Source organism: Sorghum bicolor, chromosome 10, assembly GCF_000003195.3.
Source record: "Sorghum bicolor cultivar BTx623 chromosome 10, Sorghum_bicolor_NCBIv3, whole genome shotgun sequence".
Taxonomy (NCBI): domain Eukaryota; kingdom Viridiplantae; phylum Streptophyta; class Magnoliopsida; order Poales; family Poaceae; genus Sorghum; species Sorghum bicolor.
The window spans coordinates 11,238,436-11,310,524 of record NC_012879.2 but is presented as its reverse complement, the minus strand read 5'-3'; the positions used below and the strand labels follow the sequence as shown (position 1 = coordinate 11,310,524).

Below are 72,089 nucleotides of genomic sequence, written 5' to 3'. Positions count from 1 at the left end.
TTTATCATAAATACTGCAGATGTTGTTGTGCTCTTAAGGTTGGAGTTGGAGGGGAAACCACTTCACTAAAAACATTTTGAAGGTTTCCCAAGGACAAGCTTAGTGTCCTGAAATAAGCGCTCTTTAGATCCTAACACAAGTGTTCACCTTTATGATATGCTGCCCTTATGAAACAATCATAAAGATATAATTATGAAAATATTCCTTTGGGTATTCTTGTTACTAACCTTTTAGGTCTGGAGCAAAGAGAACGAAGGAATAACAAAGCATAAGGTATGTTTGACCAAACATCATGCAACATTGAGTCTATCCAAAATCCAAGCTTGGGGGAAACTTTCTAAGAACATCCCCTGCCAGGTTGCTATCCTGGTTGTCCCTACTTTTAAGGCATGCTCAATTTGCTAAAACATCAATCATGTTCTTTCTTCACTCTCTGAGCAAATCTCTATGATGCTTTCATGCTACCATTGTTTGCTATAGTATGTGTAGGTTTTGAAGTCTTTTCATACACCTTTTAAATTAGGCGAGGTGCTTAGTTTAAACTATTTTTTGACTTAAGTTAGACAAGGTGTCTAGTTTAATTCTTGAACCAAAAGATGTGCTGATCTTACTTCTAAAGGCTTTTAAATTAAGTGTGGTGCTTAGGTTGAAATGCCTTCCTGAATCAAATTAGATGTGGTGTCTAGGTTGATTTTTGAGTCGATAGTATGCTATAGTGGATATTGGATACTTTGTTAGACTAATCCCTGTAGAAAAACTTTCAAAAGTCAAATTGGGAAGTCCTGAGATGAACTCACATGGAGAAAGAAGAGATACATGAACTTCAATAACCTTGCACAAGGAAAACACAACCCACGGAGAGATCCGTGGAACAAGAAGATAAGTGCCATAAAACAAGATCTACACTCACTCCATGGAAAAGGGTGAACAAATCTCCATGAGGCCCCTTCAAGACAAAGACCATCATGGAGAAACTTTCAAGACAATGAAGGGAGTACAAGGACCAATAAGAATGTCAAGATCAGGAGAGCAAAAAGATAGTGAAGACAAGCCATTCATGGAGACAACCAACTAGGCAAGAGAAGCTTCCATAAGGTGGTTCAGTACCATAACCCTCCAATTGATAAGGTAAACACCTTGAGGTACATAATTACTGTTGGCACCGTTTTTTGGACGCGTACCCAGGATCGGTAGAATGTGGATCGGCAAGAAAAGGCAATAGTGATTGATCTGCAGGAAAGTTGCCGATAAGGGTGGTTGCCGATGAGGAGGCAGCTGGATGTGGCTGAGTCCATAGGTGGTGATGTGTTTATGCCGATGGCCAGTATTGATCGTTGCCAATGGGGAGTCTGCCGATGACGAGGAAGGAAGGCTTGGAGGTTGCCAATTGGTCCATGGTGATGTTCTAGCTTATTGCGGCAGGATAGTTTTATGTTTTTCTTAGTTATTTAAAACGTTTTGTACTCGGATTCTGTTTAAATTTGGAATTCGAATTCTAGTCGTGTCTGGTTGTAGCTCTTTGAGCAGGGTATAAATGTAGACCCTAGGGCCTTGTAATTGAGACATCTATCAATCAATCAAACACAAGTTTCTACTCATATTCTAGCATCTACTTTTTCGACGACTTTGTCATATTTTCCTTTTTATTACGAGTTCTTAGGAGTTCGTCGACTTAAGCTCGGCGTATTCTCAAGTTCCGCGTGAATGCCTCTTGGCCGTGGCATCCGGGCGCATCGCTGTTGTCGGGACCAAAGTATTCGAGTTATCACCTTTGCCGATAGTAAGGTCAAATCGGCTGGCACGCCTTAACGTTTAAATCAGGTATTAGCCCTTTGTGTTTGCAGATCAGCTTTTGCATCAACACATCTTTTGGCACGCCCAGTGGGACCAGATTCAGATCAACATGTCGACTACTGAGTTTGATCAGGAGAACGTCATCCCCGTGACGGAAGCCAATCTCAAGGATGAGCAGAAGCAAGCTATTGCTAAAGCCATGGAGGATTACAAGCAGCAATGCCTAAGATCCTTCAACATGAACAGGAGCGGTGAAGTAATCCAGAAGGATGCGCTGTCGATGCCTCGGCAGGTTACTTTCGAAGCCAATCCTGGTAAACTTCAAGAGATGGTCGATAGTGCTATCAACCGTGCCCTGATCAACCAAGCTGGTGTGCTGTCCAATACGGTTTTCAATGCCGTGGCTAGAACTTTCAAGGAAGGACAATTGCCACCAGATTATATGGGCCCCTCTCATCATCAGCCAGGGTCACCAGTGGTCACAGCTCCATCGGCTGCTACAGCCGCTGTGGCTACACAAACTACCGTCCCTCCAAGCACGTTGGGAGTCACTAATGCACAATCTACGCCGATGACTACTAATCCACCAACTTCAGATGAGTAGATTAAGCTCGCTACAGATCTATTGGCATCGGCAATGTCAAGACCAGTCCCTCCCCCTAACTGGTGGGGTTTTGGTATGCCCTCGAAATACTTGAAGACACCTGGCACATCTCAGGCAACCGATATGAGAGGCAAGGCTCCTATGGCATCGGCACCTCTAAATATGCCGATGAATCAGAGTCCCTAGTATACTACAACCACCACTGCGAGACCTTACACTGGGAACTCTCAGGCTCCAACTTTCCAGATGCCTAACGCATCGGCAGATTTGATGCTGATGCAATAGAGACTGATGACTCAGCCAGGGTATGTCAATTCAATGATGATGCCCAATTACCAGTCATCGGCAGGACCTATGCCGATGAACGCTAATAGTGGATGGCTTGGGCAGGAAGTCTTTCCGCAAACGCCCCAACAGAATCATCAGGCTACAGGGTTCCAGCAAGGCCGGATCTACCCTGGGTTCCATAATCAGGGACTACCTAATCAGCCGATGAATCTCGGACAGCAGATCGGCGAACAGCAGATCGGCGGGCAACAGTTTGGTGGTCAGTAGGTGAGTGGCCAAATGATTAACCCAATGCTCCATACAGATCGTACGCCGCACAGACACGTGGAAGCTTTCCAGCAGGTGCCGGATCCGCAACCACCTCATCGGCAAGATGCCGATGCTTATTGGGCCGATAAGATTGCTGAAGTGATGAGAGACCAATTTGGGATAAAACCCAAAGTCAACACTTACTCTTATCGGACACCGTATCCTCCCACATATGATTTGATCCCACTTCCAAATCGGTACAAGGTACCAGATTTTACTAAGTTTTCTGGGCAGGATGACACGTCAACCATGGAGCACGTCAATAGGTTCATCATCCAGTGCGGAGAAGCTGCTAACAGGGACGAGTTAAGGGTTCGCTTATTCTCGTCGTCATTATCTGGATCGACTTTTACTTGGTTTATATCATTGCCTCCCAACTCAGTGGTTACTTGGGCCGATCTAGAGAAGCAATTCCACAAATACTTCTTTTCTGGTGTCCATGAGAAGAAGATCACCGATTTGGTCAAATTAAGGCAACGCAATGATGAATTGGTTGAAAGTTTTGTGCAGAGGATCTGGGAGGTCAAGAACAAATGCTATAGCCTAGTTCTAGATGATCGGCAGCTAGCCGATCTGGCTTTCCAGGGTTTATTGCCGCACATAAGGGACAAGTATGCATCTCAGGAGTTTGAAAGCTTAAGTCATTTGGTGCAGAGAATTTCTGATCAAGATATCAAGCCTTTCGAGCCCAAGAGAGCATGGAATAAAAAGGTATCATTTGTTGATGAAGCTGCAAGCTCAGACTCTGATGAAGAACCAGTCATCGGCTTGGCAGAATGGGTTAAAAACAAAAAGCCGATGTCTTGTCCTTTCGGACATAAAGAGCCAGAGAAATTCGCGTTCGACATCACTAAGGCCGATAGGATATTTGACTTTCTACTTCAAGAGGGTCAAATCAAATTATCACCCAATCATGTGATCCCATCGGCTGAGGAATTGAAAAGGATGAAATATTGTAAGTGGCACAATGCAACTTCCCACGACACTAATGAGTGTAAAGTCTTTAGACAGCAGCTACAATCGGCTATAGAATCTTGGAGGATCAAATTTGACAGCTCCAAAGCTCAGAAGCCGATGAAGACTGATCAGCATCCTTTCCCAACAAACATGTTGGATGCTAAAGGAAAGGCCAAAGTCTTGACGTCGGAAGCAGCTGAAAGAAGTGCATCGGTAGATCCCCAGCATCAGGTCACTACTGCCGATGCAAAAGGAAAAGGCTTAATCCAGGAGGGGACTAATTTAGGAAGGCCTCCCCGATCTGGTATCGTGATAACTCATAGAAGGCCTCGAGAAACTTGGCAACAACGTGAGAATCGGTATCGGCGCCACCAGGAAGATTATCGTCGGGAAGAAGAAAGACGCCGACAAGAGTGGAATCGGCATAGGGATCACTGGAATTGTCCGTTCTTCATCCATTGCTGGGAGGAAAATATCAAGCTTCCTATTGTCAGAGATTGTCCTGAGTGCAATGGTTATGATCGGTATGACAGATCTGATCGGTGCTATCATGACGACAATCGGCGGTTTAATGGGCCGATTAGGGGGAGAGCATCCGTTCACGATCGGCTGGGGGGCAGGTTCAGTGTGCACGACAGGCTCGGCAATCGTGTTCAATATTTTCCCAGGAACCAGGAAGAACTTGAGGAGATGGCTAATGCACGGGTTTCCGATGAGTTCATTCTCTGCAGGGATGCCAATACTTATCGGATGGAGTCAAGAGAATATCATCGCCCATCGGTAAGGCGACAGCAACTGCCTCCATGGTGTCCAGAAGGGTTGACCAGGACACAAAAGAGAAGGCTTCAGCACGAAAGGCGAGAAGAGTTAAGCAAGAGTGAGAACTCTGGCCAGTCTGGGGATCATCAACAAGCAGATCCTAAGGGGAAAGGGCCATCGACAGATGTCAACATGGTATTTATGTTGCCGATGGAATTCCTTGCGCCGTCCAGCGATGACGAATTGGAGTTTTCTGATCAGAAAGCTCAGTTGGCCCTAGGTCCGATGATAGCTTTCTTTGAAAAGCCTGCCGATGATGAAAGGCAGCATCTTAAGGCTTTGTTTGTCAAAGGAAGGGTTGATGGTCAGCCAATGACCAAGATTTTAATTGATGGTGGAGCTGCTATCAATATCATGCCATACGCAGTGTATTGGAAGATTAGGAAAGGAGATCAAGATTTGACCAAGACCGATATGATGCTCAAAGATTTTGAAGGGAACGTGTCTCCAGTTAAAGGGGCAATATGCGTTGAGTTGACCATCGGCAGCAAAACCTTGCCGATGACCTTCTTCGTGATCAGTGGAAAGGGTGCTTATAACTTACTGTTGGGAAGAGATTGGATTCATGCCAATTGTTGTATCCCATCTACAATGCACCAATGCTTGGTTCAGTGGGTAGGTGACAAGATTGAAATTGTCCTGGGGGATTCTTCTTATGTTATTGCATCGGCAGAGGGAGACACCTACGAAAGAACTAGGTGTATTTCAAGAGAAGTCTGGGAAAGAGATTTTCTCAAGGTTGCCGATTATGAAATTCCACCGATCCAAGCAGTCGGTTCTGATGAAGGTTTTTAATGGATAGGTTCGCCGATGATGGAAAGTTAGGCCAGGGGTTCACATCGGTCGATGAGTTGGTAGAAGTAGATATAGGTAGTGATGATAAACCTAGACCTACTTTTATTAGTGCTAAGTTAAGTCCTGAGTGTAAGCAACAGTTAGCTGATTTGTTAAAGGAATATAAGGATTGCTTTGCTTGGGATTATACTGAAATGCCTGGTTTGGACCGATCGATTGTTGAACATCGGTTGCCTATCAAGTCTGGATTTCGGCCACATCAGCAGCCAGCTCGCCGATGTAATCCTAATATTCTTCCTGACATCAAGGCCGAAATAACTAAACTTATTGAAGCCAAATTTATTCGGAAGTGTTGTTATGCCGAATGGATTTCCAATGTTGTTCCGGTTTACAAGAAAAACAGGAAGCTTCGGGTCTGCATTGATTTCAGGAATCCTAACAAAGCTACGCCGATGGATGGCTATCCAATGCCAGTTGCCGATCTGCTAGTTGACGCTACGGCTGGACATCGGATTATTAGCTTTATGGATGGCAATGCAGGATACAACCAAATATTCATGGCTGAAGAGGATATTCCAAAGACTGCATTTAGATGTCCTGGTCATGTCGGGTTGTTTGAATGGATAGTCATGACCTTTGGCTTGAAGAATACTGGTGCTACTTATCAGAGGGCCATGAATTTTTTATTTCATGAATTCATCGGCAAGCTGGTGGAGATTTATATTGATGATGTGGTGGTTAAGTCTGGAGACTGCACAAAGCATCTTGCCGATCTGCGAAAGGTGTTGGAATGCACAAGGAAGCATGGTTTGAAAATGAATCCCAATAAGTGTGCATTTGGTGTATCGGCAGGACAGTTTCTTGGTTTCATGGTACATCAAAGGGGGATTGAAATTAGTCGAAGATCTATTGATGCCATCAACAAAATAGTTGCCCCTACCAACAAGACTGAGCTCCAGTCCTTGATCGGCAAGGTAAATTTTATCAGAAGGTTTATATCTAATTTGTCTGGTAAAATTCGTGCTTTCAGTCCGTTGCTTAAGTTGAAGGCCGATCAAGAGTTTGTTTGGGGGAAAGAACAACAGTTGGCCCTAGATGAAATCAAGAAGTATTTGAAAAATCCTCTAGTTCTGATTCCACCTCAGCAAGGGAAACCCTTTAGATTGTATTTATCTACCGATGGGATGGTCATCGGTTCGGCGTTAATTCAAGAATTTGAAGGGAAGGAACGTGTGATTTACTATTTAAGCAGGAGATTGATTGATGCTGAGACCAGGTATTCGGCCATTGAGAAACTGTGCTTATGCTTGTACTTCTCCTGTATTAAATTAAGGCATTATTTGCTATCGACCGAATGCATGGTTATTTGCAAAGATGATGTGGTCCGATACATGCTGTCTATGCCGATCATGAGTGGCAGGATCGGTAAGTGGATTTTGGCGCTGTCAGAATTCGATCTGCGTTACGAATCGGCTAAAGCGGTTAAGGGACAGATTATGGCCGATTTTGTAACTCAACATTGCGGTACAGTGGGGGCTTTGGAAATTGTACCTTGGGCGCTTTTCTTTGATGGATCCACATGTGACCGGGGGGCAGGAATCGGCATAGTGTTAATTTCCCCTCGAGGGAGGAAGTATGAGTTCTCCTTGCCGATTGTTGCCACGTCCACAAATAATCAAGCTGAGTATCGAGCTTTGATAAAGGGTCTGGAATTACTGAGGGAAGTTCATGCCGACGCCGTGGAGATCTTCAGGGATTCTATGATAGTTATAAATCAATTGGCTGGAAGCTATGAATGCCGAAGTGAAGTCCTCATAACTTATAACGAAAGGAGTATGCAACTGTTAAAGGAATTCAAGGATTTCCGATTAGAGCATGTTCCTCGATTGCATAATGAAGAGGCCAATCGGTTGGCTCAGCATGCCTCGGGATATCAGCCTATGATTAATGCAATATCGGCAATCGGTGCCGATGATTGGAGAAAACAAATCATTGATTATTTGAAGGATCCATCTAGGAAAGTGGCGAGACGGGTTCGGTTTCAAGCCACCAACTATGTGCTCCTCGAAGATGAATTGTATTATCGAACTATTGATGGGATTCTTCTCCGATGCTTAGGTAATGAAGAAGCTAAGAGTTTGATGGGAGAAATCCATGAAGGGGTATGTGGAGCACATCAGTCGGCTTTTAAGATGAAGTGGATGATTAGAAGGAATGGATATTATTGGCCGACTATACTTGAGGATTGCTTTAAGTATTTCAAAGGGTGTCAAGGATGTCAAAAGTTTGGCAATATTCAAAGGGCGCCCGCATCGGCTATGAATCCTATTATAAAGCCTTGGCCGTTCCGGGGGTGGGCTATTGATTTGATTGGCCAGATTTATCCACCATCCAGCAAGGGGCATAAGTTCATCTTGGTTGCCACCGATTATTTCACTAAGTGGGTTGAAGCTATTCCTTTGAAGAAAGTTACATCGGCCAATATGATTGATTTTGTGAGGGAACACATCATTTACCGATTTGGAATTCCTCAGACAATTACTACCGATCAGGGCACCATGTTCACATCAGGGGAGTTTGATGAATTTGCAATCGGTATGGGAATTAAAGTATTAAATTCTTCTCCTTACTATGCTCAAGCTAACGGGCAGGCCGAGGCATCTAACAAAGGGATTATCAAGCTTATCAAACGAAAGATTGAGGAAAATTCTAGGAGGTGGCATACGTTGTTGAATGAAGCTTTGTGGTCATACCGGATGGCTTGTCATGGATCGACCAAAGTTTCACCTTATCAATTGGTGTATGGGCATGATGCAGTGCTACCTTGGGAGATTAAGGCTGGGTCTAGGCGAATATCTTTTCAAGTTCAGTTGGCTGCCGATGATTATGCTACTTTGATGACAGACGAGTTGGACGATTTAGCAGGACATCGGCTGAAGGCCTTGATGAGTATAGAAGAGAATAAAAAGAGAGTTGCTAGATGGTATGATAAGAAAGTAAAGGCTAAGGAGTTTGCCGATGGAGACTTGGTATGGAAGTTGATCTTACCGATCGGGACTAAAAGTTCAAAATTTGGGAAGTGGTCTCCCAATTGGGAGGGTCCCTATCGGATAAGTCGATCGGCTCCTGGTAATGCCTATATTCTAGAAACTCTCGAAGGAGTTGAATTTTCCAGAGCATTAAATGGCAAATATCTGAAGAAATACTACCCAAGCGTATGGGTCGATGCATAAAAGTTTGAATGCCGATAACACTCCTATCGGCTGGATCAAAATATGTCTGGGACCTGACTTAATGTTTTGAGAAAAGTGCCGATAACAGTCCTATCGGCTAGACCAACATGTTAAGGGTGTTTAAAAGGAAAAAGCACAAAAGGTGGAACGAAAAACTAACCTCAGGGACGGTGAAGTTGATGGCCATCTCTTCACAAAAAGGTTGATCGAAGGCTTCGATGTTGGTGAAGAAGAGGCTTTGTTGGAGTTCTTGGAGATTCCGAACAGCGCCGCCACTAGGAAGGTGGAGTTGGGACGGTGGAATGATGCGATGAGGAAGGAGTACCCGAGAAGGAACTATTTATAGGACCAAATGGGCAAGGGTAAATCTGACTTATCACTCCGCCGTATCCGTGAAATCCGAGGATGCCTAGGAAGATATGGTAACCATTCGCACGGTAATCAAGGGATTGTGCAGGTGATTTGACAGGAAGCGGTCGTGGTCTGGAGATATTTTACTGTGCGGGATTTCCTGGTCGGTCCATCGGTAGCACCTTGCAACGGCAATATTGCCGATGGGCGGATAGAGTGGGAATATCCGTTTGAGAGGATTAGATGCTTTATTGAACAGGACGTCCTGGTCAGTCCATCGGTAGGTCTCTATAACGGTAACATTGCTGACGGGCGATTAAAGTGGGGATGTCTGTTTGGGAAGTTGAAGATTTCGAGGAATCTGCGGAGGAATCAAGCCAAGGTTGTTCAGATTAAGGTTGTCGGTTACCAAATTGGGAGAATTAATTGCGGGAAGGCATCATTACTGCAGAGAATTTTGGAGCATTAATGATTTCATACTCCGAAGTTGGGGGGCATGTGTTGGCACCGTTTTTTGGACACGTACCCAGGATCGGTAGAGTGTGGATCGGCAAGAAAAGGCAATAGTGATTGATCTGCAGGAAAGTTGCTGATAAGGGTGGTTGCCGATGACGAGGCAGCTGGATATGGCTGAGTCCATAGGTGGTGATGTGTTTATGCCGATGGCTAGTATTGATCGTTGCCATGGGGAGTCTGCCGATGACGTGGAAGGAAGGCTTGGAGGTTGCCAATTGGTTCATGGTGGTGTTCTAGCTTATTGCGGCAGGATAGTTTTATGTTTTCCTTAGTTATTTAAATCGTTTTGTACCCAGATTCTGTTTAAATTTGGAATTCGAATTCTAGTCGTGTCTGGTTGTAGCTCTTTGAGCAGGGTATAAATGTAGACCCTAGGGCCTTGTAATTGAGACATCTATCAATCAATCAAACACAAGTTTCTACTCGTATTCTAGCATCTACTTTTTCGACGACTTCGTCATAATTTCCTTTTTATTACGAGTTCTTAGGAGTTCGTCGACTTAAGCTCGGCGTATTCTCAAGTTCCGCGTGAATACCTCTTGGCCGTGGCATTCGGGCGCATCGCTGTTGTCGGGACCAAAGTATTCGAGTTATCACCTTTGCCGATAGTAAGGTCAAATCGGCTGGCACGTCTTAACGTTTAAATCGGGTATTAGCCCTTTGTGTTTGTAGATCAGCTTTTGCATCAACAACACAGTATAAAAGAGATAACATTTGATAGCAAACAGCGGATAGACAACTCCAAACTTTAGGTATTAACTCCACTCTATAGGATCCAAACTGACTGGTTGATCACAAGCCTAAAATATATCCTAAAGTTTGGGGAAATAGCAAGAGTGAATCCATATCAAACTCCGCAAATATAGCAACAAGGTAGTAGATGCTACAAACTCATGATCAATGTGACATAAATAATATAGAACATTAAACAATAAAGTATGAACATCTTAACACAATAAGAATTATCATCTTTAATGTAAAAGTCCCCAAGGCCGCTCTTGACCGTGAGCATGGCTAGTATACCAGTTTAAACACTCTGCAGAGGTTGTACATCTTTACCCATGAGTCGTGATTTACCCTTTCGCCCGAGGCCCATCGACCTCTTAACCCACTACCAAGAAAGATCAGCAGGAATCACTATGAAGCCTTTCAAAAGTTTATCTAACATGTTAGGGCCGCAAGGTTTCCAATTGGCGCGTAGATGTAGAGCCCCCCTTCCAAATGGCACAATGGCGCACAGCTTATACATATAAGAACAGAGGCCGCACTATACTCAAAACGACAAGCCCCTCTAGCGCCCTTACGGGTAACCTCTAACAAGCTAGAAGAGGTCTTCATAGTGAGCTAAAGCCAGAGCCATTATAGCCCCCATAGTTGCACTATTATCCCGGGTAACCGCTTACAGACAAATCCTTAAGTTGCTAAAAAAATTCATTTTTATCGTTTATTGTTTAAACATTAATCAACAGTCACGAGATCATGGTCACAGAAATAAAACTCAAATACTATACTTGTCTTTTATGCTTGCTTTCCACTCAATGTCAAATGCTCATAGACATTCTCTGGTCTTCTCTTTCGTACCTTCTGTCCTCCAATGCCAATATACTACCCTCTTTCTACTCGTAGCAAGCATCACGCATAAACAAACATACAAGCAGACAAAGAAAGGACAACTAAGAACATTACACCAATCAAAACAAAAAGGCTTGAAAACAACGTGCCAAATAATAATTATTGCTATGGTCATGAGAAAAGCCGAAACCAAAACTATCGTTAAAAAGAAATGACTACCGAGAGTTTTATATATTACAAAAGAATATAAAAGCCTACATGTTGCTTGATTCGTTTAATTAAACCAAATCACGTGAATACAGTCTAATTAGAAACCGAGCTAAATCTAATCATATTTTATTTCGATAAATATGTCTTATATTTATTTAAGTGATTCAAACTCTAGCCTACAAAAGAAATTATAAGGTGAGAGCATCTACTATAATTGTAGACGACGTGGGTTTAGCTAAACAATTTATAATTTAGAAACATATTAATGATAACAATTAAATTATATTAAAGTTTATTTCTATATAAACATCAAATCGAAGTATAAAACTATATTGTTTTTAATTAGATAAACTCATCGAAAATATATTAATTAAATTACTATTTAGTTGGTATATCACAAGCACGTACAGAATAGAAGTGCAAGCAAAGAATGTGAACGTGTAGGTGCTCACCAGCTGCACATCGAAAGCCGACTCAAGATTGGCTAAGTAGGAGAAGGCAGCAGCACGGCTATAGGCAACTATAAAGAACGGTGTCGATCGAGTCACATCTCTCTATAGCCTGAATAATAATAAAATTTCTGATAGCCTGATTTGCTGTTCAACGGTATGGCAATAGAAGGCCTTGTTTAGTTCACTCTGAAAACCAAAAAGTTTTCAAGATTTCCCGTCAAATCGAATCTTGTGGCACATGCATGAAACATTAAATATAGACAAAAACAAAAACTAATTACACAGTTTAGCTGTAAATTACGAGATGAATCTTTTGATCCTAGTTAGTCTATGATTGAATAATATTTGTCACAAACAAACAAAATGCTACAGTACCGAAAACTTTTCACTTTTCGGTACTAAACAAGGCCGAAGTACTGTTGAACAGCGGCAATATGTCCCATTACCTTCTCGATTAGCGTGTAGTGGAATTAACAAAAAAAACTCCACTTCCTCACATATGGCAATAGAAGCACTGTCTCCGATTCGCGTGTACAAAACGAAATCCAAATTTTACCGGCACGGCAGCAGCTCGTGACCTTGACGTGACCTCTCTCGATGACATATTGTTGCACACTCTGCACCTCCACCGACGGCAATAGCCTGGAACTTGGCGACCGCACAGCACAACCAAGAACACAGACAACTTTCTTTTACGTCTCGTTTAAAAAGTTTTGACAAAAATTTAAGATTTCTTGTCATGTCCAATCTTATGACTTATACATAAAGTATTAAACATAGCCGAAAATAAAAACTAATTATATAGTTTACCTGTAACTTGTAAGACGAATCTTTTGAGCCTAGTAAGTCTATTATTAGATAATATTTATCAAATAAAAACGAAAGTGCTACGGTATCTGAAATCTCAAAATTTTGCTAGTTCCGAAAAATTTTGGGAACTCGACGCTGTAGCATTTTCGTTTGTGTTTGATAAATATTATCCAATTATGGATTAACTAGGCTCAAAAGATTCGTCTCGTCAATTCCAACCAAACTGTGCAATTAGTTTTTATTTTCGTCTATATTTAATACTTTATGCATGCGTCTAAAGATTCGATGTGACGGATAATATAAAAAATTTTGTAAAATTTTATGTGAACTAGTTGTGAAAAGATTTTGAATTTTGACACTGTAGCACTTTCGTTTGTATTTGACAATTATTGTTCAACTATAGACTAACTAGGCTCAAATGATTCGTCTCGTAAATTATAGATAAACTGTTCAGTTAGTTTTTATTTTCATCAATATTTAGTGCTTCATGTATGTGTCACAAGATTTAATGTGACGGAGAATCTTGAAATGTTTTTGAATTTCAGGGTGAACTAAACAAGGCCTTACATATAGATGAAACTGCTTCGCCTCCGCTTCGGAAAACAGCACAGCTCTCTGAACCTGCCTTGGACTTGACGTGTACCAACTCCAAGTCGCTGATTCAACAGCACAAAAGAAGTCACGGGATGATTTTAGCGGCGGCGTCAGGGAATAAAACCCTAAACTTTTTTCAATATCGTGTCTGTTTTTTTTAAGATTTATAAGAATTATTTCACATAGGCGTTGAGCATTAAAAAGAGATACTTTATTATTTTCAGAATTAATAAATTTTGAGATTAAAATAATTCTAGAAAAGTTCAAAATTGATTTTAAGTCCCAAAAAATACTCAAGAAGCTCTGAAAATTCAGAGAAAAATCTTGGAGACATTATGGATATGAGGAACCCAAATAAAGTATTTGGACCTTATGATAAGATAATTTGGAGTATCTAAAAATTAGATTATGCTCACAGATAAGTGGGAACAAGTTCCAGAAAAAAATGCTGAAATAATTCCCGGTAAGTTTTTTTAGAGATTGATTGACGGATGAGGAACTGAAAGAAGTGATTTGGGTGACAAAGAAAAGATTTTTAGGAATCTTCCAATGAAAACTTGAGAAACAAAGACTTTGATTGTAGGAAAAGATAAAGGCGTGCCAGAGAAAGAAGACTGACCTACTAAATGCATTTTAAACATTTTTCTCACTCTCAACACGCAAAGAAGCAACACACAAACATCAACTCATATGCATCAGCATTTATGCACAATGTTTCTAAGACTTAAGATAAATTTTAATTTAATGAAAAATATTATTTTTCCAATATTTTCATGAGCACAAAAATACGTAATTAAATGTTTTAGACCTATTTCAAAAGATACAAATTTTAGGGTGTTACAAAGAAGAGCTGACAAGCTAGTGGATTTTCTATCCACACTTGGAGTACTGTCTCATTAGTCATTAACATCAATCAATGCTCCTATAGAGGAAGTACATATCCACTGCCAGTCTACTACATTACAAGATCGAACGACTACGTCAACAGTGGCCATACCACAAAAGCAGTTGGTGTGGTATTGCAATACTTACAAGCCCCACAGAGTACAAATTTGGTGTGTACAAGCACCTTTGGTTGAGAGGTATGCAAACCTCAATAGCAACTAGACCGTACGTAAGCCTAGAGCAAGCATATATGAGCGTGATCTAACTACTTTGCAAAGCACCTATGCTAATCACCTTGTGAACTTGCTAATCACCTTGTGAACTTTATACCCTATGCAAGTGGAAAGATCCAAAGTGGTCGCACAAGCACACTAGTATCTTCCCTCAGCTCCATCTCTTCAAATGGTCGATTGGGGTCCGTTTTATTGCCCCCCAAGTGGACAACTACCGTTGTGGATGAGCTGCACTTTTCTATGCGGTGATGCCACATCAGCTAGCTATTACTCACCGACAATCCAATACTCTAACATCCAAAAAATATGTTTTTTTGTTGGAAAACGTAAAGTGGCAAATAGTTAATTAGGAGTCTTAATGAGTGGCAAAAAATAAATTTTTATGCATCACTCAGATGGATGATCAGAGACTATAGATGCGTAGATCTCATCAAATGCTTTCGATTTGACTACTTATATGGGTGGTCTGGAGTCGACGCCACTATTTCACGAACGTTCAGTGGAAACAAAAGCAACGGTCAATTTCCGACAGCACTGATATAACCCCATTACTTCTCTCGCTTCGTTCTCCTACTTCTCTCGCTTCGTTCTCCTTCTCTGGCTATAATGTCAGCATTGACATAACCTACAAAAGCCATTTTTTAAAATGCTATAACTTAAAAACGGTGTGTCCATTTTTAATTTCGATGGCACTAGTGTGTTCTACACGATGAGATGAATAAAACTAGACCCCACTTACATATGTTTCGAAGAATTTTGTTCTACAAATAACTTATATATACTAACTTAGGATATATAATTTAGAACATATAAGTTAGAACACACCATTTACATGTAATAGCTTATGTGTACCAAATAATCAGATATAACTTAGAAAGTATAACTTAGAATATATAACTTATAATGTATAACTTATAACTTATACGAAACCTTGAAAAAGCAAGAGTTATGAAACACATTTTATTTATAAAAAGTTATTAAACACAAAGGAATGAACTAAGTTATACCTTATGACAAAATTTGCAAACACAAAAGTTATTAACATACAAAGGAACGAATTAACTTAACTTATATCAAAACTTACAAACACAAAAAGTCATGAAATCTAACTTGTGTACACAAGTTATTCCATGTAACTTGTGTATATAAGTTAATCAATACAATTTATGTGCATAAGTTGTAAAGTTATATATTATTATAATTTAACACATATAAATTTCTACGTAAAAAAAATCTTCGAAATATATGTAAGTGGGATCTAGTTTTGTTCATCTCGTCATGAAGAATACATTGGTGCAAACAGAATGAAAATTGGATAAACCGTTTGGAAGTTATAGCAATTTAAAATAAATGGTTTGCAATTTTGAGATGACGTCAGTGGGACGTCAGCGGCGTGGAAGACGCTGAGATCGTTCGCTGGATTAGTTTCTAATGAACGTTCTCTAGAATGGATCTGGGGGTCTGGAGTTCAAATCATGAAACTATAGCAATCACAAGATACATGACTAAAAAAATGATGAACACTATACTAAATGGGTTACAGTGGGGGCGCCTTGTTTAGTTCACTCCAAAATCTAAAAACTTTTTAAGATTTCTCATCACATCGAATCTTGCGGCACATGCATGGATCACTAAATATAGATAAAAAAAATAACTAATTGCATAGCTTGCCTATAATTTGCGAGATGAGTTTTTTGAGCCTAGTTAATCTATAATTGGACAATAATCATCAAATATAAACAAAAGTGCTACAGTGTTAAAATCTAAAAACTTTTTAGATTTAAACCAGGCCTCTACAGACCCCCTGATGCTACAGAAGCCAAGGCAGGTGTTTTCCCTCTGTCTTTTCTCATCCTTTCCCCATAAAACCTAATTCTTTCATTCCTTTGGCCACCGTCGCCTTCACGCATGGAAAAGTATGAGAAGACCGAGAAGAGGGAGGGAAATTAGGATTTCAGCGTGGTTCATCACCAAATCAGTTCATCCTTCTTGATGGTTTGACACCTTCTCTTTCTTTCTCAATTCCATATTTTCCCTTGCTGTCCATGATAGCGATGACGCTTGTCGAGTAGATTGAATCAATGAAAGGTGTAGCAACGGGAATCACTATGAGAGATAAGAGAAATAGAAGAGCATCTTTGTGGTTCTTCATAGTTTTTTATATGGGGGTAAGATTTTGCTTTTCCCCACTGTTTTTATTGGATTCAATGCTATGTTTTACTGAATTTCGTCGAATAATTGACAGGTTAGGGTTCTAATCTCGTAGTTAAGCTTTGCTGTTTATTTCAGATTGTGCAATTGTTGTGTATGTGCTGTAGGCTGTTTTTATGTGCTCAAAAATCATAGAAAAATTCTATTTCAGTAGCAGACTTCAATACCATTCCTTTGGCATAGAGATCACCTTTCTAGCTATTCTGGTTTAGGAGTTATAATCATTGTTTGGGGATGCATTTGTGCTGTTAGACTTCTGTTTAGTTGTATTTTCTTTTAAGATATCTTAAGTCCATAATGTCGTGAAGTGATCTATATAAAAGTTATATATAGGTCATTTAATAGGATTTTCATATTGTTAAAGACCATAAATGTTGGATCAGTACATCTCCAATTGTGCATGTTTTTGTCAGCTGTTGTTTTTCTGTTGTCCAAAAAGTTCAGTTAGTTTGTTGGATTGTTTTGGGTATCTTATTTTTCTTAAAATCCAAAGGTTATAACATAAAAGTTTTATAATGTTTTATAGTCCTTCCAGATTGGTAATGATTATATTTTTTGGACGAGTATAACTGTAGTTATGTATTTTAGAGTTTGTTGCCCTGTTTTGGTCATCAGAAATATTCAGTTAAGTTCAGAGGTTCTTTATGCTATCTTGGAGATATCAAATGCTAGATTTCAAAGTTGTAGGTAATGGTGTTTTACACCTTCTATAGAAGGTTCATAATTTTTGAACATGTAATTTATCCGCGCCAAAAATGTGAAGCAGGGTTGCTGCTGTTGGTTGGTTGTTTAGTTGCTATTTTGAGGGAAGCGATACCGCAAGCCGTAGAATCATTTTATTTGTCATTTGTGGATGTTTGTATGAGTATGTTTTCTAGGGTGACGATTTTTGAATAGGTGGTGTTCCTTTGAATCATTCTTAGCTCACATTGTTGCATCGTTGTTTTGTGGCAAGTAAAGGTAGCAGTGATTGCTACAACTTGACTTTTTGTTTGTTCTACTTACACTTTGTGATAACATGAATTAAACCAAGATGATATAACTAAATATGAACTTACTTATCCTTTAAAATACTCTATATATGGTCTTCATTGTTGAATCTTTTGTCATTTGTCTATCATCATGAGGTAAATGCTATGTTTTATAATGGTGGATGTATGTGAGCATGGCTATGACATTTATTGGTGATGATTGTTGGTACTTATGGTATGTTGATAGATTTGGATCTTATGCTATACTTTGTTTTGGACAAGAGTTATATTTTGCAATACGTTGTTGGAGTAGTTAACCATTGAATGGAGTATCTCATATGCACAATGCATGTCATAACATTTGCATTTGAAGTTATGTCACCATTTGCTAGCCTGAAAGCCCTAGTTTGGTTGGATAATTGGTGAAACCTAAGTGTCCTAACCTTTGCCATGAGTAAAATACAAAGATAGGTTGGTACACACCAAGTGGTGGAGGTAGATAATGGTCATGGTGATAAAGTGCCAAAAGATTATATATATGTGCTCCAACTTTGAAAAAAAAAGAAAGAGAAAAATAGAATAAGCTCAAGGTAGAGGTATACTCCCTCCATACCAATATTAGTTGACGTTGTAAGCTAACAACCTATTTTTAGAAAGACTGATGTCCTGGCCAAAATTGCTACTCAGTGACCCCTTTACCCCTGGACTGTCTTGGGTTCTGCCGCATTTATAGCTCTCACGCACCATGGAAAATAGGTATCGAACCGGGCACCTCTACTCTGTGACCACAAGCCTGAATGCACTAGCCATATGAAGCCTTTGTTATTTCTTGTATGAACTACACTCGCAGCCTCATTTAATAAGGGTAGACAGGGAAAATACCCTCTTATTAGTGATCCTTGGTAAGCACAATTATGTCCTAACATCAACTAATATGGGTATGGAGGAAGTATTTAATAGGGCCATTTTGTTTTGCCACTCAAGACATCAAGTGAGTGTGAGTGGGTTCAGGATAGATAAAGAGGGAAAATCTTTAATTGCAATGGTTATCTAGTGGACTAAATGTGAGTCTCATTTGCATATATATAGCACTTAGTGACGTGGTGAGATACATAAGAAAGCCTTTTTTGGTGAAGTTGGCAACTTGAAAAGGCTTGAAAAGCTAACTTAAGTGCCTAATTTATTTTGGTGAAGTTGGCAACTTGAAAAGGCTTGAATTGGTGCTGGAATTTCTCAAGTTGCAAGTAGCTGAAATAAGTTGAAAGCAATTGCATGGAGTTGAAAGTAGCTGGAAGAAGTTGCAACCAACTAGAAGCAGTTGCATCTAGTTAGAATTAGTTGGAAGGAGTTGGAGCTGCAGGGCCCATGCCAAGAATAGCCTTTGTGGCATGCATCCATTGGTTTTTGGTGCCCATGGAGGTGCATGCAAGTGCTGTCCCTATTTTTAGAATTGGGGCTCACACGGTGAGAAAGGGGACTGGTGCATGCGAGGCCAGTTGACTCTCCTGTCCATTTGTTTGCTTCCAGAGAAAGGAGAGGATGCACCGTACTCATGTTTGCAGAGGCGCTATGGTTCCTAGCCATCGTGCAATGAGCCATTGTGATGGGTTCTACCCATTGGGGCTTGGATGCTTTGCTGCAGAATTAAGGCAGCGCTTCCCCCTTCCTTCTCCCTCTTTGGTTCCTTCCCACCCTTGCATCCTATGCACCAAGAACAAAGAAGAACAAACTCTCCTTCTCCTCTCTCACTCCCAATGATTTGTGCTTCAATCTAGTGAGAGATCAGACTCTAGTGATTGATCTAAGAGCTTCAAGTGGATCTCCTTCCTTTCCTCTCCCTCTCCTAGCTCATGGTTTATTTTGAGAGTGGATTGAGGGAAACCCTAATGTGTGCATTTGTGATTGCATTTTTGGTGGCACTAGGTGATTCTTGTGATTGTGGATTTCCTATTACTCTTGGTGATTATTGTCACCTAGATGGTTGTGGATTTGTTGATTGGTGAGGGGATTTGGTGATTGTGTCCGCCACAATCAAGGATATATTTCTGAGGGGTTCTTGACCTTTTCCATCCGGAAGATCGTAAAAGGTACTCTAGTGGATTGCTCGTGTCATTGAGCTACCTCACTTGTGGGTAGGTTCTTGCGGTGTCCAACGTATGGACGAGGTTCGTGTAACACCTCTTAGCCACCAAACCACCAAGTGTTGGTTGATACAACAGTGACTAGCATGCCGGCAAGCACATGAACCTTAGGAGAAAAATTGCTTCGTTTGTCCATTGGTATTCTCCTGATGATTGTATTGGAATTCATTTTATGATTGATTCTTCCCCTACACGGACGTATAATTATCACTCACCTCTTTATACTCTTGCAAACTAGTTGTAACTAGTGGTTCTTAGTTGCATCTAGCTGTAACCAATTGCTCTTAGTTGGAACTAGTTGTAACTAGTTGCAATCAGTTTGTTTTGCTAGTTGTTTAACTTGGTTGAAACTAGTTGCAGTTAGTTGGAACCAGTTGTACCTATCTATAAGTTGTTGTTTTATTTTTCCTTGCTTGTTCACTAGTTGTAGAGAGCAGTGACTTAGCCTTTGTTTATGCCTAGTGATAATAGCAACTAGAATTGTTGTTGTAGGTGGCTTGCAACCCTTGTAGAGCTAGAGCAAAATTGCATTTCGCCTTTTAGATTTCTTACCTCTTGCTCTAGTGTTTTTGTAGAATTTTTTATAGGCTATTCATGCCTCTCTAGCTATTTAGGACCTTTCATAGCCATGACTTATACCTGTACATCATTGTTGGCAAATCTTAATGTCTATTGAATTATTCCACAAGCACACAGAATATGCTGATGTAGCACTTCACCAAGGATGAGCATCCAAGTTATTTTATCCCAAGGGAAAGCAATGCTAGGAATGTTTAATAAAAGAGAAGAGAGATCGTTATGTCTACTATGATCTAGTATCAACTAGTGAAGATGGGGTAAGTGATTGATAGGAAGGGTAGATAAGTAAGGTAGCACAGAATCTAATCTAAAGATAACTCGTAGAGAATTAGCTAGGTGGGAGGACAATGAGTGAGTAAAGGACTCCTATGTATCCTACTTTACTTCTGTGTACTTGATCCTAATAGACTGTTGACTCAACTAGACTGACGCCTTACTACTTGTGTGAGGGGGATAGCTGAGAAAACAACAGACAGAACCCCTGCTAAAGCGACTAAACTCTTATGGATGCCTTGCCTTTTAAGAACTAGTTTATACGTGAGGAGATCCTAATGCCGAGCACGACCTGTCACGTCTTGCCAGTGCGCTCCTACTGTCCGTCTAAACCAGCGACCATCAAAGGTGAGCCTTAGTCTAAGCACCATGCTTACACTAACTCTCACGACTCTAACTACCGCATAGATAGCTAAAGCTCCTATGCAAGATAGGACGATGAAACACACACAAGGAGTTGGTTACAGGAAACCAATCCAACTAAGTCAACTAATATTACTAAGACAAACACACAACAAGGCTATAAAGATAGACTTGTACTAAGTAAATACTAAGTTAAGTAAAGCAAGAATATTATATTAATAAAGGAAAAGTCTGACAAAGGAAAGATACAAGAGCATTACCAGACTCTCAAGAAGACGACTCTGGAGACCCCAAGCTTCGCTCGACTCAACTCTATCTCCCACTCTAGACTAACTACTACTACACTACTTGATCCTTGAAGGATTGAGAGACTTGAAGCTTTGGTCTCTTCCAGGGATGCCTCTCAAGGGTGGAGGCAGCCTCTATTTATAGAGGAGGGAGAGGGGCTGCCATGTTAGCGATCCATGTGCTCCATGTCTCTCCACCCTTGGATGAACCAACTTAGTAACTGCCATAGATGGATTGCCAAGGTAATTTGGACATGTGGAAGTTGTGCTTGAGTCGATGGGGAGCCAACTAACCTGGCTGGGCACTAGGAGGGTTCGCCCAATCCCTCTATGGCAAGTGGGCCAGCCAGGGTCTTCTACAGGTGACCCCAGTTGTCATGTGAAGTGGCTCCACCATTTTTCAAATATTTGTTTGCTTGCATAGTTGTGGGCCCATGGATCCATGTGCAATGATCTTTTACCATTAGAAGTTGATCTGAGGGTGGAAATTGACTCAAGGGGTCTTCACATGGATTGTACTTCGAAGCTCAACTTTTGGCGGGACCATGATGGGGTCGCCCGACCCCCTCATTGGGTCCTTCCAAGGTGCATTTTCTTGTTTCTTATAATCAAAGGCTAAGAGTACAAGTGGAACCAGTTATGGATAAAATATGTTCATGTTATGCTATTCTTCCTTGAGTCCGAGACATGTTGATGGTGTTTTGAGTGTGAATATCTATAGTATATCCACCATCAACAATCATCATATAGTGTCCCGTGGAGGGTATGATGCACACTCTTATAGTGTCCCGTGGAGGGGTAAGGGTGCAAAAGAGCATGCTATTTGTATTACATATGCATTCCTTTCATGTGGTGTGAAGAATGGAGACAGTGGACATGCATATGCATTGCATTCACACTTTGAGGTTTATTTGTGTTGAAGTTTTATTTTGGCATGAAGAAGATATGTGGAGTATTATTTTTATTCATTTGAGGAGTATTGTGTTATTCATATGTGGATATCATTTAATTATTGTATATTATGCTCATTACATGTTTATGGAAAATTTATTGGAAAAATATTCTTATCATGAACCTTTATTTATTATTTATTTAAATCAATGTCTAATGAACTTGTAGTTTAAATAACATGTTTAGGCAGTTTGCTTGCTGAGATTTATTCTCACCCCCTTTATCTTTCTAGGTGCTTGCTTTGGATGCTTGCTTGAAGGGATAGGATTAGTAGCACATCTTCACTATTTCCACCACACTTAGTAATAAAGGTGATGTTTTTAGTTGCTATAATAAACTTAGTTTATATTTCATAGTGACCCTTCTTGGTTCAATAAAAACATTATGATGAAATCTATCCTTACCATAGTGATGAAATATATTTTAGTAATGAAAGTGTTGCTTTTATTTGCTGCCCGGTGCCCAATCCCATTTTGGCCGCCCTCTAGAAAAATAGGGCAGTGGTAGCGCCACCCCCTAGTGGTGCACTGCCACGCCCTGGCGGCGACCAAGGCGGTGCACACCACTATGTTGAGTGCCACCTCTTTTTCTAGTAGCAACTGCCCACTTCTGTTTCTTTGCATGTCTTCGTTCAGGCTTCCTCATCTTCATGTCTTGGACTCCTTGCTTGACTTCTAGGTTGATCACACATCCTATTTGTCTTTGTTTGAATGTTGGTCATATTCTTCATGTTCCAATCTTGGTCCAATTCATGTTTGCATCCTATTGCACTATAAAATAAACACTTGCAAATACATTAGTCCAACTTGGTTGTGTTGATCATCAAACACCAAAATCCAAACAAAATGGGCCTAGGGCCATTTTTCTTACACTCATCCACAATTTGATTGTGCTTATTATTCATATCACTAACACAATTGTTTACGGCATTGTCCCTTGGAATGAGAGATTTCACCATCTTGATCTTAGAGGCACTCTACTCCCATTGAAATTGGGATCCATGTGGTTAAGTACTATGTGAAGATCATCGCTGGATTCAACAATTATAAGTGCCACGACCAACCATTAAAAATGAAATAGTATAAAATAGGGTAATTAATAAAATTCAATCTCTAATTGAGAATAAATAAATAAGCTCAATGCAATGTTGACTCTGACATAGCCAATACACCAAACTAAGTAAACACAACAATGAAACAAGACACATATATTTGGAAGTATAGGATGAGAATACAATATTTCATTACAGCAAAGCTGCTCACACTTAGCATAAGAGAATACTATGATTCTTAACCCACATATATAGGATGAACAAATAGGCCACAAAGGAACTTGGCATACTAGATGATGTATAAAACCTAGTTCATGTCTGCATTCATCATCCACTGAGTATCAAGAAGATCTCCCAACTGATCACTAGTCCAGTCCAATTGGCCTCCATTTGCTTCCATAGTAGGAGCCACTAAAGAAATACCAGTTCCCATCTGCTCTTGTTGCTGGCCAATAGCCAAGGTGCCCATCTGGCTATTGCTTCTACTTCTATGGCCAGTGTGGTATGAGAATGGTGACCAAGCCTGGACATTGTTCATGGAAGTAGTATGTCCACCAAAGCTATACTGATTTGTGTTGTAGACTCCTCCACCAAAGGCGGTCCCCTCCGAGATAGAAGTATTTTTCTGCGGCAAGGGCTCAACATCATAAAGTCCAATGTCATTGATGCTATAACGCTGCTTCTTGGTGCGATTTTCTTTCCTAAGGAAGTACTTTTGAGCATGGCTGGAAACTTGCACTGGGGTTTTGGTGGTAACAAAGTTGATAGAGATGTTCTTCCAATTTCCACGACCGTACACATGTAGACCACGGAGGAATTGCCTACAATGAGGTAGAGTTTGAAGTTAACTAATTAGATAGAAATTTAGATTCCATCTCCATACATATTCAAGATTAGTAAAACAAAAATAATATATAAGCACCTCATCATAATAATGCCTCATAACCTATGCTAAATAAGGGTACTAACGTCATGTGACAAGTATTGAAAATATGTGTGAGATGCTTTAAGGATTTAGCAAATAACTAACCTATGCTCGTCTATGGTCCAAAACCTCCCACTGTGTTGGCTCTCCTTCCGTGGAGTGGGCTTCCTTCGTGGAGTCTCCTTCACATTCCTCGTGCCAGACATCTCTACTTGTTGATAACCATCAAATGCTTCCATGTTGCCCATGGATGGATATGGATTCCCCACAAATACCCCAAAGGGTCGATTCATGAGGTTGCTACTTCCTTCCACATGCTGGTTGCTACTCTGCAATTTTCTCGTCATGTCCACCATGACATCAATGTATAAGTTGATTACCTGATACTTCTCCTTGCTAGGGAACAATGCTTGGAGCTCATCCACTATTTGATTGTGCTTCTTGTTCATATCACTTGGGCAATTGTTGTTGGCATTTTCCCTTGCAATGAGAGATTTCACCATCTCGATCTCAGAGGTACTCCACTCTCCCTTGAACTTAGGATCCATGTGTTTCAGTACTATGCAACAATTGGTAGTTTGAGCTAAGAACAAGGGTTGTTGGGTTGTGGAGAATGGCAAACACCAAGGCTGGTATTTATAGGCTTCATGTGAATCTTTTTTTCCTAATTTTGATTAATTAGAGAATTGACTTTGCTATGATTGGAAAATTGAGATTTTGGTAACAAAGTCAAAGAATAGTATACACCTTATATATAAAATATATCTCTAATTGTGCGACTTTTTTTCTGAAATGCATTAATATTTAGTGCTATAAATTTGCTATAAGCTCCATATACACATTGTCAACTTGTCAACGCCAACAGTTTTCCTATGTAGAGCACAAACTTGAGAGTAGAAAAGGTAGAGACACACTAGTGTAGTCTGGTTTGGTAGGTTTCAAGGTAGACCAATGTGCGCCCATGTATGTAGCCATTGATTGGGTGACATGTGTGGTCATGCATGGCCATACCGCCACTAAAGTCATTCCTACGCACACAAGATAGAATGATACCAGCAACTGGTTTAGCTACTATTAGTTGACTACATCGTTAATGGGGAAGTCTAATGATTGCAATTAATGCTTCATCTCACATGTGCGATATATATTTTTTATTCAAACATCTTGATGAGTTATCGCAACATAAATGATCATGAACATTTCAAATCTTGTAATATATGCATATCTTTTCTTGTGATATGGTATGCAATAGTTGTATTTGGTACAGATATACCAAATGCATGCCAATGTAAGTAACTTTGTTAATTGGCAATTTACAACTATGTTAGTTTGTGGATGGTTTGGTCTTCCCTCTTTTCTTGAGTTGTTCTAAATGACCTGAGAAGATATGAATTGCATGTTTCCTTTAGACCTTCATGATTTATGTATGCATCCAAGACTAACTAAATTGGTAAAAAATGTTTCTCATTACATCACATATGACTCCTTGTTGATCAGCCACAAACCACTAGTGGTCTTTCTATGAAAGGCTATAAGTGCTCATAATAATTAGTTAACACAAAAGAGCAAGAATTAGAGTTAATCTCAGTAACTTAGTACCTTAAATATTCACTTTCATTTCACCTTGGGTTCAACCAGCTCACAAACCAATAGTAGAAATACAATAAGATGAATAGTTATGTTCATCTTGAAAAGGAATAGATGTCCATGCAATGATATTCTTATATGTAGCACATATAGATTTAAAATTGAATGTATTTAATTAGTGTCCATGTTACACATAAACCTAGTTATTCATAGAAGTTTTCTCAACTTAATAGAAAAACAATACTACTTTAGACTCAAGGTATAACAGCCTTGGTGCATCAAAAGGAAGCACACTTATCATAGTAGCAATGTGATCCTCAGCACCAACTAGCTGAGTTAACTTCATCAGGGGCCACGTTCATGGCTAGGGAAACTACCCTTGATGAAAAGTTCAAGGTAATATCTAGACAACTATGTATGATATCTTTAAGTCTTGATGAATTCATGGGTGAATTTGTTTATTGAGCAGGCCTTCAAGGAGTGTATGGCCAAGAAGCTTGATGCTCAAACTGAAGAGGTCAAGCATAATTTGAATGCCAAAAGCACTCGGCTCAAAGAACAACATGCGAAGAAGTAAGACGAGTGGTCCACAGAGTGTGAGGCTATCTAGGAGTCATAGAAAGAGAATGGTAAAGCTATCCAAGACCTCTCTACCATGACCAAAAAAGGCCTATTTTGTCTAAATATCTTGGTCTTGAGGTTGCTGCAGAGGATCCAAGACATCATGAATCTGTTGTTAGTACTATGTTCTTGCATCAGCATTGTGCATGCCATATAATAAACCTGATTGTTAAGGAGGCACTTGATTATCTTAAATCTTTGATTGAAGTTTTTAGAACTGCAATATCATTTCTAAACTCATCTGACTAGAGAATTGTAGCATATAAGAACTATTGCATTGCTTCTAGTTATAGGCCTAGAAAGTTTCAGTTGGACATGGATGTAAGGTGGAACTCTACATATCTCATACTTAAGACTTTGTTTCCTCACAAGGATCCTTTCACTACTTTCATACATGCCAATTATCCTAGAGGTGAGGAAGGTGAATTGATTCTAACTGAAGAATATTGTGTTGTTGCTGAAAAAGTATTTAAGTTTCTTGCACTATTCTATGATGCTACTGTTGCCTTGTCTAGTGTTTACTGTCCTACATCTCCACTTATGATTCATTATCTAATTAAGATTGCTATACACCTGAAATATTATGCTAATGACATTCACTTAAGAAATGTGGTTCAACCTATGGTAGATAAATACAATAAATATTGGAGGGACATACCTTTTCTCTATTCTTTTGCATTCATCTTGGACCCTAAAGAAAAAATGATGGGGTTTTCAAAAGTGTTGAGGAAGTTGATGAACCTAACCAATATAGAATATAATGTTTACCATGTTGGCACTAGAGCTAGGCTTACTGATGTTTACAATAAGCATGAAGAGAAATATGGAGTTGTTAGGTTGAGGAGGACTGTCCCTTGAAACCTGTCTGGTAAGAAAAGGTCTGCCTAGGATGAAATATATGATGATGATTCTAGTTCTTCTGGTGGGGGTACTTCACTGCTACATTCTACTCTTAATCTGTCTAGAGATACATCTGCTACTGCTTTGCTGCATGCTGCTACTTCTACAGCTTCTAATGCTTCTGAACTTGTCTCATACTTGGACTGTGACATTGTTAGCCAGTTGGATGATTCATTTGACATCTCGAGATGGTGGCATGAGCACAAACTAACATATCTAGTGTTGTCCATCATGGCTAAAGATGTTTTAACTATTCCTGTGTCTACCATATCTTCAGAATTAACATTTAGTATGACTGGTAGGATCATCGAGGAGCGGCGGAGGAGGTTGAAGCCAGAGACGGTGGAGTGGCTGACCTACATCAAGGACTGGGAGTTGGCGGAGGCAAGGTTGCAACACAGAGCTTGAAGATGAATTTCAAGAACAAAATAGGATGCATAAAAAACTCATGTGCACCCCAGAAACTGTCGCACATATAAGTAGACAAATCTCAAGAGTATCATCACAATGTTTATTACATAGCGGAATAATAATAATCACATAGTCTTATACAATAAAGATAAATATGATGAATAAACTCTCTCGACGGAAGCATCACACAGGGACAACTGTTGACTAGTTGACACCAAACCTAGTACTCATATCGATAATCCTCAATCCAATCATCATCATTTGCATAACCTGAAGTGTTGGGAAATTGCAAGAGTGAGCACATATCGTACTCAACAAGTATAACTAGGGGTACATGAGGCTCAAATAGCTGACACTGATTTAACTGCATTTAGCTTTTATATGTGGATAACATGTTCATATTTAAGTAGCAAGTGCTAAGGTAGCGAAATAAATCCCATAACCACATGATTAAATGTAAGCATAATTAATCCAAAGTAAACGATAATCAAATGAACATAATAACTTAATAATCATCATCATCTTTAATATAAGAATCTCCGAGGTCGCTCTTGACCGTGAGCATGGCTAGTATACGAGTTTTTAACACTCTACAGAGATTGTACAACTTAAAAACATGTTACTAAACTTATGATAAATTTTAATTTCAACAAAAATTATTTGGGTCGTTTACTTTACGTGTTTCATGCTTCCCACTATGGCCTTGTTATTTGCTAAAAGTTTTATTTTTTTATGCTTCTCAATCTTATTCTATTGAAAAATTATTGCATCTATCTGATCTATGTCTAAAAACTTTTTGTAGAAGCCGCCCCGTACCCGTAGTGCTGCATGCATGTCTACTGAGGAGTATCGTGCCCTGTTCAACCCAAGGGGGTAGCATATGGAGGGTGTTCATGAGCTCGCAGATGAAGAATCATGGGTGAGAGGAGTGTTGACGGTCCTTAAGTATCAAATTTAATCATCAAATAAATAAAGAAAAGGATCCAAATGCAACCAACACCAAGACTTAGGGTTTTATCTCACAGAATTCCATGAGTTTTGGTGTTTGTCTATATCTGCAGGGGGTTATCAGGAAATATGGTGGAAAGGCCCACACGTCGAGTTTACATAGAGATATTAACGTGTGCGGCAATTTTCTATCATCTAGAAGACTCTAGAAGCCACGGGAATGAACGGAAGGCCGAGTGGGCCCGGGGGTAGGGCGCCCGCCCTCCCCCCTAGGGAGCCCGCCCTGCTACAGGAACCAATCAGGCTCCGCCTCGAGGATTATGCTCCACCGCCTTTGAGGATCAAGGAAAACTATACGATTAAGGTCGATTTGATTCGACGGCCCACGTTCATTTGAGGGGGCTATATAAGTAGGGCCCCTGGCCCCTGGAGGAGGCATCCCTATTCATTATTCATAGACAGAGCAAAAGCTAGGGTTTGGAGATGAGAGCTCTCCTCTCTTCTCTAAACTAGAGTAGATCCAGATAATAGTGAGATGGAGAGCGAGGGAGGATTGGAGGAGAGGCCGGCCTGTCGGTTCTTCCTCCGGTTGTACTTTGCCATGATCAAGCTCTAATCAAGCTTGCTCATGGGATGACTCTGGTAATCTATTTATATTTTATTATGCAATTACTATCGATGTATGATCTAGTTTGCAACTCTTTCGAGTACTTTAATCTATAGGACCCTATAGGTTAGAGTTGTAGTATAGGTGTAAGCGTGGTGCTTAGACCTAGATTACTTGTGGATATCCCATGTCTAGCCGGATCGTGTGGTAGGCCGCGTAGGTGACAGCTACGTTGGTCCTCTGTAGTGCACCTCCCGTTAGCATGACTGGTAGGGTTTATCATCCTATGGATAAGCATCCTTTGTGGTGTATTCTTATCACATGGTTTGTCCCAGACATAGACATACCCCTTTGAAGTAGAGAAACCCTAGTTATCCTCTCTATTCTCCTACCATCACCCATATACTAGATTGCTCTACACTCTATTCCCATATTATCACCCATTGTTATCTTACCTTTAATATTGTTCTTATTCAATTCTACCATCTTTCCTATTTACACCTACCTATCTATCTAGGTTAAGTTAGAGCGTAGATCAGTTCTCCCGTTTCCCTGTGGATACGATAAAACCTTTAACCAGGTTAAAGCTACAACGGTATCCGTGCGCTTGAGGATTTATTTATGTGCGTATAAATACCATAGTACACACTAGTGCCATACTGGGGATGACAACCTAGTATTCAAGTGGTGTTAGCATGTGTCAACAAGGAGCTTAGGAGGAAGATGTGCCTGAGGATGAGGAGATGCAGGATCCACCCCCACCCCAGCCTGCTCAACTAGCTAATGCATAGATGGGTTGGACTTTAGTGGTCTGGTTTCCAGAGTCAGACCCCAAGGCTTTCTTCCATGAACTACTGGTGCAGGCATTGAATCGCTACTACCCAAATTTGCAAGCCACTCTAGAGTATTGTTGCACAGAGCATAGGCATCTCCTGAGGAGATCACATTGGGACACAGAGCTGATAATCAAGACACTGGATGCTACTAAGGGTATTCACAGGGTGGAGTCAAAACACCTCTCTCTCGAGTTAGCCGGGCTACTGCAAAGGATAGTATGGCCGAGGCAGCTTACCAAGCATTGGTCTTTTATCGTGGCAGACGCTTTGAGGAGGCCCAGTATGACATATCATTATCCTCGCTTCATGCTCGAGGAAAAGTTTTGGACCCTGGATGCTATAGTATCGAAGCTTAAGGCACAAGTATTGCTGACTTCTGAACTAACCTTCAAGGTGATCCGATTGGAGGATGAACTGTGCTGTGAGAGAGAACTCCTGGAGCAGGAGCGAAGGGAAGCGGATGATCTTCGAGCAGAGCTAGGCCATCCCAAGCTTCATGAGAGGATTCATTTAGAACCCATCTTAAAGGATGCCGCTCCCGAGGAATAGGAAACCCACATGTAATAGGAATGTTAGTAGTATCGTCAGTCAAGTGGAGTCTTTTTCTAGTGTGGTGTGAACTTGGTGTGCTTGCTGAATTTGTTATTATGATAATGTGTGATTTGGATTTTTGTGATGAGTGCTGGAACTTTGTGGGCATGTCTACAAGTTCCTTAGTTAAGAACCTTAAGTAAGAACATGAATAAATAGTTGGTTTGGGTCATATTCTGTTTCTGTCCCTTGCTGATTTCTGGAGCAGTCTGCAATGATTCTGGTATATTTAAATTTCTGTTCATGAAAAGTTTATCAAATTTTTCTGAGAACAAGTAGACTTCCATATCTCTCCAATGACGTAAGAATGACACTATTATGTATTATGAGCTGTGAGATATTACTGTTGAAAGTTGAGGTTTCTGTGCAGTCTGGAATTCTAGAACAGTTTCGGTTGTGCCCATTTTTGACTAATTTAATGATGGAATCTGTTAATATGGTATAAATGAAAGTTATAGATAATTTCTTTATATTTCCAACGTTGTACAAAATGTCTCTATTGAATTCTGGAACTCGAGATATGACTGATTTTCTGAACTGCTAATGTTGGATGTCGCCCAGAAAAATTCAGATTCAATTATCTCTTGTAATTATCATGTTGGATGTTACTAAGATCTGTTTCTGTACCTTGGAATGTAGATGACAGCAAGGGGAAGCGGTAAAGGCAGAGGCCGTGGCAGGGGTGCCAATGCTTAGCTCATGCAGACTCAAAACAAGATGATGCATGCTTTTATACAACACCTTCAGCATCAACCTACACCACCGCTACCACCACCACTTGTTCATGTGAGGGACAAGCATGGGGAATTCATGAAGGGAAGACCTCCAGTGTTTACTCACTCTGTAGACCCTATGGAGGTAGATGACTGGCTGCATGCTGTGGAGAAACAATTGAACATAGCACAATGCAATGACTTGGAAAAGGTGTTGTATGCTTCAGGATAGCTACAGGGAGAAGCTCAAACTTGGTGGGAGTCTTACCAAGCTGCTAGTCCCAACCATGCTCCTACTGTCACTTGGCAGGAATTTTGTAGAGATTTCAGAGCACGACATATCAATGAAGGAATAATAGAGCTTAAGCAGGAGGAACTTAGATATCATGATACATTTGAGTAGCTGTTGGGCATTCTTAACGTCACTACCAAAAGTAGACGTATTTTTCTAATTCTGATAACGGCATCAAAAATTGCAAACCTATTGAAAGCCCTAGTTTGGTTTTGGATAATTGATGAAACCCTAGCACTAACCTCTATACTAAGTGTGTGTAGACTTAATGAGGTTAGTACATGCCAAGTGATGGAGCAAGTAATGATCATGGTGATGATGGTGATGACCACAAGATGATAAAGTGCTCAACTTGGAAAAGAAGAAAGAGAAAAATAAAACCCTATGGAGATCAAGGCAAAGGTATTGCTTAGGGTTTTGGTTTTAGTGATCAAGACACCATAGAGGGTGTGATCACATTTAGGATAGATAGCCGTACTATTAAGAGGGGTAATCTCGTTGTGAAAACGGTTGTCTAAGTGCCACTAGGTGATTGGATTCCTTGCATGTGCATTAGGACCTAGTGAGCTAACTAAGTAACCCTTGTAAAATGTTTTGAAATATGCTAACACACGTGCACAAGTGTGGAGACACTTTGGTGTTGGCACTTGGAAGCAAGGGAAGAAGTTAGAAATCTTTTTGTGCAGCGCGTTCAGGCCGGACGCGTCCGAGTTGAGGCACCGGACGCGGAAACAGTTTTTGCGTAGAGTCCGGTGTGCCTCGTCCGGTGAGTTCGTTTCTCGGTGAAACTCTCTGAGTTTGCGTCCGGTGCACACCGGACGCGTCCGGTGTGAACTAGGACGCGTCCGAGTTGGCGTCCGGTGCAAACTCCTCTTGCAGAGCTCTTTGGGTGTGAGTCCGGTGCACACCGGACCGTCCGGTGTGTGCGTCCGGTGTGGCGACCGGTGTTGACTCAAGTTTGCGACGCTCTCTGAGTTTGGGTCTGCTGCATACCGGACGCGTCCGGTATTTCAAAAGTGAGCGTCCGGTGCCTTGACAGTGTCAGAGGCAACGACTACTTTTCTAACGGTCAGGAGCACCGGACGCTGGTCTGGCTCATACCGGACACGTCCGGTGTGAACTAGGACGCGTCCGGTGTGAACGCAGACTGTGGGATAGACTGCCAACGGCTAGTTGAAGGTTGGGACTTCTATAAATAAGCCTTGGCCGGTTCTTGCTCACCCTCTTGACTCTCCAACTTGTTGATACACCTTGTGAGCATACTCCCACACCTCCCACTCACCTTGTTCAAGATTTGTTCATCCAAAGAGAGATTGGGAGAGATCCTAGTTGCATTTGCTTAGAGTTTGAGCATCTAGTGGCACTAGTGATCGTTGAGCAGCGGGTTTGCTTGTTACTCTTGGTGGTTGCCGCCACCTAGACGGCTTGGAGCTGCGGAGGAGCTTTGGCACGAGTTGGTGATTGTTCGTGGCCATCTCCCGGTGATTGTGAGAGGTTTGTGCCTACCTCGGCGGAGAGCCAAAGGCGACATTAGTGGATTGCTCGTGTCATTGAGCTACCTCACTTGTGGGTAGGTTCTTGTGGTGTCCTAGTGAGGACGAGGTTCGTGCTACACCTCTTAGCCACCGAACCAATAAGTGTTGGTCGACACAACGGGGACGTAGCGTGCCGGCAAGCACGTGAACCTCGGGAGAAAATTGTGTGTCTCCATTGTGATTGTTCATTGGACTTCTCCCGGTGATTGGACTTCATATTATTGATTGGTTCATCCCCTCTACGCGGCGGTATAAAGATCAAACCATCTCTTTTTACATTCCCGCAAACTAGAGTATCTTACTTACTTGTATAGAAACTTTAGGTAGCTCTCTAGTGTAAGTAGTGACATAGCTCTTGTGTGCCTAGAGATTATATCAACTAGAATTGTTGGATAGGTGGCTTGCAAACACCCCTTTAGAGCTAGAGCAAAAAGCTTCGCTTTGTTTTTTACTAACCTCTTTCTCTAGTGAGTTTGTAGAATTTTTCAAATAGGCTATTCACCCCCCCCTCTAGCCATATTAGGACCTTTCAAGTGGTATCGTAGCCGTGGTCACCGTTTTGTGAAGGCTTAACAACCTCGGTGCTCAAATTATGGCTCGAATAGTGTTCAACCATGTTGGGGGTAAGCCACCGTTCTTTGATGGCACAAGTTCCTTTGACTGTTGGAAGAGAAAAATGAAGATGTACCTTGGATCAATCAATGATAGAGTGTGGGAAGTCACGGAGAATGACTTTGTGATCCTTGACCCCGCAAATCCCACCGACAATGAGAGAGCAAACAAGGCTCTCAACACAATTTATAATGGCATTGATTCAAAGGTGTTTGAACAAGTCAAAGATCTTGAGAAAGCAAGTGAAGTGTGGACAAGATTAGAAGAAACATATGAGGGCACTACAACGGTAAAAAGTGCCAAATTGTATATGCTCAAGGACAAGCTATCCAACTTCAAGATGAAGGATGATGAGTCCATACCGGAGATGTTCTATAGGCTCCAAGTCATCATCAATGATCTCAAGGGCCTAGGTGAGAAAGTGAAGGATGAGGACTTTATTCACAAGTTCTTGATGTGCTTGCCCAAGAGGTTCAAGACATTGAGAACAATCATCTTTAGAGGTGGATTGACGGGTGTATCTCCCAATGAGGTACTTGTAGATGTCATGACCGAAGATCAATACAATGACAATGATGATGATGAGGTCATGAAGAAGGATGATGATGACAAGAAGAAGAGTGTAGCATTCAAAGCTAGCTCTTCATCTAAGAGCAAGAACAAGGGCAAGGCCAAGAAAGAAGAATCAAGTGATGAGGAGTGCTCCAATGATGATAGTGATGATGATGAAGCACTAGCACTCTTTGTCCGCAAGTTTGGCAAGATGATGAAGAAAAAGGGCTATCACACAAGAAAGAGAAGAGATCACTTCAAGAACAAGGAGCATCTGAGGCTATGCTACAAGTGTAAAAGCCCCGATCATATTGTGGCGGATTGTCCTTACAATAGTGACAATGATGAGCATGACAAGAAGAACAAGAAGGAGAAGAAAGAAAAGAAGGAGAAGAAGATGGTTTTCAAAAAGAAGAAGAAGGGTGGATCCTATGTTGTGACATGGGATAGTGATGCCTCTTCGGATGATGATTCAAGTGATGATGACAAAGCATCCAAGAAAAAGGCACTTGCTAGCATTGCTATCAACAACAAGCCATCACTCTTCGACACTCCTTCATGCTTCATGGCCAAGGGCCACAAGGTACAATATGATGAGAGTGAAAGTGAAAGTGAAAATGAACATGATAGTGATAGTGATGATGAAAATGAATTCACTAATGAACAACTCATGGACATGCTAGAACAAGCCGATTCACTTATTCAATCTAAAAACAAGAAGTGCAAAGAATTGGCCAAGAAGTTAAAAGCTCTTGAGCAATCCTTTGATGAGCTCAATGCTAATCATGAGAGGCTAGTGGAAGCCCATGAAAAGCTTGGCAAAGCTCACACCAAGCTTGAGAAAGCTCACTCCTTGTTGTTAGAAGAGAACAAGGAAAAGGTTGTTGTATCATGTGATGTGGGCACAACATGTGACTTAATTAAAGAATCACCCAACCTACCTATGGTTGTTGCCACTAACTCTTCTTGTAGTTCTTCATCCACCACCACCAACTCTACCTCTACTTCTAGTGTTAGTGTCACTTGTGATACCTCACTAAAGGTTGAGAATGAGACCCTCAAGAGAGAGGTGGATGAGCTCACTCACGCCCTAGGCAAAGCCTATGGTGGTGAGGCCCGCTTGCTAAAGTGCTTGGGTAGCCAAAGGTTTTCTCTCAACAAAGAGGGATTAGGCTATACCCCCAAGAAGGGCAAGAAAGGTTTTGCAACTCACAAGCCTAGCTTTGTGAAGAGCAATGGTCGGTATTGCAACAAATGCAAGCAAGTTGGGCACCTAGAGCTTAATTGCAATAAAATGAACAAGAACAAGAAAATTACTAATGTACCTTACATTCCTTTTGATTCTTGTTATGTGCTTACCAAGGGTGAGAAGAGTGTGCATGCTAAGTTTGTTGGTACACCAATTGTGGGTCCAAAGAAGAAGGCCGTTTGGGTACCAAAGAGCCTAGTCACTAACCTCCAAGGACCCAAACAAGTATGGGTACCTAAGAAACATTGATTTGTTTTGTAGGTAAACTATAAAGCCGGAGGAAGGCATTGGGTGCTTGATAGTGGGTGCACACAACACATGACCGGAGATTCAAGAATGTTCAATTCAATCAATCCAAATGATGACAATGGTGTTGATAGTATCACATTTGGTGACAATGGCAAAGGCAAGGTCAAAGGGCTTGGTAAAATTGCTATATCCAATGACTTGAGCATTTCCAATGTGCTACTAGTAGAGAGCTTGAACTTCAACTTGCTATCCGTAGCTCAACTTTGTGATCTTGGTTTCAAATGCATATTTGGAGTTGATGATGTAGAAATCATAAGTGTAGATGGCTCAAACTTGATATTCAAAGGCTTTAGATATGAGAATCTATACTTGGTTAATTTCAATGCTAGTGAAGCTCAATTGTCAACATGCTTGCTCACTAAATCTAGCATGGGTTGGTTATGGCATAGAAGGCTTGGTCATGTTGGAATGAAACAATTAAACAAGTTAGTCAAACATGATCTTGTTAGAGGCTTGAAAGATGTTACATTTGAGAAAGACAAGCTTTGTAGTGCATGTCAAGCCGGAAAGCAAGTTGGCAACACTCATCCAAAGAAAAGAATCATGAGTACATGCAAGGCATTTGAGTTGTTGCACATGGACTTATTTGGACCAACCACATACACAAGCATTGGTGGAAACAAATATGGATTTGTGATAGTGGATGATTTCACAAGATACACATGGGTATTCTTTCTTAGTGACAAGAGTGATGCTTTTGCAACCTTCAAATAATTTGTCAAGAGAATACACAATGAGTTTGAAACAACCATCAAGAAAGTGAGAAGTGACAATGGAAGTGAATTCAAGAATAGAAGAGTTGATGAGCTTTGTGATGAATTTGGCATTAGGCATCAATTCTCGGCCAAGTACACTCCACAATCAAATGGTCTTGTTGAGAGAAAGAATAGAACCTTAATTGACATGGCAAGATCAATGTTGAGTGAGTACAATGTGAGTCATTCTTTTTGGGCCGAAGCAATCAACACTGCTTGCTACTATAGCAACCGACTCTATTGTCACCCAATGATGGAGAAGACACCATATGAGCTCTTGAATGGAAGAAAACCCAACATTGCATATTTTCAGGTTTTTGGTTGCAAATGCTACATATTGAAGAAAGGCACTAGATTGAGTAAATTTGAAAAGAAATGTGATGAAGGATTCTTGCTTGGTTACTCAACTACTAGCAAAGCTTATAGAGTTTGGAATTTGGCTAGTGGTACTCTTGAAGAGGTGCATGATGTTGAGTTTGATGAAACCAATGGCTCTCATGAGGAAGAAGAGAACCTAGATGATGTGAGAGGCACTCAATTGGCCGATGCAATGAAGAATATGGACATTGGTGATTTAAGGCCAAGAGAGGTGATTGATGTTGAAGATGACAAAGATCAAGTGCTTCCTGCCTCTAATGTGCAAGCTAGTGGTTCTCATAATCAAAACCAAGCTAGTACAAGTGGTACACAAGTGCAAGATCAACAAGCTAGTACATCATCTTATGAGCAACCAAGTGCAAGCAATCAAGTGCAAATACTCCAACCAACAAACATTGCAAGAGATCATCCATTGGATCATATCATTGGTGATATTCAAAGAGGAGTGCAAACTAGATCAAGATTAGCATCATTTTGTGAGCACTTCTCCTTTATGTCTCACATTGAGCCAAAGAAGATTGATGAAGCATTGAGAGATGTTGATTGGGTTAATGCTATGCATGAAGAGCTTAATAATTTCAAGAGAAATCAAGTATGGGAATTAGTTGAAAGGCCTAGTGATCACAATGTCATTGGTACTAGATCGGTCTTTCAGAACAAACAAGATCAAGATGGGATAGTTGTAAGAAACAAAGCAAGATTGGTAGCACAAGGCTATACTCAAGTTGAAGGTCTTGACTTTGGTAAAACATATGCCCCGGTTGCAAGATTGGAAGCAATTAGGATCTTGTTGGCCTATGCTTGTGCTCATAACATCAAGTTATACCAAATGGATGTCAAGAGTGCATTTCTCAATGGCTATATCAATGAAGAAGTATATGTTGAGCAACCTCCCGGTTTTGAAGATGACAAGAAACCCAACCATGTTTACAAGCTAAGAAAGGCATTGTATGGTTTGAAGCAAGCACCTAGAGCATGGTATGAGAGATTGAGAGATTTCTTACTCTCTAAAGGTTTCAAAATGCGCAAGGTTGACACCACTCTCTTCACCAAGAAGATTGGCAAAGACTTGTTTGTGTTGCAAATCTATGTTGATGATATCATATTTGGATCAACCAATCAAGAATTTTGTGAGGAGTTTGGAAACATGATGGCTAATGAGTTTGAGATGTCAATGATTGGAGAGCTTAGTTACTTCCTTGGTCTTCAAATCAAGCAATTGAAGAATGGCACATTTGTGAGTCAAGGCAAGTACATAAAAGACATGCTCAAGAAGTTTGGTATGGATGATGCAAAATCAATTAGCACTCCAATGGGAACAAATGGAAGCCTAGATAGTGATACAAGTGGAAATATGGTGGATCAAAAGTTGTATCGGTCTATGATTGGAAGCCTACTCTATGTGACCGCATCAAGACCGGATGTCATGTTTAGTGTATGCATGTGTGCAAGATTTCAAGCCTCACCAAGAGAAAGTCATTTGAAAGCAACAAAGAGAATATTGAGGTACTTGAAGCATACACAAAATGTTGGTTTGTGGTATCCTAAAGGTGCAAAGTTTGAACTTGTTGGATATTCTGACTCGGACTATGCGGGATGCAAAGTTGAGAGAAGAAGCACATCGGGCACATGACAACTATTGGGAAGATCACTTGTCTCATGGTCATCCAAGAAGCAAAATAGTGTTGCACTATCAACTGCCGAAGCGGAGTACATTGCGGCCGGTAGTTGTTGTACACAAATCCTATGGATGAAGGCAACTTTGAAGGACTTTTGAATCAACTTCAAGCAAGTGCCATTGCTATGTGACAATGAAAGTGCCGTGAAGCTCACCAACAATCCGATTCAACACTCAAGAACAAAGCACATAGATGTCCGCCATCACTTCATAAGAGATTACCAACAAAAAGGGGACATTTGCATTGAGAGCATAGGCACCGATGATCAACTTGCCGATATATTCACCAAGCCACTTGATGAGAAGAGGTTTTGCAAGCTAAGGAATGAATTGAACATACTTGACTTCTCAAATATGTGTTGATGCACCCCCATTATATGACATGCCTCTCCTTCAAGCAAAGCAAGGTAAAATTGTTTGACATGTCATCCATCTTTGCTAAGGACTTGTTTAGTGCATCTAGTTATTCCTTACATGTCTTAGACTCATTCATGAAAATCAAATGAATTTGATGCTTGTATGGTACCACTATTGCTTTTATGCTTGACTTGATCTAGTGGTAGCATATGACATGTTTGTGGGCTTGCAATCCTAGTGTTTGATCTAGAATATGAGCTATAAGTGTTTAACTCAACATGGTACAAGATAACCCTTATTTGGAGGTGTGAAGAAGCTTGTCCTTGGATCAAACCGAGTTAAATATCTTAGGCAAGTAATCTAGATTGGACCAAATTTGGGAAAATGATCTCACTTCACATGGTTTCACACTACCCTATCTAAAATTTGAGCTCACCTTTTGTGGTCATTGATAACAAAGGGGGAGAGAATTTCCCAAAGATTTAAGATAGGGGAGTAACATGATCAAATAAATAAAAGAAGGGGATCAATTAAAATTTTGAAGCACACAAGTAGGGGGAGCAAGCTCACAAACTTGTATGTTGCATTTGAATGTGCATCACATATGTATGCTTGCATTTGCATTAGCTTTAGAAGCTTTATCTCCAAATGCCTTGCTTGTGTGGTGTATGCTAGTTATAGTTTTGATTGATGAAATGAAGAACTAGCATGCATAGGTAGTGTAACTAGACTTTTAGTTATTTCACAAGTGGTACTAGAACCTTGTTTATAATGTTGATCTCACGGGGTGTTCTAGTTTTGTGAATGTCTAGTTACTAATGGTTCTAAGGATGGTGTATATTGGCAACTCCGATTGGTATCACGCTTCAAAGGTCCGTTCTTTACACCTTAGCATCATTTGGTAGAAATTGACTCCTATTTTTCCTATTCAAGCATATGTGCAAGCTTTCAAATCCAAACTCTTAGCACATATGTAGGGGGAGCAATTCCTACCAATTTGGGTTTATGAAACTTGTCCATAACCTTTGCACATGGTAAAATGCTTGGGCAAGCAACATGAATCCAAGAAAATTTTATTGAAAATCTTTGTAAAAAGGGTTGTCATCAATTACCAAAAAGGGGGAGATTGAAAGCCCTAGTTTGGTTTTGGATAATTGATGAAACCCTAGCACTAACCTCTATACTAAGTGTGTGTAGACTTAATGAGGTTAGTACATGCCAAGTGATGGAGCAAGTAATGATCATGGTGATGATGGTGATGACCACAAGATTATTAATTGCTCAACTTGGAAAAGAAGAAAGAGAAAAACAAAACCCTATGGAGATCAAGGCAAAGGTATTGCTTAGGGTTTTGGTTTTGGTGATCAAGACACCATAGAGGGTGTGATCACATTTAGGATAGATAGTCGTACTATTAAGAGGGGTAATCTCGTTGTGAAAACGGTTGTCTAAGTGCCACTAGGTGATTGGATTCCTTGCATGTGCATTAGGACCTAGTGAGCTAACTAAGTAACCCTTGTAAAAAGTTTTGAAATATGCTAACACACGTGCACAAGTGTGGAGACACTTTGGTGTTGGCACTTGGAAGCAAGGGAAGAAGTTAGAAATCTTTTTTGTGCAGCGCGTTCAGGCCGGACGCGTCCGGTATGAGGTCGGACGCGTCCGAGTTGAGGCACCGGACGTGGAAACAGTTTTCGTGTAGAGTCCGGTGTGCCTCGTCCGGTGAGTTCGTTTCTCGGTGAAACTCTCTGAGTTTGCGTCCGGTGAACACCAGACGCGTCCGGTGTGAACTAGGACGCGTCCGAGTTGGCGTCCGGTGCAAACTCCTCTTGCAGAGCTCTCTGGGTGTGAGTCTGGTGCACACCGGACCGTCCGGTGTGTGCGTCCGGTGTGGCGACCGGTGTTGACTCAAGTTTGCGACGCTCTCTGAGTTTGGGTCCGGTGCATACCGGACGCGTCCGGTATTTCAAAAGTGAGCGTCCGGTGCCTTGACAGTGTTAGAGGCAACGGCTACTTTTCTAACGGTCAGGAGCACCGGACGCTGCTCTAGCGGACGCGTCCGGTGTGAACTAGGACGCGTCCGGTGTGAACGCAGACTGTGGGATAAACTGCCAACGGCTAGTTGAAGGTTGGGACTTCTATAAATAAGCCTTGGCCGGTTCTTGCTCACCCTCTTGACTCTCCAACTTGTTGATACACCTTGTGAGCATACTCCCACACCTCCCACTCACCTTGTTCAAGATTTGTTCATCCAAAGAGAGATTGGGAGAGATCCTAGTTGCATTTGCTTAGAGTTTGAGCATCTAGTGGCACTAGTGATCGTTGAGCAGCGGGTTTGCTTGTTACTCTTGGTGGTTGCCGCCACCTAGACGGCTTGGAGCTGCGGAGGAGCTTTGGCATGAGTTGGTGATTGTTCGTGGCCATCTCCCGGTGATTGTGAGAGGTTTGTGCCTACCTCGGCGGAGAGCCAAAGGCAACATTAGTGGATTGCTCGTGTCATTGAGCTACCTCACTTGTGGGTAGGTTCTTGTGGTGTCCTAGTGAGGACGAGGTTCGTGCTACACCTCTTAGCCACCGAACCACCAAGTGTTGGTCGACACAACGGGGACGTAGCGTGCCGGCAAGCACGTGAACCTCGGGAGAAAATTGTGTGTCTCCATTGTGATTGTTCATTGGACTTCTCCCGGTGATTGGACTTCATATTATTGATTGGTTCATCCCCTCTACGCGGTGGTATAAAGATCAAACCATCTCTTTTTACATTCCCACAAACTAGAGTAGCTTACTTACTTGTATAGAAACTTTAGGTAGCTCTCTAGTGTAAGTAGTGACATAGCTCTTGTGTGCCTAGAGATTATATCAACTAGAATTGTTGGATAGGTGGCTTGCAAACACCCCTTTAGAGCTAGAGCAAAAAGCTTCGCTTTGTTTTTTTACTAACCTCTTTCTCTAGTGAGTTTGTAGAATTTTTCAAATAGGCTATTCACCCCCCTCTAGCCATATTAGGACCTTTCACCTATCCCTCATGCCACTTAAGCCAAGTTGTCATCCCCAGCATGACATGAAAGACGCGGTATTGAAATATGCAATTGCTCTCCTAAATAAATAATAAATGGGATCTGCAAGCGCACAGATTAATACCGATGTAGCATTTTTACCGGGAAGTATTCCAGGTATCGTTATTTATATTTTTACCACTGCGAAGGGATTAGTAATAATCAATGTTGATTATAGAATAGAATATAAGATTGAGTATCTATCATTGCATGTATAATTGAGAACATTTATCTATCTCTTTCATACAGGGATAAGTGTCACATAAAGGATATATAAAGTATGAATGGTGACAAAGATAATTAATCTGATCAGCATAACTTAGCCACATATAAATATGATAAGCACCTCAATTAGATATTCTAGCAAGTTATTAGCATGGAATTAGGACGAACTACACGAATATTTCCTAAGTTATTCTTAACTATACAGCCTAGCATATCATAGTTAGTGCAATTATACTTAGCAATCATTGTGAGACAGGACTACTCCCATGCATAGTGATATTATCAAGGAATATGAGAAACATCACAATCACTCCCCTGTAATAATGTTGCTCTGCTAGCCCAATACACGATAGGGGGACTATATAAGAATCAATGGAGCTGTCACTACCACGAACTACCCCGCGATCTGGCATATAGGGTACAATCGTAGATAAATACGGTATAGGCACCACGCCTACACAATATCTATCATTTACCCATGGATCCGATGGATAAACGCTATATGATCCTAAACATGTATATAATTCCAATCTAACTAAGCCAAGTATATAACTATGAAAAACTAAGAACAATATAATTACGAATATAAACAAGTAGAGCAAAGTCATAATCAATATATTGAAGTAGAACAAAGTCATATTCATAATATTGAAGAACAAAGATGAACAATTGAAGAACAATAGAGAATTACCAAGAATCCTCTTGACAGATCCGGAAACCAATCGAAGATTGACTCCTTCTAGTTCTAATCCTATGTAGCTATGCTAATCTAGAGATCTAATTGATGTGCTGGCTCTAGGGCTTGATCAGAGGCTTCTTCTCCCTGATGAATAATGAATTAGGGTTGAGAGGTGCTCTCCTCCAGGGGCCAGGGGGTCTGGTTATATAGTCCTTCCAAGTGAATGTGGGCCGTAGGATCAAACCGACATTGATTGAACGGTTATCCTTGATCCTTTAGGTCGGTGGAGCATGATCCGCGAGATTGGCCGTGATTGGAGGAAAGGCTAGGGCGGGCGCCCTAGGGGGGAGGGCGGACGCCCTGCCCCCGAGCCCGTCCGGTCTCCTGTACGTTCCCGTGGCTTCTGGACTCTTCTAGATGTAAGATAATTGCGCGGTACGTTAATATCTCTATGTAAACCCAACGTGTGGGCCTTTCTTCCGTATTTCCTGATAACCCCCTGCAGAAATAGACAAACACCAAAACTCATGGAATTCTGTCAGATAAAACCCTAAGTCTGGATGTCGGTTGCATTTGGATCCTTTTCTTTGTTTATTTGTTAATTAAATTTGATACTTAAGAACCGTCAACAGTAGCTAGCCTGCTATGCTCCAAACGATGTTAGGAAGATGCTGATAAGCAGTGTCTGTTCATGAAAGGTCTTCACTATGAACTCAGGTTGCAGTTGGTTGGAAACACCTATCCTACCTTCTACGCTTTTATGAATCATGCTATTATGTTAGATAACATGCGCAAAGGTCAAGATAAGAAGAGGAGGATGCTAGCATAAGGTTCTAGTAGCAACAACCTCCAGCACTTCAATTCTCAGCAGGGCTATCAACGGTGGTTCCAGGGACCCGTTAGTCAGTGGAACCGCAACCAGCAGCATCAGCGTTTCTAGAACCAAACATAGAATGGGAATCAGCACCCTCCATTCCAGCAGCGTAATCCTAATCAACAGGGGAGTGGATAGCAGACACCCCTGTTGACGGTCCTTAATGCTCACATTTAACCATCAACTAATCATAGAAAAGGATCCTAATGCAAGCAACACTTAGACTTAGGGTTTTATCTGACATAATTCCACGAGTTTTGGTGTTTGTCTATTTCTGCAGGGGGTTATCAGGAAATATGGAAGAAAGGCCCACACGTCGGGTTTACATAGAGACATTAACGTGCCGCGCAATTTTCTATCATCTAGAAGACTCCAGAAGCCACGGGACCGAAGCGGAGGCCGAGAGCACACAGGGACAGGGCGCCCGCCCTCCTTTCCTGGGCGCCCGCCCTCAGCCAGAGTCCAATCAGGACTCTCTTTCGGGATATTGCTCCACCGACCTAAAGGATCAACAATAACCGTTCAATCAATGTCGGTTTGATCCGACGACCCAGATTCACTTGAAGGGACTATAAAACCAGACCCCCTGGCCCCTGGAGATCATACCTCTTCTACAGAATCAAAGCTAGGGTTTCAATTCTTCATCCAAGTAGAGAGGATCCCTCTAGTTCTTCTAATTTTACCTCTAGTTCATCTAGTTCTAGTTCTAGTTCATCTAGTTCTAGTTCTAGTTCCTCTAGTTCTAGTTCTAGTTAGTTCTAGTTGTAATCTAGAAAATAGGGAGAGAGAACAGGAGAGCGGAGGAGGAGCCGGATCTGTCGGATCTTCCTCAACATTATACTTTTGCAGCATCTGGTTCGTACTTCATCGTTCTCCAGGTTCTTCAATTCATAATTCCTGAGTTCTTTAATTACTTTTATTTACATTCAAGTTATTTATTGGATTCCCGCTTGCATCAAGTGCTCTAGTCTTTATAACGCTAGAGTAGTAATTAATAGATTAGACGTGGTGTTTAGTCTTGCGATTACCTAGAATTGCACCCAATCCCACGGATTGTTGTGGTTGCCCTAGGGTAGTGACAGCCCTAACGGTCGACGTATTCCACCACGTTCGGATCGGTGTTTGTAGGACCGTAGTCAGACCTTCCTAGCCCCCTTCTCATCTCTTTCTGTGGTTAGTGCTCTGATGTCCCGTTATAGATAATCTTGAAGTAATTATTGATTCTTAGATCAATTAGAGAACTCTCAGGAAACTTCCTCTCTTCCCACCAAAAATATTCATATAGTTATCCTTGGGCGATCTTGGATCTTAATTAGTACACTCACGTTCTCTGTGGAAAATCGATACTCTGGAATACTCCTGGGTGAAAGCTACATTGGTATCCGTGCGCTTGCGGATTTTTCTGTTTGCGTTTAAAATACCCAACAAGCTTTCTGGCGCCGTTGCCGGGGAACGGTAGCTGTGCTAGTTTCGAACCAAGTCGTCCGTGTATCCTTTTCCTTTTTACCACACTCACCTTACCATTTTCACCACACCACATGGATTTCACTCTAAGCATTAATGAGCATGGAATTTATTTCATAGCCACTTCATTTACTCCATGCTCATATGCAACTTCTTCACAATCCATTGGTCTCTCCAACATCACCACATTCGAGATCTCCAACCCCCTCTTCCTTTCTATTTATAAAAACTTCAAAAGGGCGGTTGTCGATGCATATGTCTATATTAAATATTGCAGATCTCGTTGAGTTGATCTTGATATAGGTCAGCGTTGGAAGGGAAACCACTTCGCCGACATAAATTGATGGTTTCCCAAGGACAAGCTTAGTGTCCTAAAACAAGCACTGATCAAATTGTAACATGAGTTTTTAATTATTTGCAACATTACCTTGTGTATTGAGCATATAAGAATAATTGTAAAAATATTCCTTCGGGTATTCTTGTCACTAACCTTTCCAGGATTGGAGCAAGAAGATCGGATGAATGACAAGCACAAGGTATGTCCAACCAATCATCATACAACATTGAATTCATCCAAACTTGAATTTTGCAAAATTCAAGCTTGGGGGAGTACTTTATATAAAAACATCCTTTGCCATGTTGCTATGTTGGTTGTCCCTACCTTTGAGACATGCTCAATTTGTTAAATACTAATCACACTACTTCATCTCCACTTGAGTAGATCTCTATAAATGCTCTCATGCCACCTTTATTTGCTTTAGTATATGTCTAGGTTTGGAGTAGTTTCATTTATCTCTAAATTAAGCATGGTGCTTAGCTAGGAATGATGATCTTACTTCCAAGGGATTTTAGATTAAGCATGGTGCTTAGGTTAAAATACCCTCCTAAATCAAATTAGACATGGTGTCTAGGTTGATTTTTGAGCCGATAGTATGCTATAGTAGATATTGGATATTTTGTTCGACTAACCCCTGCAGGAAAACTTTCAATATCAACCTGGGAGGTCCTGAGACAAACTCACATTAGAGACAAAGAGAGAGACACATGAAGTTTAACAATTTACACAAGGAAGGCATAGCTCACAAGAGATGATCCATGGAGGGTGCCACAAACACGACGCACAACTACTAAGAGAGGAAAGCTTCCACAAGGTGATACTGTACCATCACTCTTCAAGTAAGGTAACATCTTAAAGTACTTGACTATCACTTCTATAAGCTTCTCCTTATTTCTGGCGTTCACATGAATAAAAGAGACAAACATGTATGATTTACAACTCTAGATTAACCAACCCAATCGATTCAATATGTTTAGTCCTTCCACCTTTGTGATCCCACACTCCTAATCATATGAGCTAAAATGTTGCACACTCAATCTTTGGAAGATATATATGATAAAAAAACAACAACATAAATATAGATAGATTATCTTTCCTTTAGGTTGAGTAATCTGATCTGACAAATGTTTTAAATGCTACAGTCATGATCTTATTATCCATCAACTTTGTCTTGCTCACTATGCTTAAGGTTAGAGAAGAAGAAATACACTTTTGGTTCTGTTGGTGTATTCCACCAACAGGGCCCATGCACTTGATCTCTACCTTGTCTCTATGAGCAGGTACACTTCGAGTAAAATATGAAGGACTTTTACAACTCCCAGACTCTACCTAGTGAAGAACATAGATTTACGAGCACAAACACACTGGAGATACTGGACACTTAGGCAATCACTGCCCTGAGATGCTTGAGGACGTAACTACTGGAGTAAACCCGTTGTGGAAGTAATTACTGACCTTCTGCTGGTCAAGAGAGGCAATCGAGGATGCCCCGTTATCCCGATCTCCATCGGCATGGTGGACTTCCTAGAAGCACTCTGCGACTTTGGCACTAGCGTCAACATTATGCCCAGGAACCTCTGCGTCCGAGTTGGTACCTTGTACGCCCCAGCAGACTTCGTGGTGATAGAGACTGGTACTGATGAGAGGGCACCCATCCTAGGGAGGCCATTCCTGAACACCTCAGGAGTTGTCATCTACGCTAGTGCTGCCAAGATCAATTTCTACATCAAGGGAAGGACGAAGACGTTTTCCTTCAAGAACAAGACTACACAAATCTTAGAGCAATCCTGACATGAACCAAGGAAAGGACCAATAGGAGGAACAGGAACAAGCAAATGTGGACCGAGTCAGCTAAGATGGTCACTACAGTTCAAGGAGGTCAAGATCGTCGACTTAAATCACCGTTCCTGACCAAAAAGGACGACTCAGATATCCCAAGCATCCAGTGCTCCATTAATGGATATAACTTCCAGAAGACGCTTTGCGACACCGGATTACGCGTCAACATAATGGCCGCAGTCACCTATTAGCTCCTATTTGGAACCATGTCCCTACAACCAACATACATTCAGCTCCAGATGGCAGATCAGACATTCTGAAAGATTGAAGGTTATTGACATGGGAGAAGACAAGTACGATCCACCCATCATCCTTGGAAGACCGTTCCTCAGCACTGTTAAAGCAATCATCTACATTGGAACCGGAGAAGTCCACATGCACTTCCCCTCTAACAAGGTACGCCGCTATTCTACTGACCTTAATTATATAGTTGAAGACTCTAAGCAGGTCAGGGCAAGAAGAAGACGACGCAACCGCAACCAGAGGAGGCGAATCATCAAGGACGGATGGGCAGACTATGAAGGAGAAGTCGTAAGGTCTGAAGACATACAGCTTGAACAAAACTGTCCTGAGGAGACCATAGCACCGAGTCAGGTGTGTAGAGAGAAGATAGTTATACACGAAGAGCAGGCACCGCCGGAACCACCGACTACGCCATCCAGCGAATCCCAGGACGACTGAGAAAATGGAGAGTCCCGTTCGGAAGACTTAAAAACATCGAACGCCGTGCCAAGAGGTAAACTTGGCAGTTATCTTTTTCCTTTCAATTATTCTAAAATAGTTTGCTTAGTTAATCAGGTTCACATCATCTTAAAAAGAAAATAAAAATGTTAAAAATAGTAAGCCCCATGTGAGTATGCTCATGGCATAAAACCCATAAGTACATTCACCGTGGTGGCGTAAAAATAAATATATATTCCTGTCCGATAAAAATGAAAATATAAATAAGATTGTGATCCTACTAAAGAGAGTAACATTTATTGAGGAGGCTCAAAATTATAAAGGCTAGATATTTATGCTAACACTTAACTAGTTCCACAAAGCTTTGTTGTCTATTTGAGCTCCACAGAATTCAAGGATCAAAGAAGACTAGCAGACGGAGGACATCCTAATCGCTGTCAGGGTGCTGCTGACATTCAAATACACCTTCACCACTTGCTAGCTACATCAAAAGGAATTACGTCAAAATCTAGCTTGGGGGAGAGCAACCCCCATTTATCCAGCTAAGTATTCCACTCACGTTTATACTTTACTCTAATAATAAAAAGATGCATAATCATAAAAACCCAAATAAAGATTTTGTGCTTATATATATCTTTGCTTAGTTTGCTAAATAAATAAATAAATAAAGTTTGCTATGAACCCTCATGATAAGCTCTCACATGGAAATAATGAATAGTTGCTCTGCCATGGCTAGTTCTCAAAATTGAAATTTCTCTCAAGTTTAGGCATCACTATTATGAATTAAGATTTGCTCTAAACCTGAACTTGTGGGAAGAGTACTTGATCTAAAGTCTAAGTCGTTAACGGATATGATATGGGAAGGTTGAGCTGCTGTTAATCTGTTCCTAGAGATGCTAGAATTCTGGAGAATTTTATCTTTGAAAATCTTTAAAATGTTGCATGATGAGTTCCTGTATGATGAGAGTTTAAATTCCTACCACAGCCATATATACATGTTTGCTAAACTTTGAGCCACACATTTACTTTTTACTGCTTATGAGCATTGAGTGTGGTCAAGCTGTGTAGACCCTTAGGAGCTTGTCATATGGTTAAATCAAGATTCACTTGCACGTTCACTCACACATGCTGCTTCTACTCCGGAAGTACGCATCCACATATATCCACCCATTTCTATCTCCAGAATCACCTAAAAATATTCTACTCCTAATCCGGGAGAGAATAGCCAAAAACATTTCTGTTTTTCCTCTGTGAAATAAATGCTCAAGTTATCTTGTTACTACCACTTGCTATATTATCTCATGAGATGAGTGCTCTAAAAAAAGAGAAAAAAAAGAAGAAAAAAAGAAATACGAGGAAATAAAAAGGGGCAAGTGCCCGGAACCTCGGAAAAAAAATGAGACGAGAGGTAAAAATGGACAAGTGTCCGACAGTAGAATTAGGGGTACAAGATACCCACCTGAAAAAAAAGGAGAGAGAAAATATAGAGCATCTCATTCTCCTCAAAAAGTTTCAAAAGAGCAAGAAAGGTATGTATCCCCTCAAAAGAGCATAAGTAGAATTAGACTTTCACCATTGTTATCACCATCATCACCATACACCATTCATTCGCCACACATGCACATCTTGATTTGACTTATTGACTTGTTACTCTGGATCCATGGTTTGACTATGCAATAAATGTCTTGTAAGTATGTATTAGCTGTCTCCCACCTATGAGCTCCAGATATCAAAGCCTTATTAGAGTAGGGTGAGAGAGAAGGCAATGCCACTATGCCTCATACCAAAAATACCACATACTTTGAGAGTAGGCATACACCTTTACTGCCTGGTAAGGATCCAGAAATACCACAAAAGAGAGACTAGAGAGAGTCATACAAGGAATCTCTGAGTTTTATTTGAAAATCTACAAAAACTCCAGAGCTATAGTTAATCGAAGAACAAGAGACATGGTGCTTGACTAGACTGTTCTATCTTTTAACTACTCAAGACAGAAGTGACGGTTACAAGTCCCATGGTGAAAGGTAAATGAGTAAGTTTTAAGTCTTAACAGTTCACTCTAACCAGAGATGAGATCTTGTTTAAACGCATGTGTATCTTTAAGTTATGAAACCACTGCAGAAACTCTTGAGTTCATCTTTGCTCAGGGACGAGCAAAGGTTAAGCTTGGGGGAGCTTGTTGACGGTCCTTAATGCTCACATTTAACCATCAACTAATCATAGAAAAGGATCCTAATGCAAGCAACACTTAGACTTAGGGTTTTATCTGACATAATTCCACGAGTTTTGGTGTTTGTCTATTTCTGCAGGGGGTTATCAGGAAATATGGAAGAAAGGCCCACACGTCGGGTTTACATAGAGATATTAACATGCCGCGCAATTTTCTATCATCTAGAAGACTCCAGAAGCCACGGGACCGAAGCGGAGGCCGAGAGGACACAGGGACAGGGCGCCCGCCCTCCTTTCCTGGGCGCCCGCCCTCAGCCAGAGTCCAATCAGGACTCTCTTTCGGGATATTGCTCCACCGACCTAAAGGATCAACAATAACCGTTCAATCAATGTCGGTTTGATCCGACGGCCCAGATTCACTTGAAGGGACTATAAAACCAGACCCCCTGGCCCCTGGAGATCATACCTCTTCTACAGAATCAAAGCTAGGGTTTCAATTCTTCATCCAAGTAGAGAGGATCCCTCTAGTTCTTCTAGTTCTACCTCTAGTTCATATAGTTCTAGTTCTAGTTCATCTAGTTCTAGTTCTAGTTCCTCTAGTTCTAGTTCTAGTTAGTTCTAGTTGTAATCTAGAAAATAGGGAGAGAGAAAAGGAGAGCGGAGGAGGAGCCGGATCTGTCGGATCTTCCTCAACATTATACTTTTGCAGCATCTGGTTCGTTCTTCATCGTTCTCCAGGTTCTTCAATTCATAATTCCTGAGTTCTTTAATTACTTTTATTTATATTCAAGTTATTTATTGGATTCCCGCTTGCATCAAGTGCTCTAGTCTTTATAACGCTAGAGTAGTAATTAATAGATTAGACGTGGTGTTTAGTCTTGCGATTACCTAGAATTGCACCCAATCCCACGGATTGTTGTGGTTGCCCTAGGGTAGTGACAGCCCTAACGGTCGACGTATTCCACCACGTTCGGATCGGTGTTTGTAGGACCGTAGTCAGACCTTCCTAGCCCCATTCTCATCTCTTTCTGTGGTTAGTGCTCTGATGTCCCGTTATAGATAATCTTGAAGTAATTATTGATTCTTAGATCAACTAGAGAACTCTCAAGAAACTTCCTCTCTTCCCACCAAAAATATTCATATAGTTATCCTTGGGCGATCTTGGATCTTAATTAGTACACTCACGTTCTCTGTGGAAAATCGATACTCTGGAATACTCCCGGGTGAAAGCTACATCGGTATCCGTGCGCTTGCGGATTTTTCTGTTTGCGTTTAAAATACCCAACAACCCCATTCAGGAAATTCAAATGCCACCCCTATGAAGTGAAGTGCTCCCAATACTCCTAATAGGTGTTTTCGTTGTGGGAAGGAAGGACATCTGTCATATGATAGCCCAGAGAAGCTCAATCAATAGAACAGCGACCGAAGATCCACTTCTAATGTGGCAAAAGTGAACCATGTGTCTGCGGATATAGTCCAAGAGGGACCAGAAGTTATGATGGGTACGTTCAGCTTCAACTCTATCTCCGCTACAGTTTTATTTGATTCTGGAGCTTCACAGAATGTATTTCAGAAGTATTTGTTAGAGTTCATAGCATTCCACTAGTTGCCATGAAAACCCCTATGCTAGTAAACTCACTGGGAGGGACTATACTAGTTTCTTATTGTTGCCCCTCCGCAAGTCTTTCTTTAAGGGGGTAGATTTCCCTATCAGTCCTATGGTTATGATAACTTGAGGCATAGATGTGATTTTGGGTTTGGACTGGATGAAGAAACATGATACAGATGTTAAGTACAAAGAGAAAGTAGTGGTTGTGACAACTCCAAAGGGAGAATGAATCAGTGTTGATGTAAGAGTACACGCACCACCCACAGCTGTTGACACTTGCTAACACCACTTGAATACTAGGTTGTCATCCCCAGCATGGCACTAGAGTGTACTATGGTATTTATATGCACACAGATAATCCGCAAGCGCACGGATACCGAGCTTTTACCCGGTTAAAGGCTTTATCGTATCCACAGGAAACGGGAGAACCAACTATGCTCTAACTTAACCAAGATAGATAGATAAGTATGAATAGGAAAGATGGTAGAATTGAATAAGAACAATATTAAAGGTAAGATAACAGTGGGTGATAATATGGGAATAGAGAATCGAGCAATTCTAGTATATGGGCGATGGTAGCAGAATAGAGAGGATAACTATGGTTTCTCTACTTCAAAGGGGTATGTCTATGTCGGGGACGAACCACGTGATAAGAGTACACCACAAAGGATGCTTATCCTTAGGCCGATAAACCCTACCCGTCCTGCTAACGAGAGGTGGACTACAGAGGACCAACGTAACTGTCACCTATGCGGCATACCACACGATCCAGCTAGACAGGGGATATCCACAAGTAATCTAGATCTAAGCACCTCGCTTACACCTATACTACAACTCTCACCTATAGCGTCCTATAGATTAGAATACTCAAAAGAGTTGTGAACCAGAACATACATAATTAGTAATTGCATAATGAATTAGAAGTAGATTACCAGAGTCATCCCATGAGCAAGCTTGATTAGAGCCTGATCATGACGAAGTACAACCGGAGGAAGAACCGACAGACCGGCCTCTCCTCTAATCGTCCTTCGCTCTCCATCTCGCTACTATCTAGATCTACTCTAGTTTAGAGAAGAGAGGAGAGCTCTCATCTCTAAACCCTAGCTTTTGCTCTGTCTATGAATAATGAATAATGATCAAGGGGTGCCTCCTCCAGGGGCCAGGGGGTCTGGTTATATAGTCCCCTCAAGTGAACCTGGGCCGTCGGATCAAACCGAGATTGATTGAATGGTTATTCTTGATCCTTTAGGTTGGTGGAGATCTCCCGAGAGAAAGAGTCCTGATTGGGCTCCAAGTCAGGACGGGCGCCCTGCCTCTGGCCCCGTTCGGCCTCCGCTTCCTTCCCGTGGCTTCTGGAGTCTTCTAGATGTAAGATAATTGCGCGGCACGTTAATATCTCTATGTAATCCCGATGTGTGGGCCTTTCTTTCGTATTTCCTGATAACCCCCAGCAGAAATAGACAAACACCAAAACTCGTGGAATTCTGTCAGATAAAACCCTAAGTCTAGATGTTGATTTCATTTAGATCCTTTTCTTTGTTTATTTGATAATTAAATTTGATACTTAAGGACCGTCAACAAACTCCCCCAAGCTTACCTCTTGCTCGCCCCTGAGCAAGGATAGACTCAGCAATGGATCAAAAGTTGTTGCAATATCTTAAAAATTTGACGGTACACATGCTTTTAAATAAGATCTCATCTCTGAGTTAGAGTAAACTGTCAAGAACTAAAACTTACTTACTTTACCTTTCACCATGGGACTTGTAACCGTTACTTCTGTCTTGAGTAGTTAAAAGATACAACAGTCTAGCCAAGTGCCATGTCTCTTATTCTTGATCAGCTATAGCTCTGGAGTTTTTGCAGATTTTCAAATAAAACTCAGAGATTCCTTGTATGACTCTCTAAATCTCTCTTTTGTGGTATTTCTGGATCCTTACCAAGGCAGTGATGGTATATGCCTTCTCTCAAGATATGTGGTATTTGTGGTATAAGGCATAGTGACATTGCCTTCTCTCTCACCCTACTCTAATAAGGCTTTAATATCTGGAGCTCATAGGTGGGAGACAACTAATACATACTTACAAGACATTTATTGTATAGTCAAACCATGGATCCAAAGAAACAAATCAATAAGCCAAATCAAGATGTGCATGTGTGGCGAATGAATGGTGCATGGTGATGATGGTGATAACAATGGTGGAAGTCTAATTCTACTTTTGCTCTTTTGAGGGGATACATACCTTCCTTGCTTTTTGAAACTTTATGAGGAGAATGAGATGCTCTTCTTTTTCTTTCCTCTCAGGTGGGTATCTTGTACCCCTAATTCTACTGTCGGACACTTGTCCATTTTTACCTCTCGTCTCACTCTTTTTTTTTCATTCGAGGTTCCGAGCACTTGCCCCTTTTTATTTCCTCGTATATTTTTTTTCTTCTTTTTTTTCTTCTTTTTTTTTCTTTTTTTTCAGAGCACTCATCTCTTGAGATAATATAGCAAGTGGTAGTAGCAAGATAACTTGAGCATTTATTTCACAAGGGAAAACAAAAATATTTTCGGCTATTCTCTCCCGGATTTGGAGTAGAATATTTTTGGGTGGTTCTGGAGATGGACATGGATGGATATATGTGGATGGTACTTCCGGAGTAGAAGTAGCATATATGAGTGAACGTGCAAGTGAAGCTTGATTTAACCACATGACAAGCTCTTAAGGGTCTACACAGCTTGACCACACTCAATGCTCATAAGCACTAAATAATAAATGTGTGGCTCAAAGTCTAGCAAGCATGTATATATGGCTGTGGTAGGAATTTAAACTTTCATCATACAGGAACTCATCATGCAATATTTTAAAGATTTTTCAAAGATAAAATTCTCCAGAATTCTAGCATCTCTAGGAACAGATAAACAGCAGCTCAACCTTCCCATATCATATCCGTTAACAACTTAGATGTCAGATCAAGGTTTCATCCCACAAGTTTAGATCTAGAGCAAGCTTTAAATTATAACAGTTATGTCTAAACTTGAGAGAGAACTTCAAATTTGCAAATTAGGCAGAGCAACTATTCATCATATCCATGCTAGAGTTTTATTATTAAGATTCAGATTAACATAGCCACTTTATTTATTTATTAAACATACTAAGCAAAAGATATATATAAGCACAAAATCTTTATTTGGTTTTTCATAGTTTATGTATTTTAATATTCTAATATAATATAAGTATAAAGATAGGTAGAAATACTTAGCGAGATAAATGGGGGTGCTCTCCCCCAAGCTGAATTTTGACGTAATTTCTCTTGATGTAGCTAGCAGGTGGCAGAGGTGTATTTGAAAGTCAGCAGCATTCTGACAGCGATTAGAATGTCCTCCGTCTGCTAGTCTTCTTAAATTTTGTGGAGCTCAAATAGACAACAAAGCTTGTGGAACTAATTAAGTGTTAGCATAAATATCTAGCCTTCATCATGTTGAGCTTCCTCAATAAATATTACTCTCTATTTTTATATTTTTATTTTATAAAGCAGAAAAGAAATATTTATTTTATTTTTATTGCACCACAGTGAAGGTACTTATGGGTTTTATGCCACTCGTATACTCACATGGGGCTTAGTATTTTTTAACATTTTTATTTTCTTTTCCAGATAGCATGATTAACTAATAATCTATTTAAGGAAAGTAAATAATTAAAGGTAAACGGGAATGCAGAAAGGATACCGATCTTACCTTTCGGCGATGGTTCAATGTTTTAAGTCTTCTTAACAAGACTTCTCACCGTGTTCATTTTTCAGGTGCGTCATTTGATTCAGGTGCGGACCTTGACGTCTGCACCTCTTGATACAGTGTCACCCATGTTCTTCGTTTGCCCAGCAGTTCGAAGTGCGGCGTTGGCAGTAACCTGCTCAGTGTGTTTGTGCTCGTAGATCCAGGTCCTTCATTTGGTAGAGTCTGAGAGTTATAAAACTCCTCCGTGTTTTGCTCAAAGTGTACCTGCTCATAGAGACAAGGCAGAGATCAAGTGCATGGGTCCTGTTGGTGGAAAACACCAACAGAACCTAAAGTGTATTTGTTCTTCTCTAACCCTAAGCATAGTGAGCAAGACAAAGTTGATGGATGAAAAGTTTATGAGTGTAGCACTTATAACATTTGTCAGATCAGATCGCTCAACCTTATGGAAAGATAATCTATCTATGTATATGTCTTTTTTCTTTATATCTCTCAATGATTGAATGTGTAACATTTTAGCTCATATGATTAGGAGTGTGGGATCATGGAGGTAGTACTAAGAACAAGGATTAAAGGACTAAACATGTTGAATCAGTTGGGTTGGTTAATCTAGAGTTGTAAATCATACATGTTTGTCTCTTTTATTTATATGAACGCTAGAACTAAGGAGAAGCTTATAAAAGTGATAGTCAAGTACCTTAAGATGTTACCTTGCTTGAAGAGTGATGGTACAGTATCACCTTGAGGAAGCTTTCCTTTCATAGTGGTTGTGCATCGTGTTTGTGGCACCCTCCATGGATCATCTCTCTATGATGAATGAGCTATGTCCTTCTTGTGCAAATTGCTAAACTTCATGTGTCACTCTCTTTGTCTCTGATGTGAGTTTATCTCAGGACTTCCCAAATCGATATTGAAAGTTTTTTTTTCTACAGGGGTTAGTCCGACAAAAATATACCAATGTCTACACAAGCAGTTTTTTAGTTCAATAGCCGAACTAGACTCCATGTCTAATCAGATTAAGGAAGGTTGTTTAACCTAAGCACCATGCTTAATTTAAAAGCCAATCGAAGTATGTGCAGTACTTCCAAACTAACACTTACTCGTAAATAGACAAAGGTAGCATGACAACATTTATAGAGATCTACTCAAGTGGAGATGAAGTAGTGTGATTAGTATTTAACAAGTTGAGCATGTCTTAAAGGTAGGGACAACCAACATAGCAACATGGCAAAGGATGTTTTTATGTAAAGTACTCCCCCAAGCTTGAATTTTGCAGAATTCAAGTTTGGATGAATTTAATTCAGTGTTGCATGATGATTGGTTGGACATACCTTGTACTTGCTAGTCATTCATCTGATCTTCTTGTTCCAATCCTGGAAAGGTTAGTGACAAGAATACCCGAAGGAATATTTTTACAATTATGCTTATATGCTCAATACATAAGGTAATGTTGCAAATAATTAAAAGCTCATGTTACGATCTGATCAGTGCTTATTTTAGGACACTAAGCTTGTCCTTGGGAAACCATCAATTTATGTCGGCGAAGTGGTTTCCCTTCCAACGCTGACCTATATCAAGATCAACTCAACGAGATCTGCAATATTTATTATAGACATATGCATCGACAACCGCCCTTTTAAAGTTTTTATAAATAGAAAGGAAGAGGGGGTTGGAGATCTCAAATGTGGTGATGTTGGAGAGACCAATAGATTGGGAAGATGTTGCATATGAGCATGGAGTAAACAAAGTGGCTATGAAATAAATTCCATGCTCATTAATGTTATCTTCGTCTCCAATCTGAATGTTCAGAGTTTCTCTTAGATTGGTCTCACTTATGTCCTCTTCTATAGTTGGATGAATCCCATCTTCAAAGGGAGTTAAGAACTCACCATTTGAAATTGAACCAAAGTCAGAATTCATTAAGGCTTCTTCCTTATCCATCCATTCTACACATTCTAGCCATTTAGAACTTGGGATCAGGAAAGGGGAGGTGTTAGAATTTTCAATATGGCTTAGCTCTCCTTTACTTGATGTGTCATCCTCGACTTCTTCATAACAGGAACCAGGACATTCTCTAAGAGAACCATTATTGCGAGGATTTGAATTATCCCTGCTTGAAGGTCTCTTATGGAACTAGAAGTCTAAACCATCAGCATCTGAAAGATTTAAGGTCGGAATTCCTTCCTCCCTTGGAGAATTTTGGGGTATTGATGGTTTAGGATCGATAGCTAAAGTTTGGAATTGAAGTGGTTGTGATCTGGCTATCGAAACTTCTTCTTCTTGTCTAGGAACTGGTTCTGTCTCTTTCTCAGGGATATAAAATCTAGGAGACTTTCCACTTAATAAATCAATCAAATTTCAAGCTTCACTAGCAGGTAGGTGATAGAAGGATCCTCTAGAGGCTGTATTCAAGGTTTGCTTATTTTCCCACTAAGGCCCTCAAAAAAGTGAATTAGAAGAACTTCTTCTAGAATAGAAAGCTTTGGGCCAGTGAGAGTAAGGTTAATAAAGCGGTCCCATGATTTGCCAAGAGATTCTTCTTCCAGTTGTCTAAAAGAAATAATCTCACGCCGAAGTTCCTCCACTTTAGAGATTGGAAAATATTTTAAAAGAAAACTATTATGTAACTCTTTCCAATCTCCATGAACACTCCCTACTTTGAGTTTATACCAATGTCTAGCTTTTCCCGTTAAAGAGAACGGAAAGAGCTTCCATTTAAGGGTCTCATCAGACATGCCTTCTATGGGAAGGAGGTCACAGACTCGATAAAACTCTCTTAGGTGTGTGTATGGGTTTTCCTCACCTTCTCCTAAGAAAGGTTGTTTTTGAGCAAATTCTATGTATTCGGGGTCTATCTCAATACTAGATGCAATGATAGGCTTTGAAGATTTTGGTGGTTCGAGATGTGTACCCGTAGGTCTATGAAATTCATAGATAGACATGTTTGAATTCATGATAGACCAGAGATCAAGGATTAGATAAGAAGAAAGATAAGCAGAGATGAGGCAAAGGATAAAAGGAAAATATTTTTTTATTTTATTATTTTTTTAGAAAATGATTAAGCTAGTTCGTAGTCAACTCAGCAACCGTTTCCCCGGCAACGGCGCCAAAAATGCTTGCTGACACTTGCTAACACCACTTGAATACTAGGTTGTCATCCCCAGCATGGCACTAGAGTGTACTATGGTATTTATACACACACAGATAATCCGCAAGCGCACGGATACCGTTGAAGCTTTTACCCGGTTAAAGGCTTTATCGTATCCACAGGGAAACGGGAGAACCAACTATGCTCTAACTTAACCAAGATAGATAGATAAGTGTGAATAGGAAAGATGGTAGAATTGAATAAGAACAATATTAAAGGTAAGATAACAGTGAGTGATAATATGGGAATAGAGAATAGAGCAATTCTAGTATATGGGCGATGGTAGCAGAATAGAGAGGATAACTATGGTTTCTCTACTTCAAAGGGGTATGTCTATGTCGGGGACGAACCACGTGATAAGAGTACACCACAAAGGATGCTTATCCTTAGGCCGATAAACCCTACCCGTCCTGCTAACGAGAGGTGGACTACAGAGGACCAACGTAACTGTCACCTACGCGGCCTACCACACGATCCAGCTAGATAGGGGATATCCACAAGTAATCTAGATCTAAGCACCTCGCTTACACCTATACTACAACTCTCACCTATAGCGTCCTATAGATTAGAATACTCAAAAGAGTTGTGAACCAGAACATACATAATGAGTAATTGCATAATGAATTAGAAGTAGATTACCAGAGTCATCCCATGAGCAAGCTTGATTAGAGCCTGATCATGACGAAGTACAACCGGAGGAAGAACTGACAGGCCGGCCTCTCCTCTAATCCTCCTTCGCTCTCCATCTCGCTACTATCTAGATCTACTCTAGTTTAGAGAAGAGAGGAGAGCTCTCATCTCTAAACCCTAGCTTTTGCTCTGTCTATGAATAATGAATAATGATCAAGGGGTGCCTCCTCCAGGGGCCAGGGGGTCTGGTTATATAGTCCCCTCAAGTGAACCTAGGCCGTCAGATCAAACCAACATTGATTGAACGGTTATTCTTGATCCTTTAGGTCGGTGGAGACCTCTCGAGAGAAAGAGTCCTGATTGGGCTCCAAGTCAGGGCGGGCGCCCAGGGCAGGAGGGCGGGCGCCCTGCCTCTGGCCCCGTTCGGCCTCCGCTTCCTTCCGGTGGCTTCTGGAGTCTTCTAGATGTAAGATAATTGTGCGGCACGTTAATATCTCTATGTAATCCCGACGTGTGGGCCTTTCTTCCGTATTTCCTGATAACCCCCTGTAGAAATAGACAAACACCAAAACTCATGGAATTCTGTCAGATAAAACCCTAAGTCTAGATGTTGATTTCATTTAGATCCTTTGCTTTGTTTATTTGATAATTAAATTTGATAAAACCATCCTCTCTCTACCCTTAAACTCCACCTCCTTCTCAAAGTGTGCCAACACCACAACGTGTAAACCAATAAGTGCACGTGTGTTAGCATTTTCACAAACAATTTCTTCGAAGGAGTTAAGTTAGCTCACTAGGTTCTAAATGCATGCACATGAACAATGACACCTAGTGGCACTTGATAACCGCTTAGCCAAAGAATTCCCCTCTTTATAGTATCGCTATCTATCCTAAATGTGATCACACCCTCTATGGTGTCTTGATCACCAAAACCAAAACTCTAAGCAATACCTTTGCCTTGATCTCCATAGGGTTTTGTTTTTCTCTTTCTTCTTTTCCAAGTTGAGCACTTGATCATCTTGTGGTCATCACCATGATCATCTCTTGCTTCATCACTTGGCATGTACCAACCTCATTAAGTCTACACATACTTAGCATAGAGGTTAGTACTAGGGTTTCATCAATTATCCAAAACCAAACTAGGGCTTTCAATCTCCCCCTTTTTGGTAATTGATGACAACCCTTTTTACAAAGATTTTCAATAAAATTTTCTTGGATTCATGTTGCTTGCCCAAGCATTTTACCATGTGCAAAGGTTATGGACAAGTTTCATAAACCCAAATTGGTAGCAATTGCTCCCCCGACATATGTGCTAAGAGTTTGGATTTGAAAGCTTGCACATATGCTTGAATAGGAAATATAGGAGTCAATTTCTACCAAATGATGCTAAGGTGTAAAGAATGGACTTTTAAAGCGTGATACCAAACGGAGTTGCCAATATACACCATCCTTAGCACCATTAGTGACTAGACATTCACAAAGACTAGAACACCTCGTGAGATCAACATTATAAACAATGTTCTAGTACTACTTGTGAAACAACTAAAAGTCTAGTTACACTATCTATGCATGCTAGTTCTTCATTTCATCAATCAAGCCTACAACTAGCATACACCACACAAGCAAGGCATCAGAGAGAAAGCTTCTAAAGCTAAATGCAAATGCAAGCAACCATATGTGATGCACATACAAATGCAACATACAAGTTTATGAGCTTGCTCCCCCTACTTGTGTACTTCAACATTTTAATTGATCCCCTTCTTTTATCATGTTACTTCCCTATCTTAATTCTTTGGGAAAATCATGTTACTTCCCTATCTTAATTCTTTGGGAAATTCTCTCCCCCTTTGTCATCAAAGACCACAAAAGGTGAGCTCAAATTTTAGATAGGATAGTGTGAAACCATGTGAAGTGAGATCATTTTACCAAATTGGTCCAATCTAGATTACTTGCCTAAGATATTTAACTCGGTTTGATCCAAGGACAAGCTTCTTCACACCTCCAAATAAGGGTTATCTTGTACCATGTTGAGTTAAACACTTATAGCTCATATTCTAGATCAAACACTAGGATTGCAAGCCCACAAACATGTCATATGCTACCACTAGATCAAGTCAAGCATAGAAGCAATAGTGGTACCATACAAGCATCAAATTCATTTGATTTTCATGAATGAGCCTAAGACATGTAAGGAATGACTAGATGCCCTAAACACATCCTTAGCAAAGATGGATGACATGTCAAACAATTTTACCTTGCTTTGCTCGAAGGAGAGGCATGTCATATAGTGGGGGTGCATCAACACATATTTGAGAAGTCAAGTATGTTCAATTCATTCCTTAGCTTGCAAAACCTCTTCTCATCAAGTGGCTTGGTGAATATATCGGCAAGTTGATCATCGGTGCCTATACTCTCAATGCAAATGTCCCATTTTTGTTGGTGATCTCTTATGAAATGATGGCGGACATCTATATGCTTTGTTCTTGAGTGTTGAACCGGATTGTTGGTGAGCTTCACAGCACTTTCATTGTCACATAGTAATGGCACTTGTTTGAAATTGATTCCAAAATCCTTCAAAGTTGCCTTCATCCATAGGATTTGTGCACAACAACTACCGGCCGCAATGTACTCCGCTTCGGCGGTTGATAGTGCAACACTATTTTGCTTCTTGGATGACCATGAGACAAGTGATCTACCCAAAAGTTGACATGTGCCTGATGTGCTTCTTCTCTCAACTTTGCATCCCGCATAGTCCGAGTCAGAATATCCAACAAGTTCAAACTTTGCACCTTTGGGATACCACAAACCAACATTTTGTGTATGCTTTTGTCGTGGCTGATGCACTTAGTAGTTAGAAATATGCTAATGAGCTTCAGGCGACACCAGAATCTGAGGAGTTGTGTGCTGAATTTGCACATTTGAACCTAGGAATTATAGTTAATGCTATGGAAATAGAGGTGACTCCTACTTTTGAAAAGGAGATATTGAAAGGACAATTGGAGGATGAGAAACTAAAGGAGATAGCACATAATATGGTACTAGGAAAAGCACTAGGATTCAGGACAGATGACAATGGTATATTGTGGTTTGGGAAAAGGATATGTGTTCCTGAAGTGAAGGCTATTCGTGATATGATTCTGCGAGAGGCTCATGAATCAGGTTATTCTATTCATCCTAGTAGTACTAAGATGTATCTAGATCTGAAGCAGAAATATTGGTGGTATGGCTTAAAGAGGGATGTGGTTGAGTATGTTGTTGTGTGTGATACTTGCCAGTGAGTGAAAGCTGAATATTAGAGGCCAGCTGGACTGTTGCAACCAATGAAGATTCCTGAATGGAAGTGGGAAGAAGTAGGTATAAATTTCATAGTGGGTTTACCACGTACACAGAGAGAGTATGACTCAATATGGGTGATAGTAGATCGTTTGACTAAAGTTGCTCATTTCATACGTGTCAAAACTACATATAATGGAGAGTGACTGGCTGAATTATACATGAAGAGAATTGTCTGTTTGCATGGGGTACCTAAAACGATTGTGTCAGATAGGGTACTCAATTCACTTCTCACTTTTGGGAGAGTGTGCATAGTTCTTTGGGAACCAAATTGAATTTTAGTACGACATATCATCCACAGACAGATGGCTAGACTAAAAGGATTAATCAGATACAAGAGGATATGTTGAGAGCCTGTGCTTTGCAGTATAGAACCAGTTGGGATAAGAGTTTGCCATATGCAGAATTTTCCTACAACAACAGTTACCAGCAAAGTCTAAAAATGGCACCATTTGAAGCATTGTATGGTCATAAGTGTAGAACACCTCTGTTTTGGAATCAGACAGGAGAGACTTAGGTGTTTGGTACATATGTGCTTAGACATGCAGAACAACAAGTGCAGACCATTCGGGATAATCTGAGAGTTGCACAGTCTCGTCAGAAAAGCTATATAGATACACGTAGGAGAGAACTGGCTTTCGAAGAAGGTGATTATGTCTATATGGAAGTGTCACCAATGAGAAGTGTGAAGAGGTTTAATATGAAAGGAAAACTAGCTCCAAGGTATGTTGGTCTGTTTAAAGTTTTGCAAAGGCGTGCAGAAGTAGCTTATCAGCTAGAATTGCCTAAAAGTTTATCTAGTGTGCATGATGTGTTTCATGTGTCGCAACTTAAGAAGTGTTTGCGTGTACCTGAGGAGCAAATACCATTAGAAGAGCTTTCTGTTAAAGGTGATCTCAGCAGAGAGAGTCACTAGAAGTCGGGTCATTAGAATGTGCAAAGTGCATTGGAACCGGTGTTCAGAAGCAGAGGCAACTTGGAAAAGAGAAGATGATCTGGGAAAATCATATCCACGGTTATTTGATCAAGCACCGTTCAATCTCGAGGACGAGATTCTTTTAAGGAGGGTAGAATTTGTAACACACAAAATTGATTTTGAATTAATAGGATTTAATTGGATTTATTTAAGATTTTTGTGAGCATTTAATATAGCAAATAAATAATTTTTGTTGAAATTAAAATTTATCATAAGTTTAGTAACATGTTTTTGCATTGATGCTGGTCATAATTTTATTCTGTGTTGTGTGGTTTTGTTTAATTCCAATCTTGAATTCTTTCTCTATTTGAAAATGCTTTGGAAAACAAAATAGAAAAAAGAGAAAGAAACCACCCTGGCGGCTCACGCCAAGGGCCAGCCTACCACTGCCGCGGCCTAGCAGGCAGCCGGCCCAGTTGTTTTCCCCCGCACGCGTCTCCTCTATTTCCTCTATGCCCCTGATGCCTGGACCCCACCGTGTAGTGCCTCCCCCTCCCTTCTTTCTCTGTCTCACTGACGCCGGACCCCACCTAGCAGCGAGCTTCCTCCTTCTTCCTCCAGCCGGAGCCAATGAAGCCAACCGAACCTTCCTAATCCCGATTTCCACGGGATTTGATTTACCCAAGCCCTATTTAGCCTTGGCCTTCCCCCACCGCATCCCTTTTTTCCATCTACAAGAGACCGAGGTCGGTTTTAGCTGCTCCACGACGCCAGTTGGATCTTGCTGAGCTCGAATCCAAATGCCAACGCAGCGAGCTCTCCCTGCTCTCTCTCGTGCTGAACCAAGCGCAAAGGTGAGATCGCGGTGAGCTCCTCCATCGCCTGGTGTAATTCCTTTGCTCTCTAGCGCTCAGTTTTGTGAGAGCGTCGTCTCCGGCGAAGCCCTTCCATGGCGCCGCCACGCCGGACCCCTGGAAGAAGGCCGGCCCGCCGCGGTTGTTCCCTGAAGCGTTCTCGTCCATCAGATGGAAGATCAACGGCCACAAATAGAACTTACCCCTTCGGGGTCAATCTTGCTAAAGAGTCCCTGGTTTCATTATGAATCAAACCCATGGTCCTTGGCGGTTTACGTAGATTACGTCTTCTGTGTTTAAAAGCATATTTCGGTTCGGCTCAGTCAGTTTACGCTTTCATATATTTACAAGTTTGCCACTGAAATTGTTTTGCTCATAAAATACTCATTTTAATTCCGATTTGACCTGTTCAAATTGCGTTAAGTTTGTAGTTGCGAGCTCTACATGTTAATGGTACTGTTTCTTCAATTTGAAACTTTTTAATTTCGAGGTGATATTTAATTAATTATTCTTCTATAAGAAATCTTAGAAAATTCATAACTTATGCGTTTTAGATCCGATTTTTTTGATCTTTACGTTTGTGTGATCGTAGAGCTGCGTGGAACATTTTTATAAACTTATAGATTTGTTTATCACTATTAGTGTATTGTTCTAATTATAGCTTGTTTGCTTTGTGTATGATTGTCTCCATTGGAATGCGTGTTGTTGATTGATGATTGACAATAGACGGTGAGTCGTACCTTGGTGAGCAAGACCAAGTCTTTGACGACCAGCAGCGGTCTCAAAAGAGCTTTGATCAAGGCAAGTATAACTTGGGACTATCCTTGTTACCTATATAATTAAAATTATATATATATATATATCATATGCATATGTCCACCTTAACGACCTTAGCAAAAATCATAGATTATTGTTACCTTGAATTCCTTGTTACCTATTTAATATGCATTGGGGTAGTATTTGCTAGTGCTTGATTTTAATCCAGGATCTTGTAAGATGGTTAATAGCTATACAATGAACGTTAAAAGATGACTGATAACCGTATGAGATCTTGTCTCTAAGTGATCATCCGAGATAATAGTGCAACCATGAGGGCTATAATGGCTCTGGCTTTAGCTCAGTATGAAGACCTTTTCTAGCTTGTTAGAGCTTACCCGTAAGGGCGCTAGAGGGGCTTGCCGACATGGGTATAATGCAAGCCTCTGTCCTTATACGTATAGGCTACGCGTCATTGTGCCATTTGGAAGGGGAGATATATATTTGCTCGTCTAGGAAACCTTGCGGCCCTAACATGTTAGACGAACTTTTGAAAGGTTTCATAGTGATCCCTGTCGACCTTCCTTGGTAGTGGGTTAAGAGGCTGATCACCTCGGGTGAAAGGGTAAATCATGACTCATGGGTAAAGTTGTACAACCTCTACAGAGTGTTAAAAACAGGTATACTAGCCGTGCTCACGGTCAAGAGCGACTCTGGGGATTCTTATATTAAAGATGATGACGCTTATTAAGTTATTATGTTTATTTGATTATTGTTTACGCTTTGGATTAATTATGCTTACATTTGATCATGTGGTTATAGGATTTATTATGCTACCATGCCACTTGCTATTTAATTATGAACATGCTATCCACATATAAAAGCGTCTACACACACTTAGTATAGAGGTTAGTACTAGGGTTTCATCAATTATCCAAAACCAAACTAGGGCCTTCAGCGGGTCGAACTCCGGCGCTGCGAGATCCAAGCTTCGACATAGGTGGCGGCTAGGCCATCCCAGACCCTCCTGGATGGGAAAAGTGACATCGGGGAAGGTCGCGGTTCTTATAAGATGATTGATTTGGCTCTAGGGCAAGAAATCCCGGAGAAAACGGGATCGGGGCGCTGATTTTTGCCTGGACAAGAGTCCGGCTCGCCCACGCCCAGGGAAGAAGATGATGAGGTCGCTGCCACGCGGGCCCGTGCTGACAGTGAGAGAAGAAAGCGGGACCCGGCCGTCAACGGTGGAAGAAGGGAGAGGAGGGAAGCAGGTCGCGCGTGGTTGGCCTGTGAAACGGGCCAAGAGAAGGAGAGTGGGCCGGGGAAAAGGAGGAGTGGCGCGCTGGGCCGAAAGGGAAGAGGGGCCGTGGGGCTGGAAAGGATGGGGTGGGCCTTCGGGCCAGAGCAGAGGGAGAAGTTTTCCTTTTTTTTCTTTGTTTGTTTTCTTTTTGTTTCTTTTTTTATTTCAAAGCCATTTCAAAAACAAATTTGAAAATATTTTAACTTTGATCAAAGTCACACAGTACAAAAATATAAATGATCTAGCATGAGTGCACATACATGTTATTAAATTCTATGATAAGTTTTATTTTAATGACAAATATTATTTTCCTATGTTTTATGAGCACAAAAATACAAAATTAAATTAAATTATCCTATTTTAAATACTTGCAAACTTTAGGGTGTTACAAATCTACCCCCTTAAAATGAATCTCGTCCTCGAGATTCGGAAGAGGCACGGATTCCAAAAGAGAAACAAGACTAAGATATTGATCACTATTTCAACTTCACCATTTGTACTCCAAAAGCAAACACTCATGTCTAAGGATCACAACTTGTAAGCAAAACATCCATAAAATGTCTATTATTCATAGCTGATTAAAATCCATCTTGACTACCAATGTTTTGACTTATACAACTCAAAGACATGATAACTTAGCATAGATATGCCTCCTCATGTAGGAGTGGACCATCTTGATACTCAATTCTTTTCCCTGATGGTGCGGTTAAGAAAAGTTTCCACTGGGTAGCATATATCACTGCCTTGTGTGCACATAACCATCCATTGCCAAGAACCAAAGGAATATTGAGTGACTCTAGCACAATGGGGTTTACTGTGAAGTTCTCCTTGCTTATGACCAGATTAATATTCGAGCAAACCTAGTATGCCTGTATTTCTCCCTTTGGAGTTTGAACTAACAAAGGCTTCCTTGTTGGACACTTCACCCGCTCAACTGTTTTTACCAAGTTGGCAGAAATGAAAGAATGGGAAGCACTTTGGTCAAACAGAGCAAAAACTAACACTGAGTCCACTTGAACATAACCACCCACCACTTTGGTGACTCCTTGAATGTTATTCATATCCACATTGTTCAGTCTTCCATTGATATAATTTTGATGTACTTTATTTCCATGAGCAGGCTTCTTATGGGCTTTCCTTTTTCGCTTCCGTCGTTGTGGATTCTGATTTGATTCAATGTCAACTTGCTCTTCCGTATTATTACTTTGATAACACTCAGCTTTGTCATACTCATAGCATCTTTCTTCAAAGGCAAGATGATCATATTCTTCCCACCTATCCAGAGAGGTGTCATATTGTGCTCCGGATTCATGGGACACTACACTCCCTGTCATCAAGTGACCAACGTCAGTAACACGGCAAGGAGAGATGATCATAACCATAGAATATCTCAGAAGACAATTATCACTTCAAGCTAGTTTTAAAATGCATCATCCGTGATATCAAGGTACTACCCCCTTAAAATTAGATTGATTCGGGGACATTAGGGACTAGTTCTCCTATCCTTTTTGGACGCCACACATCATAGTCTTTTACATTTGTGGTACCGAGTCTCTTGATTCAACATTATCCAATTCTTCTCCATGTAACTCCTTTAATTAGGCTACCCCTTAAGAAACGTCATCTAGGGGACACAAGATAGGTAGATAGCATGTTTTCCAGACAAGTTAACTAACATTGAGAACTTATGACATTCCAATGAGCTTATGTGCAAGAGAATAAACATGTATCCTGAAATTTTCCCGCGATATAAAACACTAGCATGGAAAAGCAGGTATAACTCTCATTCTGTTAATCCAATAGAGTTATAGCTTATATCGTTAGAAAACTTATGAAATTCACCACAACTTTCCTGTAGAAGACCTCCTTAGATTCTGTCTTTAAGCTTAGGTAAAAGAACCAAACATAATATCCTTCCTGATAATGTCTCAGCAAAGGTGCTGTAACTTCCAGAAATTATATCTCGAGCTACTTAACTCATCTAGAGATGATCCTTACATTTTTGAAAAGCTTAGGAAATCCTCTACAACTTTCGTATACCAAGTTTTCCCAGATTCTGTCTTTAACTTGGCTGAGAATAGGAAATGCCAGATCTGTCCAGATTTGGGAAACAGAACAGAAACATCCAATTGAAAATATCATATCTCAGCTTCTACTTATCCAAATAAGTCACAGATTATACTGTTGGAAAGCTTAGAAAATTTTCTACAACGTTTCTATAGAACACTTTTCCAAAGTCTATAGTTATATTTGTCTTACACATTAAGCAACCAAAATTGGTCCAGATTCTTGACAACACATCTGTATCATCTTGTGATTTTTGTAACTTCCAAACCATAATAGCTATTAGGGTGATTCTAACGGTCAGGGAAATATCTTGAAGTCTATTTGTTCCCAGAAACATTTGATAAACTTTGCATGTTCGGAACTTGAGATACACCAGCATTATGGCAGACTGCTCCAGAAGTCAGCAAGGGATAGAAACATAATATCACCAAACTCAACTACTTACGTCATTACTCCTTATGCCTTAGTTCTATAAACTAAATGAAATTGTGAAGAACTCACAAAATCATTACACTCATTACAAAGATCCAAATCAAACATAAACATAATAACAACCAATTAAGCATTAAAGGTTCACGAGGCACACAAACTCAACTTTCGCTACTAGCGTTTTTATTACACCAGGGGACACAGACACCTATATCTTAGACTTAGTGTGGTTATTTTCACGATGCATCTGTTGCTTCTTTTGTGGACAAGAGCTTATATAATGTCCTTCTTGTTGGCAGTGATAACACCTTCTTTTAGCTGGATCCTTTGTGATGTTATTTTCCACTGAAGTGTTGTTCGGTGTGTCATCAACTCGCTCACTCTGATGGTTTATCTTTGTATGATTAGATTTCTTCCTATCTTGCTTTATCCTCCGAGGTTGAAATTCTCTATAAGTAATTGTCCACCCATCTATGCATACCTCATGAGCAGTGGGATTAGCTTGGGGAATTTGCTCATCTCCAAGGTTTGGGTTTTCCTGACCAGAATTCGAAGCTACACGTGACATCTTAGGATTTGGGTGTTGATCACTTCCCAATGCCGGCTCTAGTGCTTTTGCCTTTCTCTTATTATCCTCATTAGTCACACAAGTTGGTTTTGACTTAACTTCCTTTTTAGATGACCTATTCCGAAGACAAGGAAGACCATAATGCTCACAACAGTGGCATTGATCCTGATATCCTGATGTATTACTCCCAACACTTCTATGATTTATCATATTTTTCCAAGCTTCTGCTACTTGTCTCCTCACTGGTCCTAAGATGCGTTGTTGAGAGTTCTTATTCTGAGTTATTCCATCCACTACTTGTGTTTGCATGGCTAGAAGCTTCTCCTTGTCGAATACTTTTACGGTTGGCATATCTGGGTGCTTTTGTTCCTTCTTGCCAAAGGTCTCCTCGTTATGGTCCATCTAAAGAGACAAAGAGGGAGTATTTAGAATAGAGACCAGATTTTATAAAAGAACTGGGCAAGAAGTAAGCATAACTTTTAGCAACTATCAAGGTTAAGGTGAAAGCAAGAAGTAAGCAAAGATAGAAGCATGCTAAAACGTCCAGTTCTAACTAGGCTTGCGTCCTACAGTCAGCATTGCTTTGATACCACTTTGTAATACCCGATTTTAAGAACAAAACCAGATATGCACCATATGTGAGTTTTAGAAGCCAAGTCTCACATATAGCTACAAATGAGGGGTAATATCAAAAGACAATGCATAAATATATAACATACTTAGTATAAAAGAGATAACCTTTGATAGCAAACAGCGGATAGACAACTCCAAACTTTGGATATTAACTTCACTCTACAGGATCCAACTGACTGGTTGATCACAAGCCTAAAGCAACTCCAGAAGTGTGGGGGAAAATGCAAGGGTGAGTCCATGTCGAACTCCACAAGTATAGCAACTAGATTGTATAGCTCCCACAATCTCATGATCAATGTGACATAAATAATGTAGAGCATTAAATAATAAATAATGAGCATATTTAACACACAAGAATCATCATCGTCGATGCAAGAATCCCTAAGGCCGCTCCTGACCGTGAGGTCGGCTAGTATACTAGTTTTTCACCCTCTGCAGAGGTTGCACATCTTTACCCATGAGTCATGATTTACCCTTTCACCCGAGGTAGCTAATCTCTTAACCCTCTTCCTAGGGAGGTCAGCAGGGATCACTATGAAGTCTTTCAAAGGTTCGTCTAACAAGTTAGGGCCGCTTGGTTTCATTAGTCAGTCCGTGTGATTCACCCGCAGGAATCCACGGTCTGCTATTCCCCAATTGCGCCACAACGGGTAACCGCTAACGAGCTAGAAAAGTTACACATACTTAACTAAAGCCAGAGCCATTATAGCTCTCATGGTTGCACTGTTGTCCCGGTTATCACTTACAGATAAATCATCAAGTGGCTAAAAAGTCATTTTTATCATTTATTACTTAACATTGATCTGGTCACAGGATCATGGTCACGGAAATAAAACCTAAATGCTATACTTGCCTTAATCCAATTGCTCTTGCTTATCTTTTTGGTCCTGCTGGTCTCACTTGTCCAATGCTCTGATCTTGATCACCAAAAACTGCTTTCCGACTAAACTCGATCATCGATCATCAACACACAAACAACCGGAGAAAACATACATGAAGCAAACAAGGCTACAATTAGAACAGTACACCAATCATATAAAAACAGTATGAAAAGTTTATAAAAGGATTCTACGCATCGCTACGATCTCACAGACGTAACGATCACGAAAATCGGAATTGAAACGGAAAAGATATGGATTTTCTAAGATTTTATATAGAAAAGTAATTAATTAATTAATTAAAGATACGAAATTTAAAAGTTTCAAACTAGTGAATTAAGTTTATTAACATGTAGAGTTAATTATTATGAATCCAACGCAATTTGAATGGATCAAAACAGAATTGAAACGAGCATTTTATGAGCAAAACAGTTTCAGTGGCAAACTTGTAATTATTGAAAACGTATTTTGATTTAACCCGAGAGCTTTTACGTTTTCAGAAAGAGAAAGCGTATTTTCTGGAAGACGTTTTCGGACTGCGGGTTCTATATTTAAAAAGTCCAGGGGCTCTTTAGAAAAAGTGTCAGGCGAAGGGGTATGGGCTAATCTTAGCCGTTGGATCACGTTTCAAAGGCTCTGATTAGACCCCAGGGGAAGAGAGAGGGTCGCCGGCCGGAATAGAGCAGCCGTGGCGGCGCCATGGCCGGAGACTCGCCGGAGTTCATCGATTTCGCAAATCCGGGCACTAGAAAGCAAAAGGAAAACACTGGGAGAAAGAGGGGGACTTCGCGAACTCACCCAGCTGCTTTTGGGGTCGCGGA

At 40.6% G+C, this 72,089-nt stretch overlaps 1 protein-coding gene and 1 long non-coding RNA gene across 2 annotated transcripts; both read right to left on the bottom strand.

The window, feature by feature from the left end:
• LOC110431351 lies at positions 14,171-21,465 on the bottom strand. Its single transcript, XR_002448849.1, has 2 exons — positions 21,221-21,465; positions 14,171-15,047 (listed from the first exon to the last, which is right to left on the bottom strand). It is a non-coding gene; the product is annotated as an uncharacterized LOC110431351 (long non-coding RNA).
• Positions 23,351-24,762, bottom strand: LOC8061537 (transcription factor SRM1). Its single transcript, XM_002436786.2, has 2 exons — positions 24,280-24,762; positions 23,351-24,070 (listed from the first exon to the last, which is right to left on the bottom strand). Exons 1-2 carry the CDS (start codon positions 24,720-24,722, stop codon positions 23,557-23,559), a joined length of 957 nt encoding a protein of 318 aa, XP_002436831.1. The 5' UTR covers positions 24,723-24,762; the 3' UTR covers positions 23,351-23,556.

Coding starts and splice junctions, on each gene's coding strand:
- LOC8061537 (XM_002436786.2), bottom strand. CDS start 24,722: ATGGATCCTAAGTTCAAGGGAGAGTGGAGTACCTCTGAGATCGAGATG. Junction 24,071..24,279: donor TGGACCATAGACGAGCATAG/GTTAGTTATTTG, acceptor ACCTCATTGTAG/GCAATTCCTCCGTGGTCTAC.